Here is a 56,339-nt window from a genome sequence, read left to right on the forward strand (position 1 = left end):
CTCCACTCCGTACACCTCGTACACACTCGGCTCCACTCCGTACACCTCGTACACACACGGCTTTACTCCGTACACCTCGTACACACATGGCTCTGCTACATCCACACTGTAAACCCCTCCTGACCCCACACATAAACTTTACCGCATCCAGCACAATGACAACCAGCACAGCAGAGTCCTGCAGACACAGAGGCCCCGATCATGTGACCCCTGACTTCTCCCCTCCTGTGACCTCATCACAGGTCCTTTGACACAGAAGAGAATACAACCTAGCGACCACCTCACTGCAGGGCAGGCTGTATGGGGCTGCAGTGGGTCTGTGCGAGGGCGAGAATGGGGTCGGTGCATGGGGGGGCGTGCAGCTTATCTCCCTGCAGTGTGGGACAAATAGACTCCCGGGTGGGTGGAGCAAAAACAAGACTGTCCCTGCGGAATCCGCAACGCTTGGGAGCTATGCTGGTATCTACCACTAAATGTAACCATAAGGCAGTGATATCAGTGCTGGTCTTTGTATAGACTTTTACTTTCAATAATAGGGCAGTCATCTCCTGAGGTTCCCCTATACCATCATAGTTTTAATCATGATTACCTGGTTAGGGGCCACAGGTGGACACAGACAGAAAGGGCTCCTGTGCAAGAACAATATATGATCCCTTTGCAGCCCAAGAGCTCCTAAAAATACAAAATTGCACCTTCTTTGGAGGTAGAAATGGGCCCCCTTACCTCCTGCGCCCATGTGCAGCCACGCAAGTTGAACCAATGATATGTCCTCCTGTTAGGGTCCCATTCACATGTTTCGCCTCCCCCTGAGCTGAACCCCTAGCTACGCCTCTGAGAAGGCATATGGTGGGTATATCAGTGACTATTACTTGGTTTAGTGATTGCGATAATTCCTTTTACTTCTCCTACTTTGGTTTTTCCCCATCCTCCACTCCCAGGTGCATTGCTCTGTTATATGTGAGTGAATATTTGAATGCGTGGTATTTTCAGCTGCTCTTGTTCGTGTTGCCTTGTTCGTCTGGTTGGTGTACAGGAAGGGTACAGACGGAAGGCAGATACAGGAGATAAGGCAATGTACATGGCCCCCATCTTCACCTTCAGAATTAACTCGGGGGAATAGGGCGAAGATGGCACCCCTAGTGATACTGACAGGGAAGGAGCCCCTGGGTCACCTGACAACCGAGTCGTGATACTTTGAGGCTTAGTATCTTATATCTCCAATATTCTTCACCCCTCTCACACTACTCAGTCTCTATTCTGTGCCCACTTAAACTTTTCTTTCCCCACACTATTTTCCTCAGTAGTCTTCTCACATGTTTCTCCCTCCTCATGCTGTCTCCTCTGGCATCCCCCCAGCTAACCATACTGTCTGCTCATATATTTACTCCCTCACTCTCCAGACTGCCTCCTCACACATCCCACCGACTCTCCATACTGTGCACCCATCCCCACCCTTGCTCCCCATAATGTTTCCGCATACATTGTCCCCCTTATTAATCATACCCATCCCCCACTCAACATACTGCGTCGGCACCCATCCCCCCAATCAACCCCATAGTGTGTCCGCATACATTTCCCTACTTCGCTCCCCAAACTGCATTCGCACCCATCTTCCCCCATTCTGCGTCTGCACTGTCCCTCTCATACTGTTTCCTCATACATGCCCCACATCTCCCACCCTCATACAGTATGATGACCCCAGAGCTCCACTTACACAGTATGATGGTTCCTATAGCCTCCACCCAGTGTGAAGGCCTCCAGAGCCTCACATGCAGTATGATGTCCCTCAGCCCGCTATTCACATTATGACGCCCACATAGCCACACATACAGAGTGCAATGGTTCCCACAGCCCCTCGTACACATTATGATGTCCCTCAGCCCCACATACAGAGTGTAATGGTTCACACAGCCCCTCATACAGTATTATGACCCCAGAGCCCAACATACACAGTATAATGGTTGCCATAGTCCAACACAGTATGATGCCCCCACAGCCCTCCATACACAGTATGATGCCCCCACAGCCCTCCATACACAGTATGATGCCCCCACAGCCCTCCATACACAGCATGATGCCCCCACAGCCCTCCATACACAGCATGATGCCCCCACAGCCCTCCATACACAGCATGATGCCCCCACAGCCCTCCATACACAGCATGATGCCCCCACAGCCCTCCATACACAGCATGATGCCCCCACAGCCCTCCATACACAGCATGATGCCCCCACAGCCCTCCATACACAGCATGATTCCCCCACAGCCCTCCATACACAGCATGATTCCCCCACAGCCCTCCATACACCGCATGATGCCCCCACAGCCCTCCATACACAGCATGATGCCCCCACAGCCCTCCATACACAGCATGATGCCCCCACAGCCCTCCATACACAGCATGATTCCCCCACAGCCCTCCATACACAGCATGATTCCCCCACAGCCCTCCATACACAGCATGATTCCCCCACAGCCCTCCATACACAGCATGATGCCCCCACAGCCCTCCATACACAGCATGATTCCCCCACAGCCCTCCATACACAGCATGATTCCCCCACAGCCCTCCATACACAGCATGATGCCCCCACAGCCCTCCATACACAGCATGATGCCCCCACAGCCCTCCATACACAGCATGATTCCCCCACAGCCCTCCATACACAGCATGATGCCCCCACAGCCCTCCATACACAGCATGATGACCCCACAGCCCTCCATACACAGCATGATTCCCCCACAGCCCTCCATACACCGCATGATGCCCCCACAGCCCTCCATACACCGCATGATTCCCCCACAGCCCTCCATACACCGCATGATGCCCCCACAGCCCTCCATACACAGCATGATGCCCCCACAGCCCTCCATACACAGCATGATTCCCCCACAGCCCTCCATACACAGCATGAAGCCCCCACAGCCCTCCAGACACAGCATGATGCCCCCACAGCCCTCCATACACAGCATGATGCCCCCACAGCCCTCCATACACAGCATGATTCCCCCACAGCCCTCCATACACAGCATGATGCCCCCACAGCCCTCCATACACAGCATGATGCCCCCACAGCCCTCCATACACAGCATGATGCCCCCACAGCCCTCCATACACAGCATGATTCCCCCACAGCCCTTCATACACAGCATGATGCCCCCACAGCCCTCCATACACAGCATGATTCCCCCACAGCACTCCATACACAGCATGATGCCCCCACAGCACTCCATACACAGCATGATGCCCCCACAGCCCTCCATACACAGCATGATGCCCCCACAGCCCTCCATACACAGCATGATGCCCCCACAGCCCTCCATACACAGCATGATTCCCCCACAGCCCTCCATACACAGCATGATGCCCCCACAGCCCTCCATACACAGCATGATTCCCCCACAGCCCTCCATACACAGCATGATGCCCCCACAGCCCTCCATACACAGCATGATGCCCCCACAGCCCTCCATACACAGCATGATGCCCCCAAAGCCCTCCATACACAGTATGATGCCCCCACAGCCCTCCATACACAGCATGATGCCCCCACAGCCCTCCATACACAGCATGATGCCCCCACAGCCCTCCATACACAGCATGATTCCCCCACAGCCCTCCATACACAGCATGATTCCCCCACAGCCCTCCATACACAGCATGATGCCCCCACAGCCCTCCATACACAGCATGATGCCCCCACAGCCCTCCATACACAGTATGATGCCCCCACAGCCCTCCATACACAGCATGATGCCCCCACAGCCCTCCATACACAGCATGATGCCCCCACAGCCCTCCATACACAGCATGATGCCCCCACAGCCCTCCATACACAGCATGAAGCCCCCACAGCCCTCCATACACAGCATGATTCCCCCACAGCCCTCCATACACAGTATGATGCCCCCACACACAATATGATGCACTCCATACACAGTATGATTCCCCCACAGCCCTCCATACACAGCATGATGCCCCCACAAACAATATGATGCACTCCATACCCAGTATGATGCCCCCACAGCCCTCCATACCCAGTATGATGCCCCCACAGCCCTCCATACACAGCATGATGCCCCCACAGCCCTCCATACCCAGTATGATTCCCCCACAGCCCTCCATACCCAGTATGATTCCCCCACAGCCCTCCATACCCAGTATGATTCCCCCACAGCCCTCCATACCCGGTATGATTCCCCCACAGCCCTCCATACCCGGTATGATTCCCCCACAGCCCTCCATACCCAGTATGATTCCCCCACAGCCCTCCACAGTATGATGCCCCCACAGCCCTCCATACACAGCATGATGCCCCCACAAACAATATGATGCACTCCATACCCAGTATGATGCCCCCACAGCCCTCCATACCCAGTATGATGCCCCCACAGCCCTCCATACACAGCATGATGCCCCCACAGCCCTCCATACCCAGTATGATTCCCCCACAGCCCTCCATACCCAGTATGATTCCCCCACAGCCCTCCATACCCAGTATGATTCCCCCACAGCCCTCCATACCCAGTATGATTCCCCCACAGCCCTCCACAGTATGATGCCCCCACAGCCCTCCATACCCAGTATGATTCCCCCACAGCCCTCCACAGTATGATGCCCCCACAGCCCTCCATACCCAGTATGATTCCCCCACAGCCCTCCACAGTATGATGCCCCCACAGCCCTCCATACCCAGTATGATTCCCCCACAGCCCTCCACAGTATGATGCCCCCACAGCCCTCCATACACAGTATGATGCCCCCACAGCCCTCCATACACAGTATGATTCCCCCACAGCCCTCCATACACATAGTAGAATGTCCCCACAGCCCTCCCACAGTACGATGCCCCCCTTCATCCCCCCACACACAGTACCATAGTGCCCACCGCTCCCTACAAAAACAAGGTCAGATTTGTTTTTTAACCCTTTAAATAAATGAGTTTTATATCGCCGTATTCATACTGACTGACAGCGTCATGTTTCTGGATCATGTGGCGGTGCAGATCTGAGAATTAGAAAAATGTATAATTATTTAAAAATATAATAAAAGAAAAAAAAACTAAAAAAAAAAAAAAAAAAAAAGAAAATCCAATGAAACGACCGCGCTGACAATTTGATGCAACTGGAAGATCTGGATACTGAGGAGGTTATAGGATGTTGTGGGATCATGGCTGATAGCAGAGAACAAGAGCTGAGATGATGGCTGATAGCAGGGAACAATAGCTCGCATTGTGCACTCCCTCCCTGGAGCAGCCACAGGCCGCCGCACAGCTGTCACGTCTCCTCCCTCCCACCAGGTGGCGCTGTGGTGACATCTCCGCTCCTCCCCGGCCGCCTCTCCGGTCTCTCAGCTGCCAGGTCTGACATCTCTGGGTGCCGGCGGTGTCTTCTCCATCTCCAGGTGCAGCTGTCTCTTTTCTTGCTGCCGGCTGTCTGTCCCCCTCCTCCGGCCTCCTGTCTCTCCTCGCACATTATGTCTGTCTCTCAGACTCTGACATGAGCTCCAAGAAAGGTGAGGACCCCAAAACCTCAGGAGGACAGTGTGGGGACCCCTATGTCAGAGTGGGGGAGGGGTATATATATGCATTGCCATGTGTGCCAGTCTTATTATCTGCAAGTCATTATACCCTGTATACAGGCTCATTAACCCCCTCCTGCCTGCGCTGTGTTCCTTAACTTCCCATCATTACACACACCCATATAAAGTTTCCTCGTGACTTTTTAAATTTAACCCCTTGGTGGATCAGTTGGAGCTTTACCGTTTATTTTCTAGTTTCAGGTAACAGTTCAGGAAAGAAGAGCAAGAAGAAGCAAAAAAAGCAAAAGAGAATGACCGAACGGGAGATAACGGGGGCCCCGGAGGCGCGCAGCCCCAGCCTGGATAGCCAGAGCGGGTAAGTACCCCCTCCCGGACACTTGGCATATTCTTATCTCTGATGGCATGTGAGAGCGGCGGCTGAGCTCATCTCATGTGTATAGAAATGTGTGTGTGTGTATATATATATAATATAATTTATTTATAGGATCATACTACAGTATATCTATATATATATACCGCGGTGTCTAACGGACTGCCTAAACGTAACGTGAATCCAGCCTAACACGTGTTTTGCCATATATGTATCGTATATATCAGTGCCTGTGGTATATAAGTCTTCATTCTGTTAGCGCTTGTATATATGTAATCTACATGTATATATGTGATGTTATTTTTCATATGATTTACAGGTTTATTTGTATATATGTAACACGTTTGTTCTTGTATACATGTATATGCAGTATCTGTTATGTATACGAATAACTGCGGTGTATATAGTAGTGATGTGTGTGTGTGTGTGTGTGTGTGTGTGTGTGTATAAATATAGCATGTGTGGTGTATGCAATGCACACATCTATAGATGAATACAGTTTATGTGAAGCTTACATTTATATTGCTGCCCAAATCTAAAATCTATATACAATATATTTTATATATTTAATTTTATAAGGCTACAAGTGCTTTTATGTAGTGTGCATGAACACTGGTGCTTGCATATATATATATTTTTATATGTGTGTGTATGTGTGTGTATATATATATATATATATATATATATATATATATATATATATATATATATATACAGGGTTCCTTCATTATTATAATTGCATAGGTAGACGAGGCCAAACTTGGTGATTGGCTGCAGGGTCACCGGGGTCACCAGACGTTACCCAGACAGACTTTATATTTTAGGGAGTGATCAAAGAACTGATCGGGATATTCCAGAAAGAGCTGGTGTGTATTAGTAGACAGATCAGGATGACATGTGGGGCAGCTTTTTCTCCTGACACAAGTGCAGGGCATTGCATGTGCTCTTACTTACTGAGCCACCATCAGTCAGGCATCCTACTTATTAGTGCTCATGTAGTAACTTCTCTATGGAGGGATTGTTTCCATGTATTCATCCTGCCAGGGCACATACATGGACGCTGCTGCTGACGCCGCTATTATTGCTTGTTTGCACTTTTCTTTGACAAATTTCAATGGGAACCTCGAAATCTTCAGCAAACTCCAATTGTTGTTCTTTTTTTCTGCAGATCCTCAGTAAAATCACCAAAACAATTCCCATTACCTTTCTCCCCTGATGGTCTCTGTACACTAGATGTGTCTACATTTTCTGCAGCAACTCCACTGCATGTGAACATCCCTTAGACATATGGTAATAGGACGTGTGTGACAGGACCCCCTCAGGAGGAAGGTGTAGGGGCCAAGCCACTTTTCCACTCCATGGTCGGCACATCAGGGTGCAGAGGTTTATTTCGGTCTTGGGGCCCGTCCCAGGGTTAACCCTAACATTGTCCTCTTGGTACAGGCGATATATAGAGGTAATACCACTAGCATGCTGACTTGTTAAATGACACGTGGGTTCTCAAGGCTTCGTGCGCTGGAGCTGTGCGTTGGATCCCAGCCCCCACAGACCAACAGCAGCTGCGGGGTATTTATAACCCTGATGCTGCTGCCAATCTATGTGCGAGCTGTGAAATCATCACCGACCCATTCAAAGCCAGGAAATACATTACAGCGATTCCTGCGTGCACGGCTGCATTACAGGACCGTGCATACAGTACTTCTGCAATAGCATGGCTTTTATATTCTTTATATATAGTGCGTGCCGCTGGATGACATGACGTGTGGAGGCGGCAGGGCTGGATGTATCCTCCCCAGATATGTAGGGCAGTTTATGCTCCTGGTATTTGCAGATTGCAGGATTCAGTTATGATCGGGAATTGCTTAAATAGCAATCACTTTTCTCTACAATTGGGAGAAGTTTAGAGGGCTTTTGCAAGATTAGCATGTACTTGGGATAGGTCCTCAATGTTCGGGATCAGTGGTGGCTCCTCCACACTGGCAGACCCCATTCACTGAAGCGCCATAGTCCCCCCCCATCGATCATATGGATCCCCAATAGACATTCCAACGGACGGTCCTTCAGATATAAAGGGATATTCCAGGAAGAACAATCCACCCAATCAGTGATCAGTACTACATTGGTAGGGGTCTGATTGCCGAGACCCCAACTGATCACTTTCATAGGGGCCTTGAACTTCCACGCCTTTCATTGAGAGAAATCACAGTTCAGTGCTGGGACACTGTACGTTTGGCGGTCCCACAGATCATGTATGGAGGGCGCATGCCTGACTGACGTCCCATTCAAATGGGGGGACGGAAGTTTCCCATTTCTGGCAATCGGTGGGGGTTTTGGCAATCAGACTCCCACAAATTAAGTCTGCTGTGGATGATTAATCACCGATTCCTAATTAATCAGTGTTTCCCGGGTGATCCTGCACAGTGCTGTGTTATATTACAGATGGGATGTCATAAAACAACCTAAAATAAATCTGTATAGCAGAATGATCCGACTTACAATGAGGTCATGTGGCTTCATCACATGGGGGTCTGCCATAGTAAAAAGAGGAATTTGAGTCGAGAGGCAAATTATCATCCACGCTATGGAGGGTAAGGATCGTGATGTGATGTTTTTGCTTATATATACAGCTCTGGCAAAAATTAAGAGACCACTGCAAAATTTTCAGTTTGTCTGATTTTTCTCTTTATAGGTATACTTGCTGAAGAGCCCGGCGCTGCCCAGGCATAGTAACTAACTGTGGTTAGTTATAACAAATTATAATAATCCTCCATCCCATAGTCCCGTGCCCATATACCCATCACACATCCACGATCCCATAGGCCCGTGCCCATATACCCATCATACATATCCTCCATCCCATAGTCGAGTGCCCATATACCCATCCTCCATCCAATAGTCCCATGCCCATATACCCATCATACATATTCTCCATCCCATAGTCCCATGCCCATATACCCATCATACATATCCTCCATCCCATAGTCGAGTGCCCATATACCCATCATACATCCTCCATCCCATAGTCACGTGCCCATATACCCGTCATACATAGCCTCCATCCCATAGTCCCGTGCCCATATACTCGTCATACATATCCTCCATCCCACAGTCCCGTGCCCATATACCCATCATACATATCCTCCATACCATAGTCCCGTGCCCATATACCCATCATACATATCCTCCATACCATAGTCCCGTGCCCATATACCCATCATGCATATCCTCCATACCATAGTCCCGTGCCCATATACCCATCATGCATATCCTCCATACCATAGTCCCGTGCCCATATATCCGTCATACACATCCTCCATCCCGTAGTCCCGTGCCCATATACCCGTCATACATATCCTCCATCCCATAGTCCAGTGCCCATATACCCGTCATACACATCCGCCATACCATAGTCCCGAGCCCATATACCCGTCATACATATCCTCCATCCCATAGTCGAGTGCCCATATACCCATCATACATCCTCCATCCCATAGTCGAGTGCCCATATACCCATCACACATCGTCCATCCCATAGTCACGTGCCCATATACCCGTCATACATAGCCTCCATCCCATAGTCCCGTGCCCATATACTCGTCATACATAGCCTCCATCCCATAGTCCCGTGCCCATATACTCGTCATACATATCCTCCATCCCACAGTCCCGTGCCCATATACCCACCATACATATCCTCCATACCATAGTCCCGTGCCCATATACCCATCATGCATATCCTCCATACCATAGTCCCGTGCCCATATATCCGTCATACACATCCTCCATCCCGTAGTCCCGTGCCCATATACCCGTCATACATATCCTCCATCCCATAGTCCAGTGCCCATATACCCGTCATACACATCCGCCATACCATAGTCCCGAGCCCATATACCCGTCATACATATCCTCCATCCCATAGTCCAGTGCCTATATACCCATCACACATCCTCCATCTCATAGTCAACCATTATGACATCATAATGAGCGGCGGCAGGGCTTGCAACCTATGATGACATCAGCGTCGCCATGGCAACCATTGTTACATCATAATGAGGGGTGGGGCTTGATATGCACACACTGCTTCCCCAGTATGCAAATAGGGGCATTATGACCTCATAATGAGGGGCGGGGCTTGACGCGCGCGCACTTTTTCCCCAGTATGTAGACGGGGGCAAAATTGTTTGGTGAATTGGAACGTGCGGGGTTAAAATTTCGCCTCACAACATAGCCTATGACGCTCTCGGGGTCCAGACGTGTGACTGTGCCAAATTTTGTGGCTGTAGCTGCGACGGTGCAGATGCCTATCCCGGACACACACACACACACACACACACACACACACACACACACACACACACACACACACACACACACACACACACACACACACACACACACACACACACACACACACACACTTTGAGCTTTATATATTAGATTTTTGAGTAAAATGTAAATTGCTCTTTTATTCTATAAACTACTAACAACATATCTCCTAATTTCCAAGCACTAAATTTTGTATTTATTTTCAGAAAATGAGAAATGGTCAAAATAACAAAAAAATGCAGTGCTTGCAGACCACAAATAATGCTAAGAAAACAAGTTCATAATCATTTAGAAACAACAATACTAATGTTTTAACTCGGGAAGAGATCAGAAATCAATATTTTGTGTAATAACCATGATTGTTAATCACAGCTTTCATGTGTCTTGGCATGCTTTCCACCAGTCTTTCACACTGCTTTTGGGTGACCTTATGCCACTCCTGGTACAAAAATGTAAGCAGTTGTTCTTTGTTTGGTGGCTTGTGACTATCATCTTCCTCTTGATTACATTCCAGGGGTTTTCATTGGGGTTCAGGTCTGGAGATTGGGCTGCCCATGACAGAGATTTGATGTGGTGGTCCTTCATCCACACATTGATTGACCTAGCTGTGTGGCATGGCGCATTGTCCTGATGGAAAAACCAGTCCTCAGAGTTGGGGAACATTGGCTGAGCAGAAGGAATCAACTGTTTTTCCAGGATAACCTTGTATGTGGCTTGACTCATACGTCCTTCACAAAGATTAACCTGCCCAATTCCAGCCTTGCTGAAGCATCCCCAGTTCATCACCGATCCTCCACCAAATTTCACAGTGGGTGCAAGACACTGTGGCTTTTACACCTCTCCAGGTCTCCGTCTAACCATTAGACGACCAGGTGTTGGGCATAGCTGAAAATTAGACTCATCAGAGAAGATTACCTTACTCCAGTCCTCTATGGTCCAATCCTTATGGTCTTTGGCAAACTTCAGCCTGGCTCTCCTTTGCTTCTCATTGATGAAAGGCTTTTTTCTAGCTTTATATGACTTGAGCCCTGCCTCTAGGAGCCTGTTACGAACTGTTCTTGCCATGCACTTCAACCCAGCTGCCATTTTCCATTCCTTTTGTAGGTCACTTGATGTCATCCTGTGGTTGCTGAGTGGCATTCAAATAAGATGACTGCCATCCCGGTCAGTGGAGTGTCGTTTTTGCCCTCTGCCGGTCTGTAGCTTTGTTCCCCAATGTCTGCTGCTTGACCTTGTTGTAATGGACTGCTGTCTTAGAAATTTTAAGGATGGAGGCAACACGACGCTCACTGTATCCCTCTGCTAGTAAAGCTAGAATTGAGCCCTTCTTTTCCTCACTCAAGACTTTTCTATTCAACTCCTTTGGCATGGATAAAAGTTATTTTTTCATTCCTATTACCTTTGGGATATTGCTAGCACTTGTTTTGCCATTCAGCTTGTCCTATTGCAAGAGGATTGTGAACACCACAGCAGGATTTTTTTTATACTTTCCTTGGATAAATAATTTTTTTTATTTTTTTTATCTTGGTGTAAACATGTACATCTCATTACAATATTGATTCTGCTGAATGCAAATGGGCCTCACACCATAAGCAAAGTGAGGAAAGCCTGTGAGTTCTATCCTTCTCACCCCTTTATATACCTTAAAAATAGAAATGTGTTATTGCACCCAAGCGAGCGCAAATTAAGGAACTAGTTGGCTTCCACATGAGCCTTTGTCATGTGGGATCTCTCTACTGTGGACCATCGCTGATCCGTATGTTGACTATCCAAAATAGGTTTGTCCTAAAGGGGGCAGCTGCGTGTGGGACACAAAATGTCCTAAAGAATGGCATGGCTTGTGGGGGACGGCAGGGGCAAGACTGCACCCCCACAAGCCATGCCATCCCAATTCCTTACACTGCTCTGGGTTCAGATGCACATATAAGTCTCCACATTTGTACTTGGCATCTGTCATTTTTGAGGGATAACGCCACAATATTTGTGTTTTGACCCTTCGTACCACAGACCCGATGCACTGGCATGGCTTCCATTGTAGCCACAGCGGAGCTGTCGGTGCAGCCAAAGATTATTTTTATTTATTTTTTTATTTACTAATTGAAAAACTAGACTTGTATTTGTAATTTGAACACTGTTGGGTCCCAGTAGGGTTAATCCACATTTTGGCTACCCAACATGATTTCTGAGCAGAAATTAGTGATGGGATCTAGGAAAGTGATTGAGATTTGGGAGCGCCAACCCTTTGCACAAAATTGTAAAAAGATAGACTCAATGATGCTATAATAATAGTTAGCGGGGGAGGCAGCTACATGGGGACTAAAGTTGGTAAAACTCTCCCCCCCGACTGATGATGTCAAAGGAGAGAAGGATCCGGCCTTCACGATTTATGATCATGATTAGCGATGAGCGAGTGTGCTGGAATAAGGTGTTATCTGAGCATGCTTGGGTGCTAAGAGTGTCTTCCGCGTGGTCGAATAATATGTTCGAGTCTCTGCGGCTGTTGGACAGCTGCAAAATATCAGGAAGCCCTAACAAACAGGCAATCCCTGCATGTGTTGTGGCTATCGACCTGACACGGACATATTATTCGAGCACGTCGAAGTCACTCTGCTAGCACCCGATCATGGCGGATAACACCTTATCCCAGCATGTTCGCTTATCACTAATCATGATGGAGAAAAGGATCCGATCTTTACAATTCCACTTGTTAATCTTTTTATTCTCCCTGGAGAAATGTCCGTCGGCGGCTCTCTCGACAGAGCGCTCCTGTATATGGCAGAGTCGGGAGAGAGTTGAACAATGGTTTGGCCAACTGATGGGCTTTTTAAATGGACTTTGTTGATAAATGCAATCATCTGACACCCGCAGGTTGCGCTGACGTCTGACTGCCTCAGTATTCAGCCTTCTGGCTCATATAAATCTGGATACTTTCCATCTTCACTAACTGCAGCCAAAGTGGATGCGAACCAAGACTCTCCGATAACGTCCAGAATAGGGATAGTAGTGGCGCTAACAGGCTTCTGCCTCATATTGCATTAATGTAAAATACATAAAATATAACAAGCAACTAGTTAACGCTTTGTACTGCAGCGTATGCATGGTGAAATAGAAAAGACTTAACGATTATACCTTTCATGGCCGAGACAGGAATAGCTTCTTCTAGAGGACTGGCCCCCGGAGACGAGGTCAAGAAAACTGCTGTACGCTGCTTTTTGACTAACAACTCCCATAACTATGAATGGAGGTTACAGAAAAAGTGTAACCAAGCCCACAGAGGTGTCGGGAGAGGACGGGCGTGACACGTCACATGCCCACTAGATGTGTGCGGCTATGCTCCATACAGGTAAATCTAACAAGGCCGGACACAGTCAGAATGTGGCTGTACAGTGGCTTGCAAAAGTATACACCCCCTTGACATTTTTCATGTTTTGCTACCTCACAACCTGAAATTTTACAGGTTTTTTTTTTTGGAGAGTTTGCATCAGTTCATGTACAGAACATGCTGACAACTGTGCACATTCTTTTTATTGTGAAGCAAACAACAAATTGGACAAAATAACTGAAAACTTCAGCGTGCATTACTATTCACCCCCTAAAGTCAGTACTTTTTAGACCCTCCTTTTGCGGCAATTACAGCTGCATGTCGCTTTGGAGAAGTCTTTATGAGCTTTCCACATCTTCCCTCAGGGATTTTTGCCCATTTCTCAAGGCAAAACTGCTTCAGCTCCTTCACGTTAGATGGTTTAAACTGATGAACAGCAATCTTATAATCTTGCCACAGATTCTCAATTGGATTAAGGTCTGGTCAACTCCAAAACATTTCCACGTTTCCCCTTAAACCATTCGAGTGTTCCTTTAGCAGTATGATTTGGGTCATTGTCTTGTTGGAAGGAGAACCTCCATCCCATTCTCAAATAACTGACAGACTGAAACAGGTTTTGCTCAAGAATATCCCTGTATTTCGCACCATCCATCTTCCCCTTGATTCGGACCATTTTCTCTGTCCCTGCTTCTGAAAAGCATCCAGACCGCATAATACTGCCACCACCATGCTTCACTCTAGTGATGTTGTTCTTGGGGTGATAAGCTGTGTTGGTTTGGCGCCAGACATAAACTTTTTGGCCACCAAGGTAAATGTTAATTTTGCTGTCATCTGACAACAGCTCCTTCCGCCATACATTTGAGGAGCCCCCCACATGTCTTTTGGCAAACTCAAAACAAGCCTTACTATTTTTGTGTGTAAGTAAAGGCGTTTTTCTGCCCATTCTTCCATAAAGTCCACCTCTATGGTGTGTACGTCTTATTGTGGCAGTGTGGACAGATACTTCTTCAGGCTCTGCTTGGTAACTCTGCGGCCCCTTGAGGGTTAGCTTTGGTCTCTGTGCTGCCTCTCTGATTAATTCCCTCCTTGCCCAGGCTGAGAGTTTTTGTGGGCGCCCTCTCTTGGCAGGTTTATTGTGGTACCATGTTCTTTCCATTTGATGATGATGGATTTGGTGGTGCTTCGGGGATCATCACAGATTGGAATATTTTTTATAACCCAACTCTGACTTGTTCTTCTCAAGAACTTTGTCCCTGACTTATGACCAAAGAAATATCCACAAACATATCCAAAATTTAAAGGGGCTTTAAATATTATAAATCAGTATCCCCGTCATGATCAAAAAATGAATGGGTGCTTTATAACCATATATCAACAAAAAGCGGATAACATGTATCCAATGACGCCACTCCAAATGATTTATCATTTGTCCCTGACTTGTTTCCAGAGCTCCTTGGTCTTCATGTTGGTGTTTGGAGATCTCCTTGGTCTTTGTAGTGTTGTTTGGAGATCTCCGTGGTCTTCGTGGTTGTGTTTGGAGATCTCCTTGGTCTTCGTGGTAATGGTGTTTGGAGATCTCCTTGGTCTTCGTGGTAATGGTGTTTGGAGATCTCCTTGGTCTTCGTGGTAATGGTGTTTGGAGATCTCCTTGGTCTTCGTGGTAAAGGTGTTTGGAGATCTCCTTGGTCTTCGTGGTAATGGTGTTTGGAGATCTCCTTGGTCTTCGTGGTAATGGTGTTTGGAGATCTCCTTGGTCTTCGTGGTAATGGTGTATGGAGATGTTCTTGGTCTTCGTGGTGTTGTTTGGTTAGTGGTGCCTCTTGTTAATGGTGTTGCAGCCTCTGTGGCCTTTTAGGAAAGGTAAAGTGTATATACTGACAGACATGTGTCACTTAGATTACACACAGGGGGGCATCCTGTCACTAAACGTGGGACTTATGAAGGGAATTGCTTGCACTAGAAACCTTTACGAGCTTCATAGATAAAGGAGTGAACACAGATACACATTCCAAATCGGATTATGAAAATATTTAAACACAGATTGTAATGTAACAATATAGGTAGAAAGCCAAGAGGGTGAATACCTTCACAAGCCACTGTAAGGGTGTGTGCACAGAATCCGCACATGTTGCGGATTTGGCCCTGCGGATCCGCAGCGGATTTGGCCCTGCGGATCCGCAGCGGATTTGGCCCTGCGGATCCGCAGCGGATTTGGCCCTGCGGATCCGCAGCGGATTTGGCCCTGCGGATCCGCAGCGGATTTGGCCCTGCGGATCCGCAGCGGATTTGGCCCTGCGGATCCGCAGCAGTTTCTGCTGCGTTGTACAGTACCATTTTAGTTAATGTAAAATGGAAAACGCAGTGCATCCATTGTGGATTTTTCCGCATGGATTTGCTGTGGATTTAAATCCGCAGCATGTCAATTCTTTGTGCGGATTCCACAGTGGTTTGGCACCTGTTCCATGACAGGTGTCAAACCACAGGCGAAAACCGCTGGCTAATCTGCAGATAAACTGCTGGTCATTGGACCTATGGATTTACCTGCGGATTTTGACAAATCTGTGTAGAAAAATCCACAGCAGAATCCGCAACGTGTGCACACACCCTAAGTATGTGCGCTGTTGACAACAGAGAATACCAGCAGTGTGTACTGTGCGATCAGCTTAACGCCTCACACACCCGGTTTTGCCAGGGGGGTGCCGTGGCCGACCAGCTGCTGCTGGGAAAACGTAGCACGTGACAGCCATTTCGATGTAATAGAAGGGTGGCTTTGTAGATAACGGGGCTAAAGTTGTTGAATTTGAGTTTGTGTTACACAAAAAAATTGATTCGTACATCTAAAATTATTCTGGCACATATATGAATCCATAGATTGATTCTATTAGTTGATTCCATATTGGTTTGGAGAGAGAGGTACATTGGTTTTAGGTTTAGGTACTGACCGGTGATCCTTGATTCTTTTTGTAGAAAACGCCCAATCTCACTTTCATTACCATTATATGTATTTTCCATTCTCTATTGTGGCCGAGCTTAGGTTGGACCCATCGGCCAATGAATTCTCGCAACTGCTGGTAAACGAGCCTTCTGGCTATTATAATGTAGATATTACACTTAGTAAACACTTGTGACGTCTCTACGCTATATTCTAGGATTGTCGAAACTTTGGCCTTGGCGGCGCACTCTGTCGACTTTACACTAATTTACATAGGATCCTTAAATCCCTTTATAACGGTCAACAGGTTTCTGCTATGTATTCTCTGAGCAGCATGATTTGGGGGCAAAGACTTTGATTCCAGCGATGTCACTTACTGGGCTGCTTACTATCATTTTGATACAATCACAGTTTTATCTGCTGCAGATCTAGCAGAGCTCTGAATACTATTCTGTTTATAACTTTGCTCACACCTGTGATTGGCAGCTGTCTGTGCACTGTACATAACCGGAAAGCTGCAAATGGGGGCATTGCTGGACTAGGAGGCACGAGACCCCTAGTCCCGTAGCGATAATCTCCTGCTGATAAAATGCTGATTATATTGAAACAGCAACACACAGTCCAGTAAGTGACACATCGCTGGAATTAGGGTCTCGTGCTGCTCTCAAATTACATAGTATAACCTGCTGACAATTTTCCTTTAACAGAAGGGCACCGCAGCTGAATTGTGAAGCCTTCTGCATGGTTCATTACTGACTTGCGTTTCCAGTCTCTACAATACCGTGATTTTGTATTTTGGGAACCTGAATACTAATCATTACATTAATCAAATTCCTCATTCCCGCTAATCCTACTTGGTGCCCATATGTAATGGTCAAATACTTCTTGTAAATATTCTCAATCTTTCTTCTGTTTTTTTACAGCATCATTGACCCTAGCCTACATGATGTGCCCATGTCTCCAGGACCCCCTCCTACCCCACCAACACCAGTGCTGCCTCCTCCTGGGCCACTGGGCTCTGATAATGAGGAACAGGAGGATCCTGGAGATTATTGTAGAGGTGAGAAGAGACCTTAAAGGGGTGGTCCGAAATACACATTAATTTTCATCCTAATTACCTGTCTATTTAATGCCTTTATCTAATCTGTTTTCTTATATACTTTAATAATTCCCTCATTGCACTAACTGCTTTTTTTTTTTGGTCATAATTTCTTTTTGATGATGCTTCGTTTGAGTATCCCAGTGCATGCTGGGAAACTCAAATGAAGTATCATCAGGGAGCAAATATTTCAATCACTGTCAGTGCCCTTCATTTCCGGGGCTAGGCTACTTCCTGCCCTGTCACTGTGTGACCTGCACAATGACAGTGCGCTCTGTCACTGGTTCAGATCAGCAGTAACGAGCTGGCAACAGAGTCCACTCTCAGTGTGCGTTGTAAGACAAATGCCCAAATTATACGTGACATCACTTGCAGGGGCGGCTCTGGTTTCTTCAAGTATTCATCTTAACAACATATGTTGACAGTGCGCTCATTTGCCGGCTCTCAAACAAACTTTATATCAGTTTTTTCATGGTTTCCATGGACAGATAGAAATGCGTGGGGAGAACTCTTTATAAGGTCTGTACTATCACACTGGAGGTAGGAGCGTCAGTCAAGGGTTCGGTTACTTTCGATGGCAGGCCACCAAACCACAGAAATTTCAATGAAACCTAGAATACCTCATTAGTCCATTGGGTCCATCGGTTGCCATTCAGATCCATTGTCGCCTCAAATTTCCAAGGCGCCAGGCGTCGTCTTAAAACATAGATGTTATTATTTCTCCAATCTAAAATAGGCAACAGGACAGGGCGTCCTGAGAAAAGCTTTTGTAAAGTGGATATATCCATGTACAGTGTGGAGTGGTTATGGGGGATACATTATTTGAAAAGTATAAAAAGTTTTTGTTTATTTCTGTGTTTTAGGGGGCTACTACCCAGTTAAAGTTGGGGACCTTTTTAATGGCCGGTACCATGTCGTTCGAAAGCTTGGATGGGGGCACTTCTCCACCGTATGGCTGTGCTGGGACCTTAAGTAAGTTTCAAGATCAGAGTGGTGTGACTTATACGGGCTCTTCAGTACTTTTTATTATGACCTAATAATATATACATATCCATACAGAACAGCGGGAGCGAAGAAGAAACCCAGAACTGGCTATTGCAATGTAGAAATATTTTTAGGAGCTCGGCCATGTCCCTCCCCTCCCTGTCACTGTTCTGTGTCTGCCTGTAGGACAACTAGCTGCAGCAGAAGCCCTCTCCTGCATGGAGACAAATGTATTGTTAAAGGGATTGCCCAGTACAATTATATAGGTCATCAATGCCAAATCAGGGGGTGCAGTCCCCTCTCACCATCACTAATCAGCTGGTGTTAGTGGTGGCTAAATGTGATCAGTTTTGGACCAGCAGACAACTGTCAACTTTATAGCGAATGGATACGGCACATCCTGTCATAGGTGTGGATCTGCAGTACCTCACTGTGGCCACTATACAGTTGAGGGAGCTGTGCTGTTCCGCTACGCAGCTGGTCACATTCAGCCGGGAACAGCCGATCATCGGGGATGCCGGGTGTCGCACCCCCACCTGTAAAATATTGCTGACCTATCCCAAGGTCCACAACCCCTTTAACAATGTGTTGGCCTCATAGCACAGGGAGGCTCATACTGCAGACAGTTGTCCTACAGCCAGACACAGGACAGTGAGTGGGCCATAGCTGAGCTCCTAAACATTTCTTTCTACTGTACAATGACCAGTTTTGGGTTTCTTCTTACCTTCCCCTGTTCTTTATTGATTTCTGTGTATTTTCTGATTTCAGACGGAAACGTTTCGGAGCTCTTAAAGTGGTGAAGAGCGCTGTGCATTACACAGAGACGGCCATTGATGAGATCAAACTGCTGAAATGTGTAAGTATCACTCCCATCAGGCTGTCACTGATACGCTGCTAACCTGATGTGCCCCGCTCCGGGTTCAGTCTCCAAGTCACAGTGTCACCTTCTCCGCTGCCTTCTCAGGTTAGGGACAGTGACCCGAGTGACCCCAAGCGAGAGAGGATTGTGCAGCTTATTGATGACTTCAAGATATCCGGTGTGAACGGTGTACGTATCTTTTACAGCAGCCATATCTGTAGCTGGGGTGGGGGGTTATTGGTAAGACCCTCAGTAGGGATATTGCCTTAACCAGCTCAGATGTCTGCATGGTTCTGGAGGTACTCGGACACCAGTTACTGAAGTGGATCATCAAATCTAATTACGAAGGACTCCCCTTACCCTGCGTGAAGAGCATCATACGTCAGGTAGGTTCTGACCTGTGATAATTGCCAATCTTCGCCATTGTCCAAGTATTAAAGTTACATGAAAACTTTGGTTGCGGCACAGACAAGTTTGGCCGCCACGTTGCAACACAGTACAAGTGAATGGGGTCTCCTTATGACCCCTAGGGTGTCATGACTGTATCAGCTGGGTGCAACTTGCTTGTTGATGTCGTGGTACCCTATGGGTGACAGTGTGGCCCCAATCACTTGCATTATGCTGAGAATTTAATGTGGACTTATTATATTTGGCTGCTCGACCTGTGCCATGGCCAAGGTGTGGACTCCAACCTTAGCAATATTTCTCGCTCTCATGTTTTGGTCACTCAGGTATTACAAGGCTTGGATTATCTCCACACCAAATGCAAGATCATCCATACCGATATTAAGCCAGAGAACATCCTAATGTGTGTAGAGGAGGGTTACATCCGACGCCTCGCTGCCGAGGCCACCCTTTGGCAGCAGTCCGGAGAGCCTCCACCCTCTGGATCTGCCGGTAAGGATTTCCTCATGGTCCTTCCATTGCATTAAAGACTTTGGAGACACTTTAGAAGAAATGTTGTCCAATTGCCTGAATAGTTCTTTGAGCGGATCGATTCGAGGGACCGCGACCCAGCGTCCAGGTCAGTGATACCTGGAGGATAGGTGGGAGACCTGCAAATCTTTTACCTTCTAGCAATCCCATAATTTGTCAGGCTAATCAAAAGGTAGGAGATTTGCGGCCTCTCATCTAGCAGCCATATACCACTGACCTATACTGGATGCCAGCAAATCAATCTGCTCATCTCTCGTCAATTCCGCCGGGAAGGTAACTCCCTATATTTTATAACAGCCTGGGGTCCATTTGCAGGTTCTGTGCCGCCATATACAGCTGGTGGAAATGGAGAGCAATGTGAAACATCAAATCATTTCTGTTTAAAGGGCTGTTCTGCTTATTACAAGTGTCCCCCGCCCAGAGGATAATGCCTTTTACTTATTATTAAATACAATTTACTCCTGGATCATAGATGATAACTATTAGATAAGTGGGGGTGGTAAGACCACCGCGGATGTTAGTAGAGCCATCTCTGGTGGTCCAATGGGATGAAGTTGAGCGGTAGCACACATGCACGACCGATGCTCCGTTTTGGCTGTCGGGCCCACATTGATCTGATAGTGATCACCTATCTAAAGCAATAACCCTTTAAAGGGAGCCTGTCAGCAGAAAATGACTGTTCAAACAAAGCGCAGCCTTCCCACTTACTAATTTATCATCTAGCGCCACCACCTTTTCCTTGATTGATAGCTCTGGCTTTACCGGAGGTAGAGAGGGGCCAAGATAGATAGAAAACAGGTAGGTGGGAAGGTGCACTGAATGCTAGGTGATGCCAAGGGTGCTTGGTTTGAACAGTCATTATGTGCTGACAGGCTCATTTAAGGAATTTCTCATTTTGTTTCTAAAGCGTCACATTCTATTACTCCCCATGCACCCTAATACTAACTGCACATGTCCGCACCGTGCATCTGGCCTGTACGGCACCAAGTTTCCGCCTCGTTTTCACTGGTAACAACATATTATTATTCTCCTAATCTCATCTAAGGGTGTTCTTTCTTTCTTTGTGTTTTCCTGCTCCTTTCTGCTCTACTGTCTGGGTACAATCAGTCAGCTCTGCGCCTCCTACACATCACAACTTGGTAAGTGCCACAGACGCCGTCGCCTTTTTATGGAAAAATAGCTGTCATCATCGTCCACATGACAACACTGCCTGTCCGGCAGTTCAGTGTTATCATAGGAACACTGTGGCATGTGTATGGACACTTATAATAATTACATCCTGGCATGTGCTACAGACAATCAGGGCTGCAGTTTCTTTCACGTTTTTGGTGTATAAGAATTGGTGCGATATAAAGTGTAGAAATATCCCCCCAAAAATGTGAAAAAATAACAAACTGCATTTTAAAGCTCCCCCTAGTCGTAGGCAGTGAGCATGTAAGCCTATCATTAGTGTGCTCATACTCGTACCCCCCTGCAGTTTTTTCCTGTGTAGCGCAGGGACTATTTTTAATTATGACAGTATGTTATGTAATTGCTATTTATGCGATTGCCGGACGATGAATTAAGAATGTGACGGCTCCATAAAAAGGCTCTCCAGTCTGTGACGTCTGTGAGTTATCGGTTGCTGTGCGTGTCTTTGGTGTATTCTGTTAATCTGGCATTACAAAATATTCTGGACTATCAGATGAAAAAAAGAGAAACGGACAATCTTTATTAAAGCGTTACTATCACGCCATTACTTATCGGCTGCATATTATTGGTGACATGGCTGATAAAGGGGTTGCGCCACCTTGGACTGCTCCTGCCCAAATGACTCATTAAGGCATATTGATGTCCTCTGGGGGTACTCTTAATCAGAGACCCGATGTTGACAGCGCGAGGTGAGCACCATGTAATACTGCTCTTTACTTGGGGTCTGCCATTTTTTTTTTTTTTTGATGATTTGTCCTGGGATTTGACCACTCAGACTTCCATTATATTCACCTATATTATATTCACCTGCTGTCATTCTGATGACATCCCCTTTAAACGTCGCTATATACATTAGCTGAATGCTGGTGGAAACGGCCGACCATGTGATGTGTATGGGGGATGTCTGGACTCTCTCACCCGATGTCAGGTGAAAGAAGGGTTGAGTATGTTGGATTCCAACATGTCCAATCTGTTTTCTCTGTAGGAAGATAGATTGCCACCACGTGCCAAGCTCAGCATGTATGTGTATGAAGGGGTCGGCAAAGATAGCCATCCTGTGAATGAACTGTAATCTAAAGTGTATGGCCAAAGTTTGCTTAAAGGGGTTGTCCAACAAAGAAAAATTTAAAAAAAAAAAAGCTTGCAATGGGTTAACACTGATTCCCACCACCACTCTCGTTATGTTGCTTTCTGGTCTCCCGCCAGTATCTGCACCTGTACATTCTTACTGCAGTGATGGCGCCTTTGGCTGCAGCCATTAGCTGCTCCTGCTATCACTACAGCCATTGATTGACAGGAGCGGTCACAGACACCATTGCTGCAGCAGGATGTAACGGAACAGGAGCAGGTAACATGACTATTAATTCTGTGAGTATTTTACCCCATTCTGAACTACTTTCTAATTTGTTTTTCTCTTGGTCGTGACAGTGCCATTAAAACGGTACTTAGGAATGATGTCAGTTGTGCCTCGTGCGTTTTTTCTGTATAACTTGGTTATTGTGTTCTTCTTGTTCACCGCAGAATGAGAAAGTCTCTAAAAACAAGAAGAAGAAGTTAAAAAGACAACAAAAACGGCAACAGAAACTTCTGGAAGAAAGACTGCGGGACATCCACAACATGGAGGAGCTGGGGTCTGGCAATGGCCGTCTAGGGACCCCCATCCTAGAGCCATATCAGCAGGGACTCGACGAGCAGTCATGGGGCTCCAAAATAAGCCACGAAGTTGCTGGCATCGGGGAGAGTGAGTATATGCTGCGGGCAGTATGAACAATCCACATTGTCCCTCTTCTGGCACAGGTGAACATCCCCACTCCCTTACCTAACTGCTTCTGTGCCGCTGTTGCTTTTGACCGCAGCATCTGAGGGGTAAAACGCCTGGGATGGGAGGTTGCCAATCACCTAACTGTTTCTGCACCTCTGTTGCTATTGACCACAGTTGCTATTGACCTCAGCATCCGAGGGATAAAACGCCCATTGTTGGAGGTTGCCAATCACCTAAATGCTTCTGTGGCACTGTTGCTATTGACCGCAGCATCTAAGGGGTCAAACACCCTTGATCGGAGGTTGCCAATCACCTATCTGCTTCTGTGCCGCTGTTGCTATTGAACGCAGCTTCTAAGGGGTAAAACGCACAGGATTAAAGGTAGCCAATCACCTAAATGCTTCTGTGTCGCTGTTGCTATGACCGCAGCATCTGAGGGGTAAAGTGTCCGGTATTGGAGGTTGCCAATCGCCTCAATGCTTCTGTAGCACTGTTGCTATTGAGCGCAGCATCTAAGGGGTAAAATGCCCTTGATCGGAGGTTGCCAATCACCTAACTGCTTCTGTGCCGCTGTTGCTATTGACTGTAACATCTAAGGAGTAAAACGCCTTTGATCGGAGGTTGCCAATCACCTAACTTCTGTGCCGCTGTTGCTATTGACCACAGAATCTAAGGGGTAAAACGCCCAGGATTGGAGGTTGCGAATCACCTAAATGTTTCTGTGCTGCTATTGCTATTGACCGCAGCATCTAAGGGGTAAAATGCCCGGGATCAGAGGTTGCCCATCACCTGTTTGCTCCTGTGTCGTATACCATCATGTTCATACATGGTGTTCTATGATGCAAACCTACTTTCGTTAAAAGTGGTTAAAAAAAATTATAGTGAAACTCCTAATTATCCCGAATCTGATAATCCAGAAAGTCTGATTAGTCTGGAAAGTACTGATTTATATGCTTTTCAACAGCAGATCAGTAATCTAGAATATCTAATAATTCTTCCCCTATCAGATCAGGATTCTTATGTGTATAAATATGATTTTTATAAACCCGGATCTTTCCATCCCATGTCAGATCCCTTCCCCGGGGACAGTGAAGGTGCAGACTCCTCCTTAGGAAGTGGAGGAACCACATATCTGGCTCAGAGTCCTCAGTCCTCCAGCGCCTACGAGAACTGCAATGGGTTCAGCAATGGTCCTCGCGGCATCAGTCCCGATACACACACGTCTGGTTTCTCCAGCTCGGCCTTCTCCGCCACCTCAGGCTCTGCCATATCTGGACTCTCTGGAGGACGGGAAAGAGGAGGCATACTGTCCCCGACTTGTAAGTCCAGCGCAGACATAACTTCACATTCACCTTCCGGACAGTGAGAAAACCTAGAAAAACATTTCCTTTTCTACATTTCCAGTGTCCCTTAAAGCTGCAGATTTCCTGACTAACCCCCTGGAACCACAAAACGCAGATAAAATCTCAGTGAAGCTTGCAGATTTGGGCAATGCATGCTGGGTGGTGAGTATACTGGTTACGGGGGTGACCCAGTCGCAGTATGCAGGTGTAGATGACTATGACGGCGTTGGTTATCTTTCTTTCTTGCAGCACAAACACTTCACTGACGACATTCAGACGCGGCAGTATCGTGCCTTGGAGGTTTTAATAGGTGCCGGATATGGAACGCCTGCTGATATTTGGAGCACTGCTTGTATGGTGGGTTAGGACCCTTTTCAATAGGTGGTACCTAAAGTACAGTACACAGGACAGTCAGGGAGCTTCAGCACTTTTTGTGACTTCATTATTGAAATTTCCAGATGTTCCCTGCTTGTTCAGTGTCTGCACAAAGCCTCTAGTATAGGAAGGTGGTTCATTACATCGGATATAGGAAATAAAAGCGTTTCTATGAGATGTTAAGAGGGTGTCTTACAACAGGCTTGCTGACAGTTTTCAATATCAACTAACAAAACTGTGAATGTCGCTCTGACCAGTAATACAGGCTGGAACTCAGGATAGGTCCTAACTAGCGTTGGGACAAATCGATTCTCAGACACCCGGTCCATTGCCCATGTTAGTAGGCAGCCCTGAAAACCGCCTCCGGGGTCTCTCTTGATTTCCCGGCTCGCAAAGATGATGTCACAACGGATGCCGTCAGGTAAGTGGCGGTATTCAGGGGCTACAGGTTACAGATGTGGCCGATAAGGCCTATTCTAGAGCTTCAGGTTACAGACATGGCCGATGGGGCCTATTCAGGGGCTACAGGTTACAGACGTGGCCTATTCAGGGTCTCCAGTTTACAGACGTGGCCGATAGGAGCTATTCAGGGGCTATAGGTTACAGATGGGGCCTATTCAGGGGCTACAAGTTACAGATGTGAACAGTGGGGCCTATTCAAGGCCTTCAGCTTACAGGCATGGCCGATGGGGCCTATTCAGGGGCTACAGGTTACAGACGTGATGCAAACGTTTCTGATGGGGCCTGTTCAGGGGCTACAGGTTAGTCATGGCCGATAAGGGCTATTCATGGGCTATAGGTTACAGATGGGGCCTATTCTGGGGCTACAAGTTACAGACGTGGATGATGGGGCCTATTCTAGGGCTACAGGTTACAGACGTGGCACATGGGGCCATTTCAGGGGCTACAGACATGCTGATTGGGCCTATTCAAGAGCTATAGCTTACAGACATGGCCGATGGTGTCTATTCAGCTATTCAGGGGCTACAGGTTACAGACGTGTCCTATTCAGGGTCTGCAAACGTGGCTGATGGGGCCTATTCAGGGGCTACAGGCTACAGTCGTGGCCGATAGGGCCTATTCAGGGACTATAGGTTACAGATGGGGCCTATTCAGGGGCTACAGGTTACAGACATGGCCGATGGGGCCTATTCAGGGGCTACAGGTTAGACATGGCCGATAGGAGCTATTCAGGGGGCTATAGGTTACAGATGGGGTCTATTCAGAGTCTACAAGTTACAGATGTCAACAATGGGGCCTATTCAAGAGCTACAGCTTACAGACGTGACCGATGGGGCCTATTCAGAGGCTACAGGTTACACACGTGGACAACGGGGTCTATGTAGGGGCTACAGGTTACAGATGTGGCCGATGAGGCCTATTCAAGGGCTACAGGTTACATACGTGGCCAATGGGGCCTATTCAGGGGCTACAGGTTACATACGTGGCCGATGGGGCCTATTCAGGGACTACAGGTTACAGATATGGCCGGTTCCTGCCAGTCGATTTACACTAGCTCTAGTCCTAACGTTTGACTCACCCAGAGGATGTACTGTAAATGATCGAAATTGTTACTTATCTAAATTAACTAAATTATCCTCCTTTGGTTCCTCTTCTAGGCCTTTGAGCTGGCGACCGGAGATTACCTCTTTGAGCCTCATTCAGGGGAAGATTACACACGTGATGAAGGTGGGCAACTATCCAAAATGTTTCTCCGCCAATGGGGCTGTGAAATGATACTTCTCGTGCTGGATTCAGGACTTGCTTGAGGGTCGGGGTCCAGCATGAAAAGTTTTCGTCCTGGTGCATCCGCAAAGGAGGAAGCTGAGGCAGGACACTGCAAATGACACCCGGCTTTAATTTGCACTCACCCCAGTAAGGGAATATTGAAGGTTTCATCATGTTATCACCCCTAATATCAATAGAGGAGTCCATGTACTCTCTGATTGTCACAATTAGTCAGGGACAGTAGTGATACTGAGGATGACGGCACAATTTTGCTCTCCAGGACAGCTGTATGATCTGAGATGAGATAATGCTGTAGGTTAACTTGCAGTCCCAGGTAAATCAATAAATGGTATCCTGAGCATCTGTTTTCAGTGTGTACGTGGGCTTCCTCCACATGCTTTCTTCCACAGTGCATTTATATACTAAGCCCCATACACACCTACACACCAGATAGTTGCCGGGTGAGCGATTGGTGCAGCCATTGTGTTGCCATCAGCTATCTTCCCTGACTTCCCCATACATGGTAGTGCCCACTTTGCCTCTCTTCTCTATGAGAGTGACGCTGTCCAATTCCTCTGGCGTTGGTTTATCTCACCAGAAACAAAAATATCAGATCAGCAGTCCAAAACCGGACGTGCCGGATCGTTAGTTTCCCAAACATCATCTGTCATGGGTGAGTTGGGAGGTCCCCATACAAATTAGACTGTTAGCCGAGCCCGCTGATATCGGCAAGATCATACAGCTTTGGAGCCTTGTGTATGTGGGTTTAAAGGGGTTTCCACTGCTTGGACAACCCCTTGCTCCCAGTAAAATAATACCTCCGGTGCAGGCGCGGTTCCATCGGCACACTATCACGGGATCCCTACAGCTACAGTGCTAACTTCACTCGATCCTCCTATGAACGTAATTGAAATCTGTTTGAAGTGACAGGGCAGCCGCAGCCCTCACTTCCGAAGGATGCCTTGATTTGTCCAAAGTTATTAAAGTTATTGGGAGAGTGTTGACACCGCCATCGCTGATTGGCAGCAGGGATAGTGTGACACAGTGTCGAGTAGTAAGCAACATGTTTCAGAAGAGATATCTCTTCTTTATTATAAGAGTGTGAGTTTGAGATTGGAAAATCAAATTCCGATCATCATGAAGGAAGTAAATGATTACAATCTGTCTACAACGCTACAGAGTATGACAGCGCTATAAAAGCCAATGGAATAAAATCAATTTCTTTTTTTTCTTTCTAACTCATCTTGTTCCGTTCCAGATCACATAGCACATATCATTGAGCTTCTAGGAGACATCCCCCCGCATTTTGCACTATCAGGTCGTTATTCCCGAGAGTACTTCACAAGAAGAGGTAAGCGACTGATAATTACCCGCCATGGTTAAATGGATTGTTATTGACGACCTACCTCCAGGATAGGTTATCAATATCAGATCAGCAAGGGTCCGACACCCAGCGCCCCCACTACCCCAATGATCAGCTGTTATTTAGCTTCCACCGGACAGAACAGTTGTGTGGAGCTGAACATTCAATATGTGTTGTTGCCTTTCCTACAGATGCTTCTTTTTAGCCTTGGGTTGCTGTATTTCTGAGACGCCTAACATAATTTTCTTTTTCCGTTGATGGAACCGTGTGAGAGCTTGTTGTTTTGTGTCCTGAACTGTAGTATTTATCGGTACCATTTTGGGGCACATGCGATGTTTTGATCTCTCCTTTCTCCTTTTATTGCGGGAAGAGTAATTCTAGAGTTACAATTCTTCGTTTTTATTTTTCCTTTGCTTTAAAACATTTGTTGTACAAGTTAATTCTTTTTTAAGATTTCATAGATTGGACTATTTACAAGTGCATAATTGCCAAACATTACATTTCTAATTTCTCTATTTTTAATTGAGCAAAAGAGGGATTCTAATTTTTCTATTTTATTTTTTTTCATTAACCCCTTCCCGACCAATGACTCCACGTAGGCGTCATGAATACCTGTGCCATTATGACCAGTGACGCCTATGTGGCGTCATGAGTTTAAAGCCCCCCTGCGGGTCGGGTGACCGGGGTCACTGAAAGGTCACCCGACCCGCAGATACAGGGGGCTTTGTACTTTACCACGGGGGGGGTGGCTTCGCCCCCAAGTGGCTACGATCGCTCTGATTGGCTGTTAAAAGTGAAACAGCCGATCAGAGCGATAGTAATATTTCATCAATGAAATTTGAAATTTGATGAAATATTACAATCCAGCCATGGCGGATGCTGCAATAGCATCGGACATGGCTGGAGATCGTGATTCGAACTCCCCCCCCCCCCCCCCCCCCCCGGCTGGCAGCGGCGATGTGCCGCCGCCACCTTCTGATGGCGGCGATTGGCAGCCGCCGCAATAATCTGCTCCCCTCCGCTTCCCCCTGCCTTCCGATCGCCCCCTATAGCCCCCCCGGTACCTCATGAGTCCCGGTATCTCCCGGTGTCCCGCCGTCTTCTCTCCATGGGCGCCGCCATCTTACAAAAGGGCGGGTGCATGCGCAGTATGCCCGCGAATCTGCCGGTCAGCAGATTCATTTATTCTTTTTACAGGTACACTTTGATAAACTATCACAGTGATCAAAATACAAAAAAAAGTAAATAAAGCCCCCCCTTTATCACCCCCTTAGCTAGGGACACACAATAAAATAAAGAAAATATATTTATTTTTATTTTTCCGTTAGGGTTAGAATTAGGGTTAGAATTGGGGTTAGGGTTAGGTTTGCAATTAGGGTTAGGGTTGCAATTATGGTTAGGGTTGCAATTAGGGTTAGGGTTGCAGTTAGGGTTAGAATTAGGGTTAGGGTTGCGGTTAGGGTTGGAATTAGGGTTAAGATTAGGGTTAGGGGTGTGTTGGGGTTGGGATTAGGGTTAGGCTTGTGGTTAGGGTTATGGTTGGGATTAGGGTTAGGGGTGTGTTGGGATTAGGGTTAGGGGTGTGTTGGGATTAGGGTTGAGTTAGAATTGAGAGGGTTTCCACTATTTAGGCACACCAGGGGGTCTCCAAACGCAACATGGCGCCACCATTGATTCCAGCCAATTTTGCGTCCAGAAAGTCAAACAGTGCTCCCTCCCTTCCGAGCCCCGACATGTATCCAAACAGTGGTTTACCCCAACATATGGGGTATCAGCGTACTCAGGAAAAATTGCACAACAACTTTAGGGGTCTAATTTCTCCTGATACCCTTGGGAAAATAAAAAATTGGGGGCTAAAAAATTATATTTGTGGAAAAAAAATGATTTTTTATTTTCATGGCTCTGCGTTATAAACTTCTGTGAAGCACTTGGTGGTTCAAAGCGCTCACCACACATGTAGATAAGTTCCTTAGGGGGTCTAGTTTCCAAAATGGTGTCACTTGTGGGGGTTTTCCACTGTTTAGGCACATCAGGGGCTCTGCAAACGCAACATGGTGTACAATTTTAACTCCAGTCAATTCTGCGTTGAAAAAGTCAAACTGCGCTCTTTCCCTTCCGAGCTCTACCATGTACCCAAACAGAGGTTTACCCCACATATGGGGTACCAGCGTACTCAGCCCAAACTGGACAACAACTTTTGGGATCAAATTTCTCCTGTTACATTTGTGAAAATAAAATATTGCGGGCTAAAAAATAATTTTTTGAGGAAAAAATTATTTTTTTATTTTCACGGCTCTGCGCTATAAACTTCTGTGAAGGACTTTTGGAGTTCAAATAGCTCACCACATATCTAGATAAGTTCCTTAGGGGGTCTAGTTTTCAAAATGGTGTCATTTGTGGGGGTTTCCACTGTTTAGGCACATCTGAGGCTCTGCAAATGTAACATGACGCCCGCAGACCATTCCATCAAGTCGGCATTTCAAAACGTCACTACTTCCCTTCCGAGCCCCGACGTGTGCCCAAACAGTGGTTTCCCCCCCACATATGGGGTACCAGCGTACTCAGGACAAACTGGACAACAACTTTTGGGGGCCAATTTCTCCTGTTACATTTGTAAAAATAAAAAATTGCGGGCTAAAAAATCATTTTTATAAACTTCTGTGAAGCGCTTGGGGATTCAAAGTGCTCACCACACATCTAGATAAGTTCCTTAGGGAGTCTAGTTTCCAAAATGGTGTCACTTGTGGGAGGCTTCCACCATTTAGGCACTTCAGGGGCTCTCCAAACGTAACATGGTGTCCGATCTCAATTCCAGCCAATTCTGCGTTGAAAAAGTCAACCGGTGCTCTTTCTCTTCCGAGCTCTACCGTGCACCAAAACAGAGGTTTACCCCCACATATGGGGTGTCAGCATACTCAGGACAAATTGAACAACAACTTTTGGGGTCCATTTCCTCTTGCTACCCTTGGTAAAATAAAAAAAATGGGGAAAAAAGGTCATTTTTGTGGAAAAAAAAAATATGATTTTTTATTTTTACGGCTCTACGTTATAAACTTCTGTGAAGCACTTGTGGGTTCAAAGTTCTCACCACACAACTAGATAAGTTCCTTGGGGGGTCTAGTTTCCAAAATGGGGTCACTTGTGGGGGGTTTCTACTGTTTAGACACATCAGGGGCTCTGCAAACGTAACATGACGCCCGCAGACCATTCCATCAATTCGACATTTCAAAACGTCACTACTTCCCTTACGAGCCCCGACGTGTGCCCATACAGTGATTCCTCCCCACATATGGGGTACCAGCGTACTCAGGACAAACTGGACAACAATTTTTAGGGTCCAATTTTTCCTGTTACCTTTGTGAAAATAAAAAATTGCGGGCTAAAAAATCATTTCTTTATCGCCTTATTGGAGGACACAGATTACCATGGGTGTATGCTGCTGCTGCTAGGAGGCTGACACTATGCAAAAACAAGAAAATTGGCTCCTCCCCGGCAGTATACACCCACCGACAGATACCAAGTACCTCAGTTTGTGCTTAGTGTCTGTAGGAGGCGGACCGGGATCTCTCCAGATCCGCAGATTAATTATCCCTTTTTTCTTCTAGGTTTTTTAGCCAAACCTTTTAATCTTTTCTAATTTATTTTTCAGGTTCAACGTCGGGAAACAGAGTGTAGCTATCACCCTGATTTCCCATATCATGCGGCTGAGCGAGCAGTGTGGTGTCACCCACATCGCAACTCTCAGTACCGCAGGCAGGACTTTTTCCCTATCACCATTCCGTGCTATGGGCGGAAGACAGGTGGCCGGTCCTTGCCAAAACAACTCCTCATCACTATCCCGGGACAGGGCTGAGAGGAAGACGGCGGTCGCCATCGCTCCCAACAAAAGGACGCCGTCTTCTACATGACACGGGTAAGAGGACCTCTCCCAGCGGCCTGCTCCCTATTCATGCCCCTGCGGTCATCCTCTTCAGGGACGTCAGGTAAGATCCTGAACGATCCCTTAGCCCCGCATGTCTCAGGAAGCACAGTGCAGCATTTGAATCTCCCTTTTTACCGCGCCCCCTCTCTACTATTGCCCAATCACCTCCTGGCGCCGAATCCCGCCCTCCGGGCTCACAGCCTGTTTCCTCCTGCAATTTTCACTGCTTCCTGCGCTGCTTGGGGGACATATTAGGGTCCGGCTGCTCGTCAGATTCTCGGTAGGGTCGGCGCTTAATTGTCAAATTGGCTCTCCTCTGGTGTCCTTTTCTGTGTTGTGCAGCCATAAGGTGTAACTTTCCTATGCTCAACCCTGCAGTGGCTCTGTCTTTCAAGCGCACCGTTACCCATTACGCCTGTGCACGCTGTAAAAAGAAGTGGGCTTCAGGTCAGTCGTCACCCCTCTGTCCGTCCTGCAGTCCTTCAGTTATGTCGGCCTCTAAAGAGCACACCGATCCCCGGGATGAGGGTACTTCCCCTCTCCCAGAGTGGGCCGTTGCAATGTCGCAGTCGGTCTCCGATCTGACTAAAGTCTCTCAGTCCCTGGTCCAGGTCTTAGAACGTTTGCCTCAGCTATCTACAGCCACCCGTGCACCAACCACCTCTCAGGGTGAGTCGTCCGCACCTGACCGCGACCTTCAGAGGGACAGGCCGAGTAGGATTTCTAGGAAGCGTGTTCTGTCTGGCTCGTCTTCCAGTTCGCTAGGCCCGTCTGCTTCTCCCAGGTGTCCCTCTCCTTCTTCAGAGGACGACCCTAGGTCAGACGACGATCCCCAATCGGGATCTTGTTCAGAAGCATATAACATATCTAAAACGTGGAATATGGTCGATAGCCTTCTTTCTGCCATCTTCCAAACCCTGGAAATTAAGCAGGACAAGCCCCCTCCTCAGGAATGTTCTGTTCCATTTAAGCGAGCGAGGCCTCCATCCCGAACCTTTCCAAACCACAAGGAGTTCGATACTACTCTAAACAAACACTGGGAGCACCCTGAGCAACGCTTCTCAGGCCGCAGGTACTTAGATGTCCTGTATCCCTTTGATGTGGATCTGCTCACAAAATCGACCAAAGCCCCCGAAGTGGATCCTTCCGTCTCTCGTAAGACGGTTCTATCCCTTCCGGACGGGGCATCGCTTAAGGATCCAACAGACAGGCAGATAGAATCTCTAGCTAAGTCTATTTTTGAGGCATCCGGCGCCTCTCTCTGTCCTATTTTCGCCTCCTCTTGGGTGGCGAAAGTCATTTCAGCTTGGGCTAAAATTCTTCGCAGAGGCATCTTAGCGGCAGCTCCTCAGGACGAGTTGGCAGATCTGGCAGATCAAATTAATCATGCGGGTAAATACCTCAGCCGCCTCCTTGGATGCGGCTGGGTGCGTAGCAAGGGCTAACAGCAACATAGAAGCCATACGCCGAGTCCTTTGGTTAAAGTCATGGAATGCGGATACCACCTCTAAAAAGTCGCTTACCAATCTGCCATTCCATGGTTCTAGGTTCTTTGGAGCCAAGCTGGATCAAATAATTTCTGATGCCACTGGTGGTAAAAGCACTTCTCTCCCCCAGTCTCGACCAAAACGCTTTTTTAACAGAAAGGGTTTCCGGCCGTTTAGGCCCTTTCGTCCCTTCTCGTCCACAGAGAGATCTACCCAGCAAGATCGGCCTTCCGCCTCTAGGGAGCGAGAGCAGAAAAAAACAGCTTACAAACCCGCTCCCCGCTGGAGATCTCGAGGACAATACTCCAGGTCTCCAGGTGCCCGTTCCGGTAGGTTCTCCTCCAAGTGACGGGTCACCCCCACCTGGAAGTTTTTCCAGGGTGGGAGGCAGACTTTCCTTTTTCGCGGACGTTTGGCTGTCTTTTGTCGACGACGCTTGGGTCAGGGAAATCATCGCATCCGGATACAAGATCGAATTTGCTTCACAGCCAAACAGATGATTTTTCCTGTCTCGACCTCCAAGACAGCGGTCCCACATTCCAGGATTCTTTCAAGCCGTTTCCTCCCTTCTTTCCGCCGGAGTGATTGTTCCCGTTCCCTCAGACGAACGGTTTTCAGGGTTCTACTCAAATCACTTCGTAGTCCCGAAAAAAGACGGGACCTTTCGACCAAGCCTGGATCTCAAATTGCTCAATCGCCATGTGAAAATTCTCCACTTCAAAATGGAGTCGCTTCGATCGGTGATAGCTTCAATGGAACCCGGAGAATTCCTTTGCTCTGTGGACATACGGGATGCTTATCTTCACATCCCTGTTTGTTTGCAACATCAGAAATATCTTCGATTTGCGATCAGGAATCTCACTATCAGTTCACGGCTCTTCCCTTCGGACTAGCCTCTGCTCCACGAGTTTTCACGAAGGTAATGGCAACAGTCATGGCCATCCTTCGCTCCAGGGGGATCCTCATCATCCGTTACCTGGACGATCTCTTGATTAAGGGCTTGTCCCGTCAAGACTGCCTTCAAAGCCTCCAGATAACCCTGGACACGCTCTGTCGTCTCGGATGGATAGTCAACAAGGAGAAGTCCATTCTGAGCCCCACTCAGCGTCTGACCTTCCTGGGCATGGAATTCGACACGGATCTAGCTCGGGTGTTTCTCTTGAGGGAAAAATTTTCAGCTCTTTCCAAGGGAATCCGAGCCCTAAAGCGGTCAACGCCTATTCCCCTTCGATCCTGCATGAAAGTTCTGGGGAAGATGGTAGCCGCCATGGAAGCAGTGCCCTTTGCACAATTTCCCCTTCGCCCCCTCCAGCTGTCCCTTCTTTCAGCTTGGGACAAGAGCACGGTGTCTCTGGACCGCCCTATTCTCCTCCCTCTCAGAGTGAGGCAATCCCTGACTTGGTGGACAATGACAGCGTCAGTTCTACAAGGGAGGTCTTTTCTTCCACTTCAGTGGCAAGTCATCACCACCGATGCCAGCCTTCTAGGATGGGGAGCGGTTTTCCATCAGAAAACGGCCCAAGGACGCTGGAATTCACAGGAAGCTCTCCTCCCTATCAATCTTCTGGAGATCAGAGCAGTCTTCCTGGCCCTTCTTCACTGACAGCCTCTCCTTGTCGGCCTGCCGGTCCGCATTCAGTCGGACCGGCTGTGGCGTACATAAACCACCAGGGGGGCACTCGCAGCAAGCAAGTAATGTCAGAAGTGGCCAAGATACTGCGCTGGGCAGAACGTTACGTTCCTGCAATCTCCGCCGTTCACATTCCAGGGGTGGAAAATTGGGCAGCCAACTTTCTTTCTGAGTCATCAAGGCCTAGCATCCGGCGAATGGGCTCTTCATCCCACAGTCTTCGATCAGATATGCCAGCACTGGGGCTCGCCGGATGTCGATCTCATGGCATCTCGAATGAACCACAAAGTTCCGCGCTTCGTAGCCAGGTCCAGGGACCCTCTAGCCGTCACTTGCGACGCCCTAGTAATTCCGTGGTCCCAGTTCCATCTTCCTTATCTGTTTTCGCCTCTTGCCTTGATCCCTCGAGTGGTCAAAAAGATAAAATCGGAAGGCGTGCCAGTGATTCTAGTGGCGCCAGACTGGCCGAGACGGCCTTGGTATGCGGAACTGGTGAACATGCTCGAGGACATTTCCTGGAGTCTTCCAGACCGTCCGGATCTTCTCTCGCAAGGCCCCCTTTACGACGAGAATTCTCAGTCTCTGAGTTTAACGGCATGGCCATTGAGGCCGCAATCCTGAGAGAATCAGGTTTGTCCAACCAGGTGATCCAGACTATGATCAGGGCCAGAAAACCGGCCTCTTCCCGCATTTACCATAGGTACTGGAAGGCTTTTTCTCCTTCGCCTCATTGGGGGACACAGATACTGTGGGTGTATGCTTCTTCCGCTAGGAGGCTGACACTAAGTGAGAAAAAGAGGTTAGCTCCTCCTCCGCAGTATACACCCTCGCCCCTATTGCGGGCGGAAATCAGTTTTTTGCTTAGTGTCCTATGGAGGCACACACAGTCTGGATCTCTCCAGACTATTTTTTTCTAGTTTACTATGAAGATGAGACAGGGGCGACGAATCCTATTGAAAGGGTCCGATCTCCCAAACCATCAACGGGCGAGCACGCGTTGAGTATCGTCTCCGCGTATACTTTCCCGCACCGAGGGACATATCTGGGACTTTTCCCCAGACTTCTATTTTTGTTTGTTATTTTATGAAGATGAGACAGGGGCAACGCATCCTATTGAAAGGATCCGATTTCCCCAAACCATCAACGGGCGAGCACGTGCGAGTATCCCTCCATGTATCCTTTCCCGCGACGTGGGACATTATGCCAGACTTAGCCCTGTCCACCCCTAGGTATTGAAACCATGGGCTTGCACAGAGGCACAAGACTAGTCTGTGCGGCCCCCACTGCTCCACCAACGCTAGACGGCGGTGCTGCAAGGTGGCGGACGGTCCCTCTCCTCACCCCCTGAAGGGGTTAGATGGAGCTAGGGTGCCTGCACCGTCCTATTTTTTTTTTTATCAAAGACCCCCTCACATACCTGCGCTCAGGCTGAAGAGGATCATCGGTGAGGAGAGGGTCGGGGAGGGCTCCTGCGAAGATTTCGGGCTGGAGCCCACAGCCGCAGCGCCTCGCGGCGTCCACTAGCCATTCAAGAGAGAAGCTGGATCCGTCAGGACAGGAACACTGCGCCGGTCAGTAGCGCCACTTTTGGTACCGCGCCCCCCCCCCAACCCCGGTCGGGTAGGGGAAAAATTGAGGTCGTGGCTTCGGCCGGAAGTTCCGCCCTCAGGGCCGCGTGTCACTTCCGGCGGTAAAAATCGAGGCTTCGGAGCACGGGCTAGGCCGCAAAGTGGGAGTACCGCCCCTAGAGCGATTTTACAGGCTGGTGCGCGCTACAGATGTCGGCGCGCAATTTAAGGGAAGCATCCAGGTCGGGGGGGGGGCGCAGGACTGGGGTAAGTGCTGCCCGAGAGGCCACGCTATAGGGAAAAACGAGGGGCTACCTCTTCCCCATATCCCCAGCAGCGGACAGATACATCATGTCCGAAAAAAGCAAAGACGCACACGTTCTTTTACGCGGCATGCATCTCTTGTCGGGCTGCATTTCCGCGGGCGCAGAGCAAGCATTTATGCGAAGCCTGCGAATCCAAACGCGCCCAGGAGCCCTCCCCTGCGACCAGGAGCCCTCCCCTGCGACCACGACCAAAGTGTCAAATCCCCCGGAGTGGGCCGATCACTGTCACAGTACATGGCGTCGCTTGCGAGAGCAATAGAATCCCTTCAAGCCCCAGATAGGGGCAGGGACAGTGTCTCGCCGCCTTTAGAGGGAGCCTCCATCTCACAGGAGCCTCCAGCCTGCAGGGGCCGCCCTCACTCCAGGCAGACCCGGGGGAAACGAATCCACACGGTGTCGCCCAGTCCATCCGGTGCCTTCGGCATCCGTAAGATCTGCTTCTCGCTCCCCGTCACCAGTGGTTGATAGCGAGCAGACCTCAGATTGCGACTCAGACGAGCCCATTGACCTGGACACTCCAGAGTCACGTGAAACAGTGGACAGCCTCATAGAAGCCATCAATCAGACCCTGGGGATTGAGGATGATACCGCAGCGGCTACGGGGCATAAAGTGGCATGTAAACGAGTGAAGCAGCCGCACAGAATTTTTTCCTCTCACCCTGAGTTTGAGGACATAGTGCAGCGGCACAGAGAACGTCCAAAACGGCATTTTTCTCGGGTTAAAGGGCACTCGAAACACGTTATCCGTTTGCTCCGGACCTCCGTAAACAATGGATGGAATCCCCGATAGTGGATCCTCCGGTTTCACGCCTGGCCACTAAGACCCTGTTATCTGTCCCTAGGGTTTCCTCGATTAAAGATCCCACGGACTGCCTTATTGAGAGCCTAGCTCGTTCAGTATATGAGGCGTCAGGGTCTGCACTCGCTCCCTCGTTCGCAGCAACTTGGGTAGCCAAGGCTATGATATCATAGTCAGAAACATTAAACGAGGTCGCGCAGGAGCAGGATCTACCTGCAGAGATCTCGGAGGTCACATGTCAGATGACGATAGCCAGAGATTATGTATTGAATGCGTCTTTGGATGCGGCCAATTGTTCAACACTTGCTGCCGCTAATGCAATCTCTATCTGAAGAGCCCTATGGTTGAGGACATGGCGGGCCGATTCTACTTCCAAGAAGTCCTTGACTTCCCTGCCTTATCAGTGCGGCCGCCTATTTTTGGATCAATTTATCTCCGACTCCAGAGGAGAAAAGAGCGGGTTTCTCCCTCAACAGAAGGTTAAATCGTTTTTTCGTCACCCGGTTCAGGCCCATTCTAGGCCGGGCGTGACGGCATTGGTCAGGTGGCGGCCGCTAAGCAGCCTGAGCCTGGTCCGGGACCTGAATAGGAGACCGGTCCGAGGTCATGCGTTAAAAGACTCCGGGTGGACTACGGGGCCCAATTCCGCCACCTCAGGCCGCCCCAATCAGGATAGGGAACGGCAGGTCATATAGAGCCAACCCATTGGGGAGAATGCGTGCTCAACAGGCCAGATCGAGGGGACCCAGATCCTAAGGATCATCGGCCAAATGACTCAAGGTCTTTACCAGACGACACCAGCAAACTGGGCGGCCGCCTACTCTGATTTCACCATGTCTGGGCCAACATCGCTCACGACGCATGGGTAAAAGAATTGGTGTCCTCAGGTTACAAAATAGAATTTGTCAGATACCCTACAAGATGGTTTTTTCTTTCCTGGCTTCCCAGGGTGGATACCCAGGCATGGGCTCTATTGGGAGCCATCAAGTCTCTCCTGCACAATGGAGTCATTGTTCCAGTGCTGGAACACGGAAGAGCTCAGGGGTTTTATTCCAACCTTTTTGCGGTTCCCAAAAAGGACGGGTCTGTCAGGCCTGTTTTTGGACCTAAAGCTTCTGAACAAATTCATCAGGATCAGACATTTCCGGATGGAGTCTCCGTTCAGTCATAGCGGTCATGGAGCAGTGAGAATACTTGGCCTCAATTGACAGCCAGGACGCATTTCTGCATATTCCCATTTTTTCCTTCGCCATCAGCGTTCAGCATTTTCAGTTCGTAGCGCTACCCTTTGGGCTAGCCACGGCTCCCAGAGTGTTCACAAAAGTTATGGCAGTTGTCAGGGCCACACTGCATTCTTGAGGCATAGTCATCTTGCCTTATCTGGACGACCTCTTGGTCAAGGGCCCGTCAATACGGGCATGTGAGGATGGTGTCAACATCACGCTAGATACTCTTGCCGCTTAGATGGTTGGTCAATGCAAAGAAATCATCCCTTGTGCCAGCTCAGAGGATCTCCTTCCTAGGAATGATCTTCGACACTTGCTGAAGGTTGATAATTCTCCCTCAGGAAAGGGCGCTAGTCTCCGGCAGGGAGTCCGGACACTACCCCAACCAGTCCCTCATACCATCCAATCCGCGATAAGGATCCTAGGGAAAATGGTGGCAGCAATCGAAGCGATACCTTTCGTCCAGTTCCATCCTTCACCGCCTGCAGCACGCCTCGTGTCAGCCTGGGACAAGAATCCTTTCACGCTCGATCGGCGGTGCAAACTGTCCTCTCAAGTCCGGCAGTCGCTCGGATGGTGGATAACCAGTTCCTCTCTGGCCTAGGGGAAACCTTTCCCCCCATGTCATCGGCTGATAATGACAATCGACGTCAGTCTCCTCGGTTGGGGAGCGGTGTTTCGCCACCACACAACCCAGAAACGGTGGTCGCCACAGGAGGCATGCCTCCCGATCAACTTATTGGTGATATGAGCAATTCGGCTGGCTCTGCAGAAGTTTCATCATTTTCTAGCAGGCCGCTCCGTCTGGATTCCATCGGACATCGCCACGGCGGTGGTTTACATAATTTGTCAGGGGGGCACCCGCAGCAGAACATCCATGCGCGAGGTGGAGCACGTTCTTCAGTGGGCCGAAGCAAACCACTTGGTGATTTCGGCTGTCCACATCCCAGGCGTGGAAAATTGGGCGGCAGACTTCCTCAGCCGGCAGGGTCTTGCATCTGGAGAGTGGTCTCTACATCCCTAAGTTCTTCAACAGATTTGTCAACTGTGGGGAGCTCCGGATGTGGACCTGACGGCTTCCAGAGTGAATGCCAAGGTGCCCACATATGTCGCTCGGGCTAGGGACCCGCAGGCATTCGCGGTGGACGTGTTGGTTCTGCCATGGAACCAGTTTCGCCTCCCATATCTATTTCCCCCACTGCCACTACTCCCGAGAGTCAGCAAAGGGATCAAGACGGAAGGGGGGCCGGCGATTCTGCTGGCCCCAAACTGGCCCCCGTCGAGCGTGGTACGCAGATCTAAGGCAGCTGCTCGCCGATGTTCCTGGGCGCCTGCTAGAGCGCCCAGATCTACCGTCTCGAGCTAATTTGCCACTGGAACTCAGGGACCCCTGTGTTTGACGGCAGGGCCGTTGAATCTTGGATTCTAACCCAGGCAGGGTTCGGAAGCAAGGTGGTTGCTACAACGATTAGCGCCCGGAGGCCTGCTTCAGCATGAATTTACCACCACACCTGGAAGGTGTTCTTTGCTTGATGTCGAGGCCGCGGTGTTTCTCCGCTAAGATTCTCGATCTCCGGCATCTTGGTTTTTCTCCAGTCGGGCTCAGAGAGCCCGGATAGCTCAGTCGGTAGAGCATTAGACTCGGGCTTTGCCCCAGGTTTCCGCAGGAGACAAATGTCGGCCTTATCTGTCCTGTTCCAGTGCAGGGTTGCTACCAATTTGCAGGTGAAAACTTTTCATCCGGGGAGTGTCCCACTTGATACCTCCCTATATGGCGCCGATGGACGCCTGGGTTCTTAACATGGTCCTAAGTGTTCTGCAGGAAGCTCCATTGGAACCGCTTCAGGATATCGCTTTGAGGTACCTTTCCTGGAAAGTTGTTCCCTTAGTGGCCATCACTTCCATCAGGCAGGTTTCAGAGCTGGCGGCTCTATCCTGCCGAGCTCCGTTCCTCACTTTCCATAGGTATAAGGTGGTCCTCAGACGAGCCCCTCCTTTTCTGCCGAAGGTCGTGTCCTCTTTTTCACATCAATGAAGATGTTGTTTTGCCTTCATTTTGTCCAGCACCGGTGCACAGTGTGGAAGAAGGCTCTTCACAAGTTAGACCTGGTAAGAGCCCTCCGGAGGTACGGTCGCGGATGGCACCCTTTACTCAGACGGACACGCTGTTCGTGCTCCCTGAAGAACGCAGGAAGGGACTCGCTGCCTCAAAGTCGACCATAGCCAGATGGATTCGTTTTACTATTCAGGAGTCCTACTGCATTAGAGGCACGCCGATTCCAGCAGGGATCAGAGCGCACTCTACCCGGGCGGTGGGCGCCTCTTGGGGGCTTCGGCATCAGGCTTCGACGGAACAGGTTTGCAAGGCAGCAAACTGGTCCAGCCTGCACATATTTGCCAAACATAATATCCATGCTCAGGCCTCGGTGGATGCAAGCCTGGGTAGAAGGATTCTCCAAGCAACGGTGGCGCACCTTTAATCAGGAGGTGCATGTAGCTTGTATCGGTGAGTCAATCTCCCACCCAGGGACTGCTTTAGGACGTCCCACAGTATCTGTGTCCCCCAATGAGGCGAAGGAGAAACATGGATTTTCTCTCATGGAAGCTAACTTTCTTGATTGCCATTACATCCATCACAAGAGTTTCTGAGTTGGCGGCATTGTCATGTTCCCCTTATCTGGTTCTACACCAGGATAAGGTCGTCCTCAGGCCCGTTCCTTCTTTTCTTCCAAAGGTGGTATCCTCTTTCCACATTAATGAGGATATCGTCCTCCCCTCTTTTTGTCCCACTCCTTCTCACCCTCTTGAGAAGTCTCTCTACAAACTGGATGTAGTTCGAGCCTTGCGGGTCTATCTCGCCAGGACTGCTTCACTTCGCCAGTCCAATTCCTTGCTGGTCATCTCTGAAGGTCGCTGGAAAGGGCTTCCGGCATCCAAATCCACGATCGCTCGCTGGATTCGTTCTACCATTCTGGAAGCGTACCGACTCCAGGAAAAACGGCCCCCCCCCTCCGGGAGTGAGGGCTCACTCCACTCAGGCTGTGGCAGCTTCGTGGGCCGTTCGACACCAGGCTTCGGCCGTGCAAATTTGCAGGGCCGCAACCTGGTCGTCTTTGCACACGTTTGCGAGGTTCTACATGGTTCATACCCAGGACTCGTCTGATGCTGTCGTTGGTAAGAAGGTCCTGCAGGCGGCGGTGGCGCACCGGCCGACCTAAGCCCTTCCTGTTCTTTCGTTCCTTATTGCTGTTCCTGCCCTTGGGACTGCTTTGGAACGTCCCATGGTAATCTGTGTCCCCCAATAAGGCGATAAAGATGGATTTTTGGTTCTTACCGTAAAATCTGTTTCTTGGAGCCTTCATTGGGGGACACAGCACCCTCCCTGTTTAAGTTGTACCGTGTTGGGTCCTTGAGTCCCTTGTTGGGTTGATACATATGGTTATAGTTGGGTGGCTTCTCCTACTGCTTTTTCACCAGCTGAGGTACTTGGTATCTGTCGGTGGGTGTATACTGCCGGGGAGGAGCCAATTTTCTTGTTTTTGCATAGTGTCAGCCTCCAAGCAGCAGCAGCATACACCCATGGTAATCTGTGTCCCCCAATGAAGGCTCCAAGAAAGAGATTTTACGGTAAGAACCAAAAATCCATCTTTTTTGAGGATAAAAAATGATTTTTTATTTTCACGGCTCAGCGTTATAAACTTCTGTGAAGCTCTTGGGGGTTCAAAGTGCTCACCACACATCTAGATAAGTTCCTTGGGTGGTCTAGTTTCCAAAATGGGGTCACTTGTGGGGGTACTCCATTGTTTTGGCACACAGGGGCTCTCCAAACACGACATGGGGTCGGCTAACGATTGGAGCCAATTTTCCATTCAAAAGTCAAATGGCGCTCCTTCCCTTCTGGGCCCTGCCGTGCGCCCAGACAGTGGTTTATGACCACATATGAGGTATCGGTGTACTCAGGAGACATTGCCCAACAAATTTTAGGATCCATTTTATCCTGTTACCCATGTGAAAATGAAGAAATCGAGGCTAAAAGAAATTTTTTTTGAAAAAAAAAGTACTTTTTTTTTTTACTGATTGATTTGTGAAGCACCTGAGGGTTCAAAGTGCTAACTATGCATCTAGATAAGTTACTTGGGGGGTCTAGTTTCCAAAATGGGGTCACTTGTGGGGGAGCTCCAATGTTTAGGCTCACAGGGGCTCTCCAAATGCGACATGGCAACCCAACAAATTTTAGGATCCATTTTATCCTGTTGCCCATGTAAAAATGAAAAAAATTGATGTTGAAAAAAACTTTTGTTGAAAAAATTAAAATGTCCATTTTTTCCTTCTACATTGCTTTAGGCCCTGTGAAGCACCTGAAGGGTTAATAATCTTCTTGAATGTAGTTTTGAGTAGCTTGAGGGGTGCAGTTTTTAGAATGGTGTCACTTTTGGGTATTTTCTGCCATATAGACCCCTCAAAGTGACTTCAAATGTGAGGTGGTCCCTAAAAAAAAATGGTTTTGTAAATTTTGTTGTAAAAATGAGAAATCACTGGTCAACTTTTAACCCTTATAACTTCCTAACAAAAAAAAAATGTTGCTTCCAAAATTGTGCTGATGTAAAGTAGACATCTGGGAAATGTTATTTATTAACTATTTTGTGTCACATAACTCTCTGGTTTAACAGAAAAAAAATTCAAAATGTGAAAATTGCGAAATTTGCTAAATTTTTGCCAAATTTCCCTTTTTTTCATAAACGCAAAAATTATCAACCTAAATTTACCACTATCATGAAGCCCAATATGTCACGAAAAAACAGTCTCAGAATCGCTAGGATGCGTTGAAGCATTCCAGAGTTATTGCCTCATAAAGGGACACTGGTCAGAATTGCCAAAAATGGCTTGGTCATGAAGGGGTTAATTTTTCTTTTCTTTTTTTTTTTTCTTTTTTTTTTTATTCCTTAGAGATTACTTGAATTTACAGTCGCTTGTACTGTATTGTAGTATATAGGAATCTTTAACCATCTCCTGGGCTTCATATAACTCAAAAATAGGGTAGATCGGCCTTTATTAGGTTTACGGGCTCCATAGCAAACCAACAATACCCTGCAATCCTGTCTTGGGGGCCAATATGCACCCAAATCAGATAGGGTGATTTAAAGCAATAAATGCTAGTGCAGCAGAGATTGGAGCCAGCTCTGGTAGTTGCTGGCCTCTCACATTGGGTTCTGGCCTGAAGAGGCCCGGGAGGGTTCTGCGCAAGCATGACGAGCACCAGAACTACCTTGCATATATGCAAAATCTTCCCAGGTCTAAGGATTTTTTATTATTTTTTTTTAATTATTAATATATACATTTTTCACCTGTCCACAGGATAGATAAATATATAATCAATGGGGGTCCGACTGTAGGAGCCCCAGCTATTTTTGAGATCAGGGGTCCAGGGTAAATGAAGTGGAGATGTATATGGGGTCTGACTTGCTTATACAGTGGGGAAAAAAAGTATTTAGTCAGCCACCAATTGTGCAAGTCTCCCACTTAAAAAGATGAGAGTCCTGTAATTGACATTATAGGTAGCGCACAACTATGAGAGTCAAAATGAGAAAACAAATCCAGGAAATCACCTCGTCTGATTTGGCTACATTTATTTTGCAAATTATGCTGGAAAAATAAGTATTTGGTCACCTAAAAACATGCAAGATTTCTGGCTCTCAAAGGCCTGTAACTTCTTCTCTGTCCTCCACTCATTACCTGTAGTAATGGCAGCTGTTTGAACTTATCAGTATAAAAGACACCTGTCCACAACCGCAAACAGTCACATTCCAAACTCCAATATGGTGAAGACCAAAGCTGTCGAAGGACACGAAACAAAATTGTAGCCCTGCACCAGGCTGGGAATAGGCAAGCAGCTTGGTGTGATGAAATCAACTGTGGGAGTAATAATAAGAAAATAGAAGACATACAAGACCACTGATAATCTCCCTTGATCTGGGGCTCCACGCAAGAGCTCACCTCGTGGGGTCAAAATGATCACAAGAGCGGTGAGCAAATATCCCATAACCACACGGGGGGGCCTAGTGAATGACCTGCATAGAGCTGGGACCACTGTAACAAAGGCTACCATCAGTAACACACTACGCTGCCAGGCACTCAGATCCTGTAGTGCCAGATGTGTCCCCCTGCTTAAGCCGGTACATGTCCGGGCCCGTCTGAAGTTTGTTAGAGAGCATTTGGATTATCCAGAAGAGTATTGGGAGAATGTCATATGGTCTGAGGAAACCAAAGTAGAACTGTTTGGGAGAAACAAAACTCATCTTGTTTGGAGGAGACAGAATGCTGAGTTGCATCCAAAGAACACCATACCTACTGTGAAGCATGGGGTTGGAACATCATGCTTTGGGGCTCTTTCTCTGAAAAGGAATCAAGACGACTGATCCATGTACATGAAAGAATGAATGGGGCCATGTATAGTGAGATTTTGAGTGCAAACCTCCTTCCATCAGCAAGGGCATTGAAGATGAAATGTGGATATGTCTTTCAGCCTGATAATGATCATGCACACTGCCAGGGCAACGAAGGACTGGCTTTGTAAGAAGCATATGAAGGTCCTGGAGTGGCCTAGCCAGTTTCCAGATCTCAACCCCATAGAAAACCTTTGGAGGGGTGACAGGCCCAAACCATCTAGAGGAGATCTGCATGGAGGAATGGGCCAACATACCACCGACAGTGTGTGCCAACCTTGTGAAGACTTACAGAAAACGTTTGACCTCTGTCATTGCCAACAAAGGATACGTAACAAAAATATTGAGATGAACTTTTGTTAATGACCAAATACTTATGTATTTTCCACCATAATTTGAAAAATAAATCTTGCCAAATCAGACAAGGTAATTTTCTGGATGTTTTCTCATTTTGACTCTTGGGCCGGGGTCACACTTGCGTGTGTAATGCGAGAAACTCGCATCAATACCCGGCACTGGGAACAGGAGTGTGCTGCTACATGTATTTCTATGCAGCCGCACACTCCGGTCCGAGTGCCGGTGGCAGTGTCGGGTATTGATGCGCGAGTTTCTCGCATTACACACACAAGTGTGACCCCGGCCTCATAGTTGTGGTCTACCTATGATGTCAATTACAGGACTTTCTCATCTTTTTAAGGCTATGTGCACAAGCTGCGGATTCACCAGCGGATTTTTCCGTGCAGATCCCCAGGTAAAACCGCAGGTAAATTGACCTGCGGATTGGCCAGCGGTTTTCCCCTGCGGTTTGACACCTGGACAATGGAATAGGTGTCAAACCGCAGCAGAATCCGCAGAAAGAATTGACATGTCAGTTCTTTCTGCGGATTTAAAACCGCAGCTTTTCCGCAGTGAAAAAACTGCATCATGTGCACTGCGGATTGTAAATCCTATAGACTTACATGGTACTGTACACTGTCTGCAGAACTGCTGCAGATCCCAAATCCGCAGCGTGTGCACATACCTTAAGTGGGAGAACTTGCACAATTGATGGCTGACTAAATACTTTTTTCCCCACTGTATTGATGGTCACCACTCCAGAATCTGAGACTCTTGACAAAAAAGACCCCAGAAGTCTCTAGTCTGATGGGGCAATGGTGCGCAAGTCTGACCACCGCTTTATTACACAGGTGACTCTGGATCATGGGACCAATCATACTAGTGTGAAAACCCCTTTAACTCTACTACCTTTCATTTTGGCAGGAGATCTTCGACATATACAGAACCTAAAGCACTGGGGCCTGTTCGAGGTCCTGGTGGAGAAGTACGAGTGGTCACTAGAAGAAGCCACTCAGTTTTCAGACTTTCTGCTGCCCATGTTGGAGTGTATTCCAGAGAAGAGGGCCACCGCCGCACAGTGCCTGCAGCACCCCTGGCTCCACTCCTAACCCCTGCTGTCGCTGCTGGCGGAGGCCATGGCCCTACCGAGGACACTTCTATAAAGGACCCAATTGCACAGATGAAATGTTGATATGACTAATGGTTAGTGGGTTCCGGTCCAGCAGTACAAGCCTGGATGTGAATCTTGCCACCTGGAGACCAGAAATGCCTGATATTAGAAAGGTTCCTTTACTTTTTGGATGATAATTTTTTTGAGCTTTGTGGTCTAATACGATAGGTTTCCCATTGTCTATACATGACGCTGCTGTGGAGTAAGACAGGTTGTGCCTTGAGCCTCAGTTACATCAGTAGATCCCAGTTATGCAAAAGTTTGAGCACCCTTGTGAAAGGCTTAAAGGGCTTGTCTCAAGTTTTTGTGTGGCTAAAATTGCAAAGTGCTTATTAAAAAAAAAAAAAAAGCAGGAAACCTTGCAATTAAAAATCCTGTTGTGAGGGAGGTATTTCTAATTCTGTAGCGTGGCCCGAGTGGCACCCACCCCTCCTTGTAGCTACAGAATTTCTATATTATTAAGGCTCTTCCTTTTCAGAATCTCTACGAGGTTGTCCCATAAATAACTTTAATTTACATACCAGGAATTAGTAGAGAGATAAAAGAGCGTTCCTCTTTATAATGCAGCCTGGATCCTCCTGTACACAGGTGGTGAAGTTATTCCTGTGATTGTACAGGCCAGTGCACTAGTAGCAGCATAAACGAGCACCCTAACAAGTATGGAAAGCAATATACAGACACTGGAGCTTTTTTTGTTTTTTTTAACTTACGTTTTACTTTATCTTACAGAGTAATATTTTATAAGAAGACGACCCCTTTTTAAGCTGCATTTTTAAAGCGGTATTAGCAGTTTGTGTTTTTTGCATCAAAAACTGAATTGGATCCAACTGACCGGCCAGATTTAACGTTATGATTTTGGGGCTCCGTAGTAGCCAGCTGTTTTGCCGAGATATGCTCCCTGCAAATGTTATTTTAGCTTTGAGAAATGACAGAACGTGGAAAGGTGGGCACAAAAAATTGAATAGGTCTGTGATATGTCACAGCATTCCAATAGGCTGTTTTGGGTATTGCACTTGCAAAGGAATTAGAACAGCATAGCCAAAATGGAGTTCAGTGAACAGAGCATGGAACACGGGCTAATTTCGTGATAAAACATCTATTACAATACACTATTGAGGACAACAGGTTGTTTATGGTAGTGTAATGCTTGTTACATACATCTGATGTACCTCCGGTTTATGGATATAGACACAGGTCCCCTTACAAAAGACAAGACATAAAATGCAGTGACTTGTGCAGCCATCCTCAAGATCAGCACGGTGGGGAAAACTGGAATGTGTAACGTGTTTGTATAGTACAGCACATATCTATGCCCTGATTATAGAGAATCCGTCACCAGCTTTTTGCTATGTAATCTGAGAGCAGCATTGATGTAGGGACAGAGACCCTGATTCCAGCGATATGTCACTTACTGGGCTCCAGGCTGTCATTTTGATACAATTCCCTGAACTAGCAGAGCTATGAATACTGAGCTGTGTATAACCCCGCCCATACCCCTGATTGGCAGTTTACTGTGTGCACTGTGCAGAGGACTAGAAGGTATGAGACAGCTAGTCCTGTAGTGATAATCTCCTGCTGATAAAACACTGATTTTATTGAAACAGCAATGCACAGCCTGATAAATTATACATCTCTGGAATCGGGGTATCTGCCCCTATATTATGCTGCTGTCAGATCTTGACACAAGGTCCTTAATATCACAAATGCCTGTAAATCAAAGGCTGCACTTCACATGACAATTTTACCACTTATTTTTTGTAAAGATACCTCATCAATAGAGAAACAAAAAAATAATTGTGAAGTGACACAAAAAAATGTGTTTAAAATAATAAAATTTATTCATATTTCATTAAAACAAGTTTTTAAAAAATTTTTTTTTTTTTTTGTTACAGGAAAAGGTACTGAAAAAATAGAAGTTTCAGGAGTTCTCAGATGACTATGTGAATAACACGTTAATTAAATTGATATACATCCATCTTGTGATAGAATCACTACTTGTAAACCTTAAGTGTGCTATAGTAATTTATTCACAAAAATCTCATAAATGAGAAAAAGTGCTTAGTGCTATTTGTCTCTCATATGAGAGATTCCAAAGAAAAACAACTTTATGCTATATGCCAACACCTGGCTATTCATAAATTAGCCACAAGATGGCAGTTTTATGCAACAAATAGGTTGAAATACCGAATCAATTACAAGTGAAATTCACTGGCGAGCAGCTCCACAAAAGGCGCTATAAACCTCACAATATATATATCAAAGTATCCCCTGTCTCTGTTGGATTGGCTTTATTGTTAATCCATTGATTATACTATTGCAGCCATTACTGCGAGTAGGATTTTAAACATAAATAATATGCAATCATTTTAGAGGATACAATGTGTCGTACAGACACTTTACCTTAGCGTCTAGAAAAAATGAGGTGCCGCTGTCAGGAGACTCACAACTTCCTTGCCCATCACATCAACATAGCAAAAACCTGTTGACAGATTCTCTAAAGCTCTTGTTACATTCTGGATAACTGTTTTAGGGCGTGATAATTTTTGCGCCCCTGGCTGTAAATGATGTTTCTGGGGAAATATTCCCACCTACAGTAGATACACATATATTACGAGTAATAGCACCAATCACAGGAATGTGGGTCTCATGACACCAGTGTGATTGTAGTTGTAGCGCCCATGTGGGACCCCCACTACAGTTACTGTGAGACATGCACTAGTGCGCTCATAGACATGAGGGGAGGTCGCACATGCTCGCTTTAGTTTTAATCTGGTGATTTGTAGGGTCCCGGAGACAAATGTTGTTTGTGAGATGACCCCTTTAGTTTAGGTCTATATTTCTTTGCAGTACCACCAACAGCCTCTAGGAGTGCTGTGATTTACTATTCACACCAATATTGATTGTCCATTACAAAGACTACTTTTCAGCTAAAGATACATTCTCCAGTAATGAACTACAATGCCCATCATGACAGTGTCGGGGCATGCTGAGCACAGTTTGGAGAGTGCATCTATGTAATTTATATTTGAGTTATAGGACTCCATTGGAGCAAATTTGCCCTTGGGTAGTACACCTATGCTCATGTACTGGGGTCGCTTTTCAGGTGAGACGTCTTCCAGCATCCGCTCACCCGCTGTGATATTAGGACAATTCTGTATTGGTTCAGCAGGATCCATAGATGTTCTATTTTATGTGAGAGATTCTTTGATTTAATGAATACATTGTGCAATGCATATGTTGATGGTTACCAAGCTTTTTCACTCAGCGATCGTCAATTGCCATGTTTGCTGTTATAAAGAAACTGTCCACCTAAAATCTAAAAATCCACCAGTAAACGTTGCATGCGCGCTTGGTTTCACCATCCCGGCAGGTCTTATAAGGCTCAGCTAGCCCTGGTTTTCTTGTCAACACTCCTGGATGGTCTGGGAGTCTCTTGAAAAAGAAGAGCTGTCAAAAAGCCATTGCAAGCTGCTGCTACTAGATGGAGCTAGCCTCGTACATGTATACAATATCTAACATGGCTATGTAATACTGAGCTCCCTCTAGTGGTCATTTTTTGTGCAATTCCATGGCTAATACTTTGGATATTGAGGGTCACAGTACTGGTTATGGGTGGGCATTTCTTATGTTTATAGGCGATGTTTTCAAGGGGAAAAAAATAATCTGCAACACATCTTCGTGTTTGATTCTTCATTGATTCGGAGAGAAAGGGGGTATAGGAAGCATAGCTGCGTTATTAGGGAGATGATATGTTCAGATGTCTGGAAAAAGCTGTGTGTTTAGGAGCTGTACATGCAGATCGGAGAGAAAGAAGACTACTGCTAGTGTCACCTACAGAGGTAGCTGCTGTATAAGTCGCTGTCTAACCCCTTGTAACATGACTGGGAATATTGGCCAAGCCAGACGCCTATCTGTGGACAGCTGTTTTGGGGTAATTGCCCCTCATCTGGGCAGAGCAGAGATTGGCTGGCTGAGATGGTCTTGGGGAGGGGGGGGGTGTTACTGGACTGTACTATACGTAGTTATATTGCAAGGCTTGGAAGGTAGCTCCCTCTCATAAGTGACACTAGTCAGTTTTCTTTCTTTCCTGGAGCGAGCTAATTGTTTTATTGTTGGATAGTTCTTGTAAATTACAAGCAATTTATGAAATTTTTCAGCCATTCTTGAGATAAACACTTTTCTTATTGTTTACAGCTGGTTGCCTTGGAGACCGACCACCATGGCTCGACCACAGAACATTCACAATGCTTAGAAGCTTTTTTTTCTATTTAGCTTGTACACACTGTTTTTAAGCTGATCAGGATTGCAGGAACGCGCTTCAACATAATGCTTACAAGTTAGACAGCAGCAGTGGTCGGTCTCCCGGGTAACAAGCTGAACAGAAAAGTGTTAATATCTCTAGAACGGCTGAAAATTTGAATAAGTTCTAAATTGGGAAAGCGCTTGAATTTACATGCTCTATCCAACTCTTTTTTTCACACAGCTGTTGCTGTTATTTGCCCCTTCCTGATTTCCTGTTCTTTTGCATGTTTGTCACACAAATTTTCAGATCACCGAACAGATGTAAATATTAGACAAAGATAGGACAAGTAATCACAAAATGCAGTTTTTAAATGATGAACTTTATTATTAAGGGAAAAAGAAATCCAAACCTACAGGGTCCTGTGTGAAAAAGTAATTGTCCCCTAAATCTAATAACTGGTTGGGCCAACCTTATCAGCAACAACTGCAATCAAGTGTTTGTGATAACTGGCAATGAGTCTTTTACAATGCTCGAGGAATTTTGGCCACACATCTTTGCAGAATTGTTGTAATTCAGCCACATTGCAGGTTTTCCAATCATGAACCATCTTTTTAAGGTCATGCCATAGCATCTCAATCGGATGAAGTTCAGAACTTTGACTAGACCACACCAAAGTCTTAATTTTATTTTTCTTAAACCATTCAGAGGTGCGGTTGAGTTTTGGATCATTGTCCTGCTGCATAACCCAAGTGTGCTTCAGCCTGAGATCATGAATAGATGACCAGACCTTCTCCTTCATGATTTTTTGGTAGACAGCAGAATTCATGGTTCCATTTACCACAGCAAGTCTTCCAGGTCCGGAATCAGAAAAACAGCCCCAGACCATCATACTACAACCATCATATTTTGCTGTTGGTATGGTGTTCCTTTTCTGAAATGCTGTGTTACTTCTACACCAGATGTAATGGCACATACACCTTACAAAAAGTTCAACTTTAGTATCGTCAGTCCACAGAGTAATCTACCAAAAGTCTTGGAGACCTTCAAGGTGTTTTCTGGCAAAACTGAGAAGAGCCTTTATGTTCTTATTGCTCAGCAGTGGTTTTTGTCTTGGAACTCTGCCATGCATACCATTTTTGCCCAGTCTCTTTCTTATGGTGGAGTCATGAACACTGACCTTAACTAAGGCAAGCGAGGCCTGCAGTTCTTTGGATGTTGTTGTGGGGTATTTTGTGACTTCTTGGATGAGTAGTTGCTGCACTCTTAGGCTATGTGCCCACGCTAGCGTTTTTAAACGCTCAGGAAAAGGATCCCCTTCCCAGAAAACGCGCGTCTTTTTCCGCGCGATTTTTGACACGCGATTTCTGGGATCATTGGGGATGGCTAAAAACGCTCAGCTATGCGGGAATTAATGAGCATGCTGCGTTTTTAGCCGCTAAGCGATTCCTAAGCGGTTAAAAACGCATGCATTGGCACAAAAAGCCAAAATCGCATGCTAATTAATTTGATGCATCTTTTAAGCGTTTCTGCAGCGTCTGATCCGGCTCAAACGCTGCGGAAACGCTTAACAAAACGCATTGTGGGCACACAGCCTTAGGGTAATTTTGGTCGGTCGACCACTTCTGGGAAGGTTCACCACTGTTCCATGTTTTTGCCATTTGTGGATAATGGTTCTCACTGTGGTTCACTGGAGTCTCAAAGCTTTAGAAATGGCTTTATAACCTTTTCCAGACTGATTGATATCAATTACTTTGTTTCTCAATTGTTCCAGAATTTATTTGGATTGCAGCATGATGTCTAGCTTTTGATGTCTTTTGGTCTACTTCACTTTGTCAGGCAGGTCCTATTTAAGTGATTTCTTCATTGAGAACAGGTGTGGCAGTAATCAGGCCTGGGTGGAGCTACGGAATGATAAATCACAGCTAATTTATATTTTAAGGGTCGGGGCAATCACTTCTTCACACAGGGCCCTGTAGGTTTGGATTTCTTTTTCCATTTAACAATAAATACCATCATTTATAAACTGCATTTTGTGTTTATTTGTGTTGTTTGTCTAATATTTTTGTTTGGTGATCTGAAACATTTACGTGTGACAAACATGCAAAAGAATAGGAAATCAGGAAGGGGGGCAAACACTTTTTCACAGAACTGTATGACGAAGCGAATAACCCTTTAAGGAGAACCAGTGTACTTTCAAAGATAGGAGTGGTATGAAAAGATCGTAATTTGCATGATGTTGGGTGGCACACCATATGTCTGCTTCATGGACTAAAGTTGGGATAACAGGCGGGTTAGTAATTATGAAGAAGGATGTGCGAATGGTGAGGTAGGTGCCGGAATAAGCTCCAGAAATCCAAGCAACATGTGTAACCATATCCAGTGAAAATCTTTAGAAATCTCTGGGCTTGAGCATTGCCGACTGTATAAATCAGACACGCATCCTCCCCGGGTTACAGATATTGGGAGTAGTAGTGGACACTGAAGCTTGGAAGGATGGTCCAAGTCTTAGGAAAATAATATGTATACTGATAAAGGAGGAAGCTTTGTGATACACCATTTGCAGTATCTCTGCTTGTGATCAGTGAATGGAAACATTAATCTCTCTTCTACCGATGCTGTTGCCTCTGCGCTCATCAGAGGTATACGGGCATGGCGTAAGTCTCTCCACGGATGCCACATTGTTGGTGTGCCATCAGTAAAATGCCCAACTCTTAGGATTTGATACCCGTATTTCATGTTGCTACCACAACATTTAGCAATGAGGAAGGTTCGGGCTGCCCTCCATGCACAAGCATTTTCAGCTGGTGCTGCTGAGAGTTGTCTAAGGTGGGCCCCTTTAAAGCGTAATTAAACATTTAATATAAGACAAATTGTTAAGTAGTTAGTAGTCTGGGTCCTATGTCCCCAAATGATCTCTCAAGTAAAGACTATGACGGGATCAGATAATACATCCGGCAGGCGCACAGTCCTAAAGACTTCTAGGGAGTCACACACTCAAGCGTGGGTTCAGGGATTGGTCTCAGACCCCAACACCTGAGCTATTGTAATGCCCTGCATATGGGGTAAGTGACATAGCAAGTCAGAAGAACTATACTATATTTTTAATTAGGGATATTTGCTACTGTTATTACACCTACTACTTATTGGAATAGGATCTTGGAGATGGGAATACTTTAAAGTTCCACAATATATATAATTGTTATAGGTCACAGCTCATATAGCAGCTTTGATGTTGCATCGGATTCCTCCTCCACATTGGGCAGCCTGGTTGCGCAGCGGATGCCCTCTCTGCATAGAGCAGCCTGGTGTCGCGGCAGATGTCTCCTCCGCACTGGGGAACCTGGTGTTACGGCAGCTGCCTCCTTGTGGTATTCATTGGTAAGATTAGTCAGAAAAAAGGCTGCATGTGAGGTGCAACAATCCTTGAACTAGATGAAACTTCCAAAATGATGCCTAGTCCTCGACTCCCCTTTTCTGCTTAGTGACCACTAGAAGCAATATCTGGATAAACTGTGACTAAACGACTGAAGGCCGATGACCGGCTTTGCCAACGTTAACACATTGTGATCGGTAACACCAGTATTTGCCTCCTTCCGGTGCAGCTGTCGGGCCATTATCTGTGGATCTATTTCCGGAAACGTATATACCTATAAATCCTTTTACTTCCAGGGTGGTTGCATCGTGTTCGAGTGTCTGCGTGGTTCACAAAGCTGTTGTAATATGACGCTGGTTTTGGATTATATGAAATGTGTGTATGTTATTAAATTGATACAAAAAGTTAAATTATGTGGTGGTCATTACTGAGGAAGGCTGGATATATAATGAGCAGGCAGCCACATTGTGTCCTGACAAAGAAGCAGCCACATTCCCACTTTTATCTGCTAATATGCCCTATATTTTGCACTATACGACACACCCAGGTGTAGGCAGAAGAAAATATTACAGACCATTTCCTACTGATTACACCTCCAGGGAAATTAAGACATGGAGCTGTCAATATCAGTAATGTTAAAACACAACCACATCTATTGTTAGTGATTTTCTGCAGCATGTACAGTATATACAACACTGCAGCATGCAGAGTGTGTACGCGCTCATAGCTCTGCTATCTCCAGTCCTTCTACATACACATAGTCCTGCTGCACATGCACAGCCTTGCTATATGTACATGCGCGCGCACACACGTTATTGTCAGAGAGCTCCCATAATGCAGAAATCCTTCAGAACTCAATTTAATCTTAGATATGGTGGCTATTACTGTTTAATATACTCATTTGAAATGCACCTTCAAAGAGAACACCAGTCATCACGATTGAACCTGTTAATGTAAAGGTTGGCCATAATGGTCCTGTTATTCTGATTTAATGGATACCTGTAGTGGAAAAAAAAAAATCTGTAGCCTGGATCTTGTTTAATTTACCTTTTAGAAGTGTTTGATGCAATAGCCTCTTCGTCCATTGGGGCAGGACTGTGGGTAGGGTCTTCAGCTGTGCTCCCTTCACATTTGTACGAGCCTCCCTTCTTAAATTTGTCTCGGACGGCGCTTCCGCACATTCATGTCCCAGCGTTCTTAAGCAAAATGGCGCTGGAGGCAAAGCATGCAATATGGCAGCGCGTGCACAGATCGAGGGCTCTGCTTGTCATTGAACAGATCTACGCATGCGTAGCCATTGACACTATTTTGCTGGAGACTGACGGAAGTTAATCTGAGCATGCGCCATTTTGCTGGAGAATGCCGGGATATGAATGTATGCAAGCGTGGTGAGGTCACTGCAGACCTGAAGACCCTACATACAGTCCTGCCCCGATGTAATAAGAGGCTATTGCACCAAAACTTCTAAGGTGAATTAAACAAGAACAAGGCTGCAGATTTTTTTCCCTACAGGTATCCATTAAATCAGAATAATGGGGCCATTATGGCCATACCTTTAAATCGTGATGACAGGTTCTCTTTAAAGACGCATGTGACCACCTGTGATATGGATGCAACCTGACTGCTTCCTATGGTTGTCATCTGTAACTGGCCACTCAAATGTGCCCCCCAAAAAGTGCC

The 56,339-nt window shown here is 47.0% G+C and overlaps 1 protein-coding gene across 1 annotated transcript; it reads left to right on the forward strand.

Annotated features, from left to right (window-relative positions):
* Positions 1-5,133: 5,133 nt before the first annotated feature.
* Positions 5,134-55,069, forward strand: SRPK3 (SRSF protein kinase 3). The gene is made up of 16 exons (XM_073590763.1): positions 5,134-5,515; positions 5,777-5,897; positions 17,419-17,555; positions 18,458-18,566; positions 19,347-19,434; positions 19,543-19,630; positions 19,717-19,823; positions 20,169-20,334; positions 21,481-21,512; positions 23,086-23,305; positions 24,397-24,645; positions 24,731-24,831; positions 24,919-25,026; positions 26,664-26,733; positions 28,031-28,123; positions 46,797-55,069. The coding sequence occupies exons 1-16, from the start codon at positions 5,500-5,502 to the stop codon at positions 46,979-46,981; spliced, it is 1,890 nt and encodes a 629-aa protein (XP_073446864.1). The 5' UTR covers positions 5,134-5,499; the 3' UTR covers positions 46,982-55,069.
* The last annotated feature ends 1,270 nt before the right edge of the window (positions 55,070-56,339 follow it).

This window comes from Dendrobates tinctorius, unplaced genomic scaffold (genome assembly GCF_039654945.1).
Source record: "Dendrobates tinctorius isolate UK_male_01 unplaced genomic scaffold, ASM3965494v1 ptg000120l, whole genome shotgun sequence".
Taxonomy (NCBI): domain Eukaryota; kingdom Metazoa; phylum Chordata; class Amphibia; order Anura; family Dendrobatidae; genus Dendrobates; species Dendrobates tinctorius.

Coding starts and splice junctions, on each gene's coding strand:
- SRPK3 (XM_073590763.1), top strand. Junction 19,631..19,716: donor ATCCGGTGTGAACGGTGTAC/GTATCTTTTACA, acceptor TAACCAGCTCAG/ATGTCTGCATGGTTCTGGAG. Junction 28,124..46,796: donor AGAGTACTTCACAAGAAGAG/GTAAGCGACTGA, acceptor TCATTTTGGCAG/GAGATCTTCGACATATACAG.